Here is a 72,089-nt window from a genome sequence, read left to right as displayed (position 1 = left end):
GCAATTTAGTTCCGAAAATTATGACTGAAACATCTGAGGTATTTGAGGAGTCCCCTGGTGACAGGCACCTGCTCCATCCTCTATATCTGTGACTCCATTGATGTCCAAGAGCACTTTATAGTTATTACCAGAGGTGTCCTCATGCATTCCCCCTCCCAATATCCCTGGGCTTATTTCCCTTGAAACCTGCATTCCCTCGCATCCTCTCAGAATACTCAGCAAGTTAATCTTTGTATTTTGCCTGCACCTGGATATAGTTTGTTGGGCTAAGGGACGCTTCATTTTTTTGACTTCTTATTCAGGACAGTACACATGCACATAGAATGATTTTGAAACCCCATTATGCTAAGCAATGCATATGTCCCGTGATGTAGCCTCAAAGTCCTCCCAGATTGTGCCCATACTTTTCACTGATCCCAGAGTAATCTGAAAGTATTCTATGACATGTGTCCGCAGCTCTTCAGAAAAGATCTTGTCCAGTGCCTCACGATTCAGTCTCAACAATTATCTAGTCTCCGTCAACCCTGGGGGATGCAGTCTCATTACCACAATGAAACGGTCAGAGATAGTGGGGGCCGAGAGTTTTACATCACCTTCCATGCCCCACATCCTGTGTGATCCAGTAATCCAGTGTGCCTCCAGATATCTAGGAGCCTGTGATCACAAATTATTGCATGGATATGACAGGGGCCAGTGAAACTCACATGGCAGTGAACCTAGATCCATTCAGGAGATCTTGTATGGTGTAATTAAACTCACCACCCCTTTTCATCGAGGAGGAATTTGTGGAGAGTAACCTTCAGCATAAACTGTCATAAAATACAGTATTGTCTTTATTAGGGGCTTAGCAGTTGACCAGATCCCAACCCATCCCACAACATTGCATAATGGTCCTAACCTCCGTACATAAGCCTGTGGCAACAAGGGCTGCACCATTCTTGACTAGGATGGCAGTACCCCGAGTGTTGTAACACAGTGAGAAGCCCACTTTTCTAGCAAAGACAGATTCACTGCTTACGGGCTATAAATCATGTCTCCTGCATCAGTGCAATCAGATGCCTGTCCAAAAAGGACAGAACTTGATGCTTGTTATGGGGGTCATTGAGGCCTCTGGCTTTCCAGATCAAAAATATTTCTGCTCTACTTGTTGTGATGTTATGTATGCACCTGGTAAGAGTACCGAGGTCTTTAAGTAGTTAGCCATTCTCGGTCTATCTGTCCTACATTGCCCTTAATAGGTACAAGAAGTTTTTTGTCCCATAGACCTTCAGGAGGAGCCACTTAACATATTCTAACATTTACCATACTGTGCTGTTTTCAGAATGCCCAAGATGTGGATGTTGTTCATCTGTGACCTAGCTTCCAGAAATCATTCTTGGCTGCAATAATGTGCAGAACCTTTTCCATATTTAGGAGGGTTTCTAATTTGGCTGTGTGGCTGCCCCCTGCCGAAGAGATCCTCCACTCTTGCTCTATTAGCCTGATTGTTGTGTTTTTCAAGATTCTGCAAAATGGAGTCCATATGAGAGGCGAGTTCATCCATTTTGTAATGTATGAACATTAGGCTATCCTGTATGGCCGAATGTATGACGTTACAACGAATTCCGTTGCAACGCATGCCTTTCCCACGCATGCGTTACAACGGAATTCGTTTACCACGCATAACCTTTACCTCGACTATTTGCGTGGTGACGTCATACGTCGTTAAGAGGAAACTGAATTTTTTTTCAGATTTCTCTTAAACGACGCTGATTATGTGCAGATTCCGTCGTGACTTCTGGTGAGTTTTTTTATTTGGGGGAGACCCCCCAAACCCCCCTTTGTTTACTCTTTACCTTTACCACATATACCTTTACTACAAACATCGTAGTAAAGGTATGCGTGGTAAAGGCTTTAGTGGTAACCACGCATGCGTTGTACTGCATGCGTGGTTAAAGATTTCGTGGAAACGGCTTCGTTGAAAAGGCCGTTTCCCGTATGGCCAGTGATCTCATTTCATCATCTCTTTCTTCTTGATTGGAGGACAAGCCAGAGATCTCAGTCATGTTATTGTCCTGAGTCGTCATTCTAGGTACTCACCTGGGCTCTAACTGAACCTTAAATTCACGATTGTCTCGCTTCTCTATAGTGCGGATGTTGAGTGCTGTGGCTGAAGGATTACTTTATCAGGCAGGCCACATAAAGCCATAAGTGAACCTTTAGGAAGTTCAGGCAGCACACAATTAAATAGAGTAGGTCATTTTTTTCTAGCCGCATGAAAGCGCATGATGCAGTTTCCTGTCCAGGATCCCAATCGTCTCACATTCCAGGGCACCTCATAAGGCTAATGTAAGAGCCCAGTCTGTTGGATCAAGAAGTGAGGGTAAGCTGACGCAAGTACACAACCATGTAGAAAGTGGGTCCCCATTGCACCAGTCACTCATTCCCAAATAAATAGTTGACTAGCCCCCTAGCAGAGGCTAACAACATTAATGGATCATAATCAGTCCCAAAGTTCCCTCACTGATTGCCACTGGTGAATTACGAGGACAAAAGCAAACTTGAGCCCCGTTGCTCGCTGTCTCCCGGTAAGGTGAACAGTAGGAGGTATGCTGTGGTAGGGCTGGGGAGGTTTGCCTGCCCCTGCAGCCCCATCCACTGTCCACACAGTCACTACAGGCCCTCATCGAGAGACTTCGTAACATCTGGTACTGGCAAGCAGAACATAACGGATATTGTCTGCCCAAAGGTGTTTCAAAGGAGTGCAGTCTTCTTGCTCACAGGCTCCGTGAAGTCTCCCCAGAAAATGGTGTTCCTTAATCCAAAATAATTAAAAGTGAAAGAGGCAGCCAGTAGCCAATTGATGTCCAGAAGCCACAAGGTGTACCTGTGAATGCTAACATCGCTCTCATTATTTTGTTTGTTGTTTTACTTCCATTCTTTGCAGCTTAAACAGCTATAAAGTGCCTGCTAAATGAACATAAATAAATACATTAATGAATGCAAAATATACAATAAGGCAATATGAATAAGTTGAACAGAAAGCTTACAGAATGACAGCTCCATTACACAGACTCTTTCTTGTAGTATAAGACAGATTTGGGTGTCATCCAATATGTGCCTGTCACTGCAAAAGCTCTTCAAAATTATAGTAAAAGGAGACATGCAAACATTGAAGCAGCTCAGTGAGAAGTTGGAAGCCAGGAACTCTTTCCATTTATTATTTGTGGTTGCAGACATGAGGATACTTGTTTAACTTGAAAACATACTTAGATGCAAATGAGAAAAACCTTTTAAAGCAGTGTTTCCTTATGTACTGATGTTCCATGAGACAGTGGTGATGTACACAGTCAGTGTTTTAAAATGCTGCAGCTATGCCCAACCTAAAGACACAAGGGGGTTTATGAGTTCTAAATATGAGTTTATTTTTTCTGACATTCATAATTGTGTTTTTTGTGCCTTGGGCATAAGCATGGCCAAAAGACACAGGATCAGGATTAAGTGTACTTTAGGTGGATGGAGAGCTGTGTTTTTCCAATGTTGAAGTCATTTTGCAAATCATTTAACTTCATGGTTCCTACGGACTACGATGTGCCTGAGGTGTGATAAGAAATTAATAGTTGAGGCAAAGCTTGGTAATGGTTGTATGATGGAACCACTCATGCATATACCACGCATGCCTTTACACCTCAGTTATTACCCCAACTGCGACGTTACCATGTGTTCCTTGACCATGCAAGTCATTACAACAACTTGCCTTAGAGGGGTGCTGGACTTGGTAATAGTATAAATTACTATTAACAATTCCATTCAGTGTATCAGAAGCGAAGGTGTTGGACTTAAAATCCAACACCAATCCAACAATGCATCCATAAAGTAAGTCGTTGCAGCGATTTGCTTGGTAAGGGAACGTGTGATAATGTTGCAGTCTGGGTACTGACTGCGGTGCAAAGGCACATTGTGGAATTAACATAGTGGTAAAGGATATTTCCCTCAGCTAATCTTCATTTGCAGATGTTGTATGAATGAGAGGTGGCTTTGAAGGCTTTTAATGTGCTGTTGAAGTCTGATTAAGTGGCTCATGATAAGTCAGAGGAGAAGGTTAATGTCGCTGGCCACAGTAATGATCTGACTTAGACACAGTTTGACAGAGCAAGCAGTTGCCAAGCAAAGTCATATAATTCACCTCAAAATGTTTGAGCTTAGTGTTTCTGTGAGGGGTTTTGACAAAAACAGCTACAAATGACGTTATGGGGGGTATGCAATGTTTACAACGGAATTTTTACAACGCACTACCATTACAACGCAGGCATTACCACGCATACCATTACAACGCATTGCGCTGGCGGGCGCTCTAGGATAGGGAATAAGTATCATTTTCTATCCAACACCTTCCCTAGTGTCCACGGGGACTGGAGTTGGAATAGAAAATTATACTTACCACTATCTAGCACCTCTAAGCGCTATGCGTTGTAACGGTATTCGTTGTAAATACCCCGTTGTAAAGGTATGCGTGGTAACAGTATGCGTTGTCACATCATACATCCGTTATGGGGCTGGTGGTGCATTTAACAAAAATATGTTGTGATGAGAAACTCTAGCCCAAGATTCCTATGCAGGAAACAATGGGGCATATTACCAACAACTAGCGATAATTTTTGTCTCTAACTAGTTTAGAGACAAAAATTATCGCCGCACATCGGCGATTTTTATCGCAGATAAACCTTGCTATTAGCAAGGTTTATTGCAAATGCGATAAAAAACGTCCGCAATGCATGAATATCGCTGAAAAGTCAGCGATATTCATGCATTATCGAGCAAATGCTCTTAGCCATGTTATCCACCTCCCATTGGATAACATGGCTAAGAACTGCTCAGGGCAGGTGTTAGCATTTGGAGATATTCGCGCTTAGCGCGAATATCTCCAAAAGTTGGTAATAGGAGATAGCGATGTTAGGGACTGTTTCCAGTCGCTAACATCTTGGCACGTCCACTTTGCATGTCATTAGTGATAAATATCACTGACATGCAAAGCGGGGCCCAAGATGGTCGCTATCTCCTATTAGCTGTCACTAACTGGTGTTAGCGACAGCTTGGTAATAGGGAGATAATTTTATCTCCGCTTTCTTGTCTTTTAAAGCCAAAAAAGCGGAGATAAACCCCCTTGATAATATGCCCAAATGTTTGAGCCTATTTGGAACCGCATTTATGTCTATTCCTGTAGATGATGTGATGGCTGCTCAGCTACATTTGATGTACTGACTTTAAATGTGCCATTAAGAGTTGGAAGGTACTGCTGGGATGCATATTCCACACCTGTTAACACAAGTACAGTGTAATTAATAATGCAATTAACATTGTCCAGTCCCTCACAGGTCTTACAATGATGAACGAGGTATTCTAGCATTGCAAGGCATCCTGCCTGCAAGATGTGTCTTTTAATTCGGGGTAGGGGACTGTAAAACCAGCAGAAACACAAGGAATTGCTCCAATTTTAGCATGTGCTTACTGGGGGTTCCAAAAAAGGAGTTTATCTAACCTTAACGGGGAGAACTAGCGAAAGTGAAATGGAGTGAGCGGCATACCAATTAGTGGACTATGGGCAAATAGAGAACAAAAGTCATTTTGATGAGAAGATTGCTCGGACAAATTCATTGCTGTATTATTCTAGTTTGAATCAGAGTCGTCTGTGTCTTATAATTATACATTTTAATGTATGCCAAGAAATCCCTAGAAATTCTTTTGATTTATAAAATAAATCATTGCTCTTTATTAAAAGGAAGGAAAGCATGAAATTGAAACCTAGATTTAGGATTGTGCCTGAATTTTGAGATCTTGGGCTTACCCTGTTGATAATATGGGACAAGGTGTGGCAGGGATTGTATGAACCATGTATTCAACCTCAGAGAGCAAAACTGGCACCTACTGGAACATGGCCGCCTGTACTGCTGAGGGCACATCATGACTGATTTGCAAATACACGCTAATCCCTTTTTAGTAGGTGACCCTGTGTTGATTTGGCATGCCATAAGTTGGTTTATCTCATGGCACTATGTGAAGAAACCTTTAGTATGACTATGTCCGAATCACAAATAATAAGACCAAGGAGAAGGCCAATGGGAGGTCCATGTGGAGAAATCCCCAATGGTACATTTTGAAGAATCACACAGAGAATGTTCATTTCCGCTTCTAGTCAGTGGTAGGTTGGGACATTCTGTAATATGTAAATTTGCTAGGTGACTACGTTCCAACAGACAAATATCCTGGAATTACCTGCCTACAGTCTGGAATTTGGATTCCTCAAGACGAGACTGAAGCATTCGATCCATAAAATTGAACCAACTGACACAGTGAGCTCTATTGCATTTGAACGTGTGCATTGGCTCCTGTGAGGTGGGTACTTTAGTAGTCAACAACCAAAATGTTGCATAACAGAGCGCATCTGTTTGAATAAACGTGCAGATGACAAAATGTACTTTAGTACTGTCTACCAGATGAATGCCGTCAATATTAGGTTTTAAAATATGTGCACACTGCCTCAAGGAAAAAATCCACTTCTGTACTTACTTTTAAATTAAGGATAAGTACACATGCACTACTTTGAGACCACCCAACCGACATCAGCTGTGTGCAACTTCTAACGAGTCCTGACGTGTGTGCGTATTTATTTTATTTATTTATTTAAGGAGCTTATAGAGCGCACAGCTACCCCCAAAGGGGGTGTCCTGACGCTACAGAGTACAAGTCAATCAGAAAAAGGTGCTACAGAGTACATGTTAAACAGAAGAGAGGCTATTTTAAGGGCTAGTAAACAGCCAACTGCGTAGCTCGTATTACATACCTTAAATGCAGTAGTTCTTTTCCGAGGTCACCGTGTGTGTCTCCAACTTGACAACATCTTGGAAATCTGTTTCGCAACACAGTGATCATTGGATCAGGTTGTTATCGTATGGCTCAGACAAACTACGGGGCATATTATTAAGAGCGGCGTTAAAATTATCGCCGGTTTTGCGGCAGAAATCTGCCGCTAAAGCGGCGATAATGAGCTTGATGATATGCCTTGGAGAATTCCAATAGAAGTCCATGTTCACACCAGAACCTGGAATTCAATTGACATTCTCAAGGGCATATTATCAAGCCCATTATCGCCGCTTTAGCGGCAGTTTCCTGCTGCTAAAGCGGCGATAATTTTAACGCCGTTTGTTGATAATATGCCCCTACGTTTCTATATTACCAAGTGAGTCCTATCTGAATTGTTGTCAGAGGAAAAGCTTCATTCTTTTTTTTATGCCACCATCAGTTAAGTACATTTATATAAATACATCCATACATAAATACACAAGTAAACATTACCCATCATGAATAGGATAAGAAAGGGAATAAAAACATTTTACAAAAATTTCATTACAGACATAAAATACCATTGTTAGGCTGCTTTCAATACCCCAGATCGTTAAGGTTGTAGCTCGACTTACCTCGCCTCAATATCGATTTTCTTATTGTTGATGGGGGCCCAGATATGTTTCCCTAGCTTTCTAGCCCTCCATCCTTTCCTCTCGTATATACCCTTTTCAAGATTATAAACATCTAAAATCCATGAAAGCCACTGTTGGAGTGTAGTGGTCCAGGGTCCAACCAGACTAATGAGATACAATTCTTACTGCTGCCATGACCTTGAAGACAAACTTTTGTTGTGCCACTGGCACTCCTTCCTTCGTAACCCCTAATACCATTCGATAAATTGTGAGTATGATTTGAATTCTCAAAGAGTGTGTCAAAAAATTTTCTATAGCTATGTTCAGAGGCTCTAAAACTGGGCAAGAAGAAAACGTGAATAATATCGGCATCAGCACTACGACATTGGGGACAGAGAATGCCGTCTGTTCCACCCCATTGGGCGATCTTAGCTGGCCTATGGTATAATGAAAAGATCATTTTATAATACTGCGCTTGCAGCCCAGCCAATCTCAGTTTGGAGTGGCCCAGATTAAGTGAGTCCAGAAACTCTGCACCTTCAAGGCTTAGTTTTTGCTGCCACTTCTTACGATTTTTATCTAAGTCATCAGTCAACAATTACCTCATCCCTCTTTAAATCTGGGGGATATTACAGCCCTCTGGATCACTTATTGCCTCCATGATAGGTTCTTTAGAGAACGTTTCCCCCCCCCTTTTTTAAGAGCAACTGGCCCTTCTAAATGGTATTACACCGTTTGAATCGAGCAAGTCCCCATCTTCCCCACTCCTAGTGCATCCCATCATGACATAACTCCGTCATGAAATATCTCTGGGAATGATGGATTACCAAAAAGGAGCGTGTAAAATTCATCCTACCTAGCCCTAGTTTCTTCCTAACAATAGTCCAGAGAGAAACTGATGCCCCTAGGGTCTTAAATTTGACTTTTTTTTATAATAGCTAGGTTCGCTGTATCACAATAGCCAATTAGGGTCCTCTTTCTCTAGCAGCAATTTATATACATCTGGGGAGCATCACTTATGCACCAGTCCACGATCTTCTGCTGAGTAATCCCCGGATGTATTGGATTACTGCAGCCCTGTAATACATTTTTAAATCGGGACAGCTCCCCCTTTCCCTGGGAGGGACATGAACCTGAGGGCCCTTCTGGTCTTTCCATATGCCTATATAAACTTGATGACAATTTTTTTCCATCTTCTTAAACCAGCGACTTTCAAACACTAGGGGTATCGTTCTTAAGAAGTACAGAATCTTTGGAAAGAATATCATTTTAATTATGGTACAACATCCAACAATCGAGAGGTGCAAATTATTGAACCTCTCTAAATCTTTCTTCCCTGTTTGGATTGCAGGGGTCAGATCTTTCTCCACGATTTTACCGGGCTCAGCGGTTATGGTGACCCTAAATAAACTGCAGATTACATCACCTTTTGATCTGGCAAGCTGATCTTACTATTGATAACAATTTGTGTTTTCTCTTGATTAAGTGAATAGTGAGAGACCATCCCCAAGCGTTTGACCTCAATCTCTACCTCCCTTAAGGCTTTACACGGGTTAGATGTCATTACCACCAGAATTTTGGTAACAAAGCCTTGGAGTCAGAAAGGCTGGATTCCTCTATTGGCCTCAAATTTCCGAATTAGGTGATATACGTACAGTGTAAATAAAAGGGGAGAACAAGGACAGCCCTGATTACCGATTAGCCAGAATCGGGCCCAGGGGCTTCAATAACCCCCTTTCCAATCCCCATCTTCTTAAGCGAGGCCCAGAGGTACTCCACAGGAGACCCTATCGAACGCCTTCTTGGCATCAAGTAGAATAAGCGCCATAGGATCTGGTGGTGGAATCCCTAATACCTTTGAAACCCTGTAAGAGTGCCCGAGAAACCCCATCCGCGGAATGGTTTTCAAAGGAACTGGCACTACTGAGAACTGAATGCAAAGACCTTGAACGCCTCTGGAGGGTGAAATATCAAGCTGAAAATAAGCTGAAATATGTAGATACACTCGAGTTTTATCATCAACAAATTAGGAGGGTGGGTTTTACATTGACCAGATGGAAACAATTAAAAACGTATTCAGAATGGTAAAACAACTTACTTCCCTAGACCGTGTTACCGCAGTACTTCCTGCTTTGGCAGACTACTGTAATAAGGTAGCAGGTTTCTTCTTGGGAAAGATAGAGAAAATATATGCTACCTTCTCTGATAGTAGCAGGAACTATAGCTTTGCCCCTGCTAAAAAGGTATCACTGGTGGAGGATAATTTTACTTTTCACCCTCCTGAGGAAAGTGATGTTCTAAAACTTATGGAAGCAGTAAATCCGGGTCTTCCCTAGATGTGATTCCCCCAAAGCTGTTGCTGCGAGGGAAGGAAGCCATTGTACTGGTTCTTACCAACCTGCTGAAGTTGCCATTCAATTAAGGGCAGGTTCCTAGCAACTGGAAACATGCTATGGTGGTACCACTGCTGCAGAAACTATCGCTAGACACGGCACTCCCAGAAAGTATTAGAGTGGTATGTTTGCTTCCTTTTTTTGCAAAAATTGCGGAGAAACATCTTAACGGCCAATTAACCACCATTTTGTAAGAAAGGCAGGTTCTCCACAAAACCCAATCAGGGTTCAGGGTGCTTTACAGCATGGATTCGTCCTTACTCCCAGCTTCTAAGGCTCTAAAAATTTCAGCTGACGAGGGAAGGACAACGGCATTGATCTTGCTGGACCTGAGTGCTGCGTTTGATATGGTCTCCCATGGCCATATGCTGTAACATCTGCGGGAGGCCGGTGTGATAGGCGGCACATGGGAATGGATCAAGCATTTCTTGCAGACTAGATCCTTCCAGGTCCTACAATATCCTTTTAAGTCTAATGTGTGTCCTCTGTCTCAAGGTGTACCACAGAGCTCGGCCATCATTCCAACTTTATTGAATGTTTACCTGCGCCCTTGGCAGACGTGTTGAAACGTGTGGTGAAACTGGTGATGCTACTCAGTTGATTGTCACACTGGAGCAAAAGGTTGCAGAAGCTGCACCTAACTTCAAAGCCTGCCTGAGTGATCTTGCTAATTGAATGAAATTCAGCTGGAAAGACTGAGGTGATGGCGGTTGGCAAACAGCCATCTATATGGTCACACTAGTGGTGGCCATAGGAACTGCATCCAGCACTGACTCCCAAAGTTAAGGTTAAAAATGTGGGAGTCTGGTTTGACTACACCCTATCATGTGTTGAGCAGATATCAGCTGTGGCTAGAACATGCTTTGGCATTCTTAGATTGTTGCACAAAATGTTAGATATACTGCCATTTGATACAAAAAATACCATTGTGCAAGCCCTTGTCATGTCTCGCCTGGACTACTGTAACATCCTTTATCTGGGGGTCAAAAAAAGTAATTTGAACATCTTACAGAAGGTCCAAAATGCAGATGCTCGGGTGATATTGAACATCCAAAGGCATGCGTCGGTGGGGGCTGCCTTAAGGCAACTACACTAGCTTCCGGGACAGGCCAGAATTACCTTTAAGGCCTTGTGTTTCTGCCACAGGATTGTCAACGAAAAAGGGCTCAGGTACCTGCATCCATTACTCACTGCATATATTATAGACCCACCCATAACCTGAGATCTATGGGCATTGGTAAGTTGGTAGTACCTAAGGTCTGCAAGGCACAATTAGGTTGTAGATCCTTTGCTTTTCTTGTGACTAAGGTTTGGAATAACCTACCTATTGAACTAAGGATCCACCCATCTGAATCAATTTTTCGTAAAAAACTGAAGACCTTGGGGCATATTACCAAGCAATAGCGATAATTATCGCTATTGCTTGGTTAGAGACAAAAATTTATCGTCAACCTGCGGCGATTTTTATCGCAGATAAACCTTGGTATTACCAAGGTTTATCGCAAATGCAATAAAAATCGTCCGCAATGCATGAATATTGCTGAAAAGTCAGTGATATTCATGCATTAGCGAGCTAATGCTCTTAGCCATGTTATCCACCTCCCATTGGATAACATGGCTAAGAACTGCTCAGGGCAGGTGTTAGCTTTTGGAGATATTCGCGCTTAGCGCGAATATCTCCAAAAGTTGGTAATAGGAGATAGCGATGTTAGCGACTGTTTCCAGTCACTAACATCTTGGCATGCCCACTTTGCATGTCATTAGTGATAAATATCACTGACATGCAAAGTGGGGCCCAAGATGGTCGCTATCTCCTACTGGCTGTCGCTAACTGGTGTTAGCGACAGCTAGGTAATAGGGAGATAAATTTATCTCCGCTTTCTTAGCTTTTAAAGCCAATAAAACGGAGAGAAACCCCCTTGATAATATGCCCCCTTGTTCTTTTAAGCACCTTCTGGGAACTGGTGTTAGCACTTAGGCTACTCTACTTTTGCCTTTGCTTTGGTGGGACCTTGAAAGGGGTGGGGTGGGGTGGGGTTTATGTGCTTTTGGTAGGGTCTGTGATGTCCTAGTACGGGGAGACTCCACTGGATTAACCAGGCGCTTTATAGGCTTAATAATAATTATAATAATGATAGAATCTCTGGTAACTGATGTGCCATCAAATAGAGTTATAACAGAGGAAAGGTTGGAGCTTATTTCATCGACATTTGTTTACCGTGCTAGTTGACTTTAAAATTCCAGACTTAGGCCTATTATATAGGAAACAGGAGATCAGGAGAAAATATACATAAGTCAAGTGTGTCCTGACCAATACAAGGAATGTAATTATTTTCTTGTGTTAGTTAGTTATGTTAGTTTATAATTTTGATTTACTTTGTAATATTTTGTCCTGGTTAGTTGTTTTCTTTTGTGCACACATAAAATGTCACTATTTCCCCTCATGTTTTCTGACCTGCTGGAATAGAATCTACTCTTAAGTGGGGAGAATGGGAAGAGTATTCTGTTAATTATAATTCTGATGTTGATGAGTCTGAAAACATGTCAGCTGCACAAAAGAATATAATATTATTACATTTGTTAGGCCCATATGGTTTAAGATTTTATAACCAAATGTAAAAAGATCTTGTAACAAGAAATGGTGAAGTGTTTGAAGCGGCATTAAAGGATCTTGATGTGTATTTTGCCCTGCAAGTATGCATTGGAATAACAAGATACACATCTTTTCAATGCAAACAAATGGTGGGTGAATCGGTTGATGATTAAGTGGCAGAATTAAAAAAAATTGCCATTTGACTGTAGATTTAGGAACCTGCCAGACGAGTTGCTTAGAGACCAAGTTGTGGTGCACTAAAATAATCAAGCTATCCAGGAAAGATTATGGGTGAATGGTAAGGCACCCCTGGGAGATGTAATCAATATAGTACGCAAGGCAGATATGTTGGGGAGATGTGCCAAAGAGATGGCAGTACAAAGTAGAGACACTGAAATTGTAAGTAAACTTTACATAAAACCTACTAATAAATCCTTCAATGCCAAATCATAACTGAACAGCAATGTTAAAGATAGATGCTATAGATGTGATAGCAAAGACCCTCTAGCATATAGTAGAAGTTGCCCTGCCTTAAAGCAAAGATGCACTGATTGTGGTATTGTTGGACACTATGCCAGGGTTTGTTGAAAGAAGAAGAACGGGATTAAATGTATATTTGCAGAGGATGTAGAAGGGGAAGATCATGACGATGATGATTATGATGAGGTTATGAACCTTTCTAACAAACATATTTTCAACATTAAAGATGAAGTCTCTATGAATAAACCTGAATGCATGATCAGTATAGGTGGAGTAACAGGATCGTCATACACAATTATTAACGAGGAGATGTGGAAAAAGAAGGTTGTGGGAAAGGTTGTAGAAAGTCTTTGTGAATCTGATATACAGCTTCAGAGTTACTCTGGGGAAAATATTGACATTTTAGGGTATAGGTGGTTTTCATTTAAACTTAAAGGCAGATGTGCACATGCTAAACTTTATGTAGCAAAGAAAAGTCCACCTGTATTAGGATGGGTTGACCAACATAAACTACACATTATTCTAGAACACTGTCCATTAAGTGAAAGTGGTATTGGATGGATTCGCTATTGCCAACAAAATGTCAAATGAATTTCCTGAAATTTCTAGCATGACCTTGGGAAACTTGCTGGGATTCAAACCATTCATACCATTATAGATACACATATTCAGAGTGAACACCATCCAATCCAATTAGGAAATAACATACAGGTAGGTATTCAGAAAGGTAAAATTAAAAAATAACAAAAGATATCGAGACTGTAACAGTGAACAAAGGGTGCCTGAGCACCACAATTGTCATACATGTTATGGCTTCCAGGCCACGGGTGAACAAAGCTTATAGTACAGCGTGACTAATTCCCTGCTTAAAGAGCAAATTAATTTGTTTAAAATGTATGCGAATATCTGACCCTAAAATTTACATTCATAGACAATACACAACATGATTAAAATGCTTATTTCAAATACTCCAGTATTCACAATAAAACAAAATATAACTGTTAGAGTCTGATGGTTTTCGAAGACAAAGGACTATTTACATTAAACATTATTAGCCATTATTCCAATTGATCATTGTGGGGCGAGTCTTCGCATCTGTGGCTCACATTGGTGGATACAGGGGTTAACCGTGCCCTCCTTCTGATCGCCCAGGTGTGGTCAAAGTATTTGGCAGTTGCACACATGAATAGAGGTCTTGCATCTGATTTCAATATGCGCAGGGCCACTCTAAAATCTCGAGTCCCAAGTTGTCTGCAAATTGGGATTAACCTTTTGCCCCTAGGTTTTACATATGCTGTACATGCAAAAAGAACATGACCTATCGATTTGTGCAGGGAGGGGCAACAGGGGCAGCCCTTTAGGGGGTCTTTGTTAGTGAGTCAGGAGTTTGTGAATTCATTAATTGTCAGCCTACCGTGCCTTAATTCATATCGATTTAGAAAAGGGGGTGGTGATGAACAGAGTGTCTGAGTTAAACAGACCACTCTTACCCAGTCCAAAGATCAGGGCTTGATCCATCACCGTTGGATCTAGCCCTGATCTCTTGACTGGGTGAGAGCTTTCTGCTTAATTCAGAGACTCTGTCCCTCACCACCCCTTGTTGTAAATATTTTTGTCCACCCTAAGCGTGGAAGGGTATTCTCAGATGTGAGACCCTTGCTCATTGCACCTTCAGGATTCAAGCAAACCGGGCCGAAGACGGCTGTAATGCCAGAAACCGGTCCCCGGGAGCTTGTTTCCTTCCCAGTGTAAGAATTGGCTTTTGTAGTTTGGTTTGCCCTGTTCCCATCATGCACTGGGACAGGAACAGACTAATTTGCATACAGCCAGGTTCTGAAACTGGGATGGTGCAGTGAGCTAAAAAACGGTGTTGGATCTAGCCCTGATCTCTTGACTGGGTGAGAGCTTTCTGCTTAATTCAGAGACTCTGTCCCTCACCACCCCTTGTTGTAAATATTTTTGTCCACCCTAAGCGTGGAAGGGTATTCTCAGATGTGAGACCCTTGCTCATTGCACCATCAGGATTCAAGCAAACCGGGCCGAAGACGGCTGTAATGCCAGAAACCGGTCCCCGGGAGCTTGTTTCCTTCCCAGTGTAAGAATTGGCTTTTGTAGTTTGGTTTGCCCTGTTCCCATCATGCACTGGGACAGGAACAGACTAATTTGCATACAGCCAGGTTCTGAAACTGGGATGGTGCAGTGAGCTAAAAAACGGTGTTGGATCTAGCCCTGATCTCTTGACTGGGTGAGAGCTTTCTGCTTAATTCAGAGACTCTGTCCCTCACCACCCCTTGTTGTAAATATTAATTCATATCGAGCTTCCTGTCAGCCAGCACCTTGATGATATCAAGGTAGCTTCCTAGGGAGTGACAGCCTTTCAAACTTCTAAATTCTTCAGTTAGTCTGCCCTCATTACTGTTGGAGTATGCATTTTGCTCAACCCAATCCCAGTAGAGTAATTTGATCTGGCTTCTGGTAAGGGTCGGTGGACTGACAATAGTGTGTCCTAGTCAGCCAATTCTGGACAAAAGACCTTTGACATGTTTGATCCAGCCTATTTTGTTCGTAGTGTCTAGGGCACAAACCTCTTTGAAGGCTACGACCTAGGGTGTCAATTCGGGAGTGGTGAGCAATCTCTGCCAAAAAAGCAAGTGGCGAAGCTTTGCTAGATCATTAATAGGCTTGACGCCCATATCAAGCTTTAGGGGCCAGAGAGGAGTACTTTACGGGAGAAATACAAGACTTCTGAGGAACTTGTTCTCCATGGCTGTGAGGTCACTTGCTCTCACCAGGCGCCACAGCTCTGCCCCATAAAGGCCACTGCTCACAGCCTTGCAGCTATAAAATTTCAGCACAGGTGCAATTGGCTCAGTGTTAGAGAGACAGTGCTCCTTTCTCAGAGCCCCGGTTACCTGTAAAAATTTGAGGTAGGCCTTGTTGAGATGCAGTTTCCAGGTCATACCCTCTGATAGCCTAATTCTGAGGTAATCAAAGTTGCTCACTCTCTCTAGGGGAGTAATGTCTAGGAGCAGATTTCTTCTAAAGGACTTGTCAGGGTTAAACAGCATTAGCTTATTTTTATAGGTGTTTATTTCCCGCCCCTCCCATCGCAGAAGAGCTTGAATTGGTTCAATAATTTTTGTAAGCCCATAGGAGTCTTTGAAACCAGAAGGGTGTCGTCTGCGAATAGGAGGGTGGAAATATTTTGTTTTGCTAACAAACGAGCGTCTGCTGGGATGACGGCTAAAAACTAAACCACTTGGTTAATGTAAAGTGAGAACTGTGTTGGAGCCAGAACGCAGACCTGTCAACTCCCCCCCTGTATTTTAATGGGATCTCTGACCTGACCCTGACTACCCCATCTTACCCTGGCAAAGTTCTCTTCATGCAGCCTGATTAGAAGTGTCAGGATTTCCGTTGGCAGTCCCATGTCGCTAAGTTTGTCCCTAGAGACAAGGTCAAACGCTGATTTTAAGTCAATAAACGCAATATATAGTCTAACCTTGCCCATCATTACCACCTTCCAGTATAACAAGAAAAGATGGAAGATCTAGTTGATTGTGATGGATTTTTGTCGAAAACCCACTTGGAATGGAGAGAGGATGTGATGCTCGTCCATCCATTCCTGGATCTTTACTGAAAGCAAGCGACAAAAGACCTTTTGGACACAATCGATCAGGCTAATTGGCAGTAGTTGTAAGGCTTGGTACTATCGCCCTTTTTAAAAATAGGTAGCACTTCAGCCCCATTCCAGGATCCTTCCCCAGCCATCTATATCGTTAGATAGTATCAGTATGTAAGTTGCCAAGTTCTCCCTATCGGAGCAAACAAGATCTCCGGGGATACCATCCGGGCCTGGGGCTTTAGCCGGAGCAAGTTCCTCTAGAAAGGCCAGAATTTCCTCTCTGGTGAACAAGAGGCCATATGTTGTTTGGTGTAAGTCAGGCAGCATCGGATCACTAACTTGACTGTGAAAGAAGGAACAGGGCACTAAGATGTTCTTGTCACATTTTTGCAGAGATGTGATTAGCCAAAGGGGGGGGACCCTTTAAAGTTGCCCTTACTCACGAGTGCCCAAAACATCCTAACGTCTGGGTGTGAAATAGACTCCCCAAGTTCTTTCCATCTCCTTTCATCCCATTCTCTCTTTGCCTTTACTTGTGCCAGTTGTATTACCCCCCTAGGTCGCATGTCAAAGGGATGTTCATAAGTCTTATGGCTAAGGAGAGCCGCCATCTGTACTCGTTTGTAAACCACTGATTCATTTTTTCTGTTCTGTCCTGATTTGGCCTGTCCCTGTCTGAGTGGGCAATAACGTTTCTGGCCAGGTGCTCAAAGAACTGCAAGTGTAGGACACTGCATCTTGCCTCTGTGGTCGGCTCAGCTTGCACAGGTATCAACACCCCAGGTGGGCCTCAAGATCACCTGCTAGAGTTTTGAGCTTAAATCCGTCCACCAGGACCATGGACCATGGACCATTTTAGTCAATGTGGTCATTTGAAGGAGTCACCTCCTTAGTGACAAGCATCACAGGGGCAACCCTTCCCTTTTCAACCCATAGATAATCAACGGTCACTTCTACAGTTCTGAATTATATACATGCCTGCTGCTAGTGGCTATAATGCAAGGTCCACACGAATGTGGTCTATCTGACTAGTCCCAATTGGCCCGGTATAGGTCACCCCCCACCTTTATCAGAGGAAGTTCTTCCATTTGCGGCCGGCAACCTATATTACAGGGTAAAAGCATTCAACTGTAGGGCTGTTTGCGACCGCTTCTGTATTGGGGGAAGCTCCAATGAGGGGACAAACCACATTTGGTCCTCCTCGTTGACCTCTTGCATATCTGCCCAGTCAAGTGGCTCGAAGGTAACATTAAAGTCACCACCCACAATTAAGGGGTGGCCGCTTGCCTTGCAGCCAATATCTCATCCAAAGCTTGAAGGGTTGGTGATCTACCTCCTCTAGAGCTCCTCAAGCAATCATTGACAATGTCAATACTCTAGCCTAACACCGTTTAGCCTAACACCAAGGATGTCCAGATTATTGGCTGACAGCTCCTCAGTGTCCCAATTTAGTGTGACATTAACCAGAATAAACAGCCATCCTTAAGGGTGACCATGTTTGGAGGGAATTGCCCGTATGGAAAGTGCCACAAACCGAGTTTCCCCTTATACTCGGCACATTCCACTACGCTATTTTGAGCTACCTCATGTCAGCGGTCTGTGGGAGGAGGAGGGGGTAGATAAAACGGCTTCAGTGGTAGTCGAACTGATGCGTTGTGATTGTTTCGCCAACCTGGATCTCCTATTTGCAAAGCTGTTTCTAAGTCTAGAACAAGCTGAGGGCCGAAGGTTGTTTGCTCATATCCTAGTGGTAGGCCCTCCTGCCCTATGGGGAGAAGTGGGGACAGGATTAGGGTTGGAAGGGTGCGCAAAATCCTGCGATGTCTCTGGAGGTAGTCAATTGTTCTGGGATAAGGACGAGAGAGGAAGGTGCCTTTGGGGCATCATACTGGTCTTGGCTGTTACCATCAGACTGGGGTTGCTCAACTTCATTTGAGTATTTGTGTTGGATGGTGGGCAAGCTCTAGCTTCTAGGGCGACTACGTTTTTAACAAGGCTATCACTAACTAGGATTATTTCTACTGCGTCAACATTGCTGTTGATCAGGATGCATCTTCTTACCCTCCAAATGTTGTCCCGTATCACGGATCTGCATCCTCTTATGTGTCTGATCCAATGAATGGCTTTGTTTTTTTAGGTTCTCACCATTCTCCTGTTTAATAATGCGGTTGACCTTTGGTATGCTGACCAAATAGATTATGGGCTGGGGCACTTCATGGGAAATTGGGTGAGGCTTGATAAATGGAGGCACGTTGCTATGGCCTAAACATGAGCATGACGGTTCTTGTTCCAGGTTCATCATGGGTCCCAATAACCCCCTGGTTGTTCCCCAGAATTCCCACGAGAGCTCTCTTGAAGCCAGCCATGCTTAATTGGTGAATTGCAAAGGGCCCTGTCGAGGTGGCCTAGGGTGCCAGTCGGGGGCAGTGCTGGTGTTTGGAGAGTTGCATGCAGTTAGTGTTGTATGGGGAATGGAGAGATTTGAATTCGGGTTCATAGCCGTACTTGTGAGGCACGTGGGTGGTAGGGTTTCAAGGCAGCTTCGATCTGCTATTCTAAGGTACAGTTTAGAGATAAGGGCAGTCCCTATAGTTTCTTTTAATAATTCCCTGTGGAAATGGTGGTGTTCCATTACCTACCCCTCTACCCCCATAGTGAGGTGTTGTGAGTGTCCTATCAGTTGCTGTACTCATGTCTCCCAAACCCTCTTTACGAGTGGGTGTGCCAGTTGTTGTTAGTTGTTCTGCAAGGGGTGCAAATCTATTACTCAGTGGAAAGACTGCAGATATAGCACACTGAGTCTCTTCGGGAACTCTAGGTGGACTAGCACGGGGCTCTTCTAGTTTTTCAGGGACTGTCAATAAATGGTTTTTACTTGCTGCTTTTTTAAATACGCTTGGTATGTTCTCGAACCCTGAATTATTGGACACAGCGGAGGTGTTTGGTCGCATGGACCTCAGGGGTGAGAGCAGAACTGTCAACGTGCTGTGCAGGTGGAGTGAGCTGGCCCTCACAGTCTCATACTATGCTGTCAATTAGATCCAACACACACTCTCCACGCTCTCCATCCCTCCTCAGCATAGGGCTTGAATTCTGTATTTGTTTTTTGTTTTTTTCATCACAACACCTCCAAGCCCATCCTTAGTCACTTTCCTTTTACCCATATATTCAATGGTATAGTACAGGGGGAGGCCTAATTATAAGTTAATGGAAATGTCAGGTTGGGCACAGTACCTTGATTTAGGATGTAAACCAAGTCTTTAGGAATCAGATTTCAGGGAGGTGGCCCAGCCCAACCTCCTCCGGGCTCCGACGGGAGAAGACAGGCTTACCCTTGGCCCGGGTGCGACCCGGGAGCATACGTGCTGCGGGATGCCCAAGCTGGTTATGACTGCCTCCTGGCACAAAACAATGGTGTTGGCGGCGGCTGCTGTGATGTGTGGTGGGGGATGGAGTCCTCCGCTCCTGTCTGTGGCTGCGGAGGCTAATTGCTGGTGTTAGTGGCTGTGACAGCTCCCGAGCTGGTTATACTCACCTCCTGGCACGAAAAACTGTCAGGGGCGGCGTTATGTGCAGTGAGGGATGGAGTCCTCTGCTCCTGCCTGTGGCTGCAGAGTTTGATTGCTGGTGCTAGGGGCTGTGGCGGTTTCTTATCATAGTACACCTTCATCTTAGCATGATTTTCTGTCAATTTACGCTGAATCAATTCCAAAGACCATTGTTGCACATCACTTCTACTTAATTAAATCAGACTGTACTTAGAAGACCTGTGAATGCACTGTCCCATTATTACAAAGGTGGCCAGACCTGTTGTGTCATTTTTCGTCACCCTATATGCCCAAACAGCTTTAAGTAATTGTACTTCCCAAACTAGATAATTGGCTAAAGCGGACTGAATACCTCTCTTGACAACTCTTTTAAACCTTACAACAGCTATTTTTCTACTTGTGTTATATAGGGAGGAAGTTTTATGTGTTACTCCCACTCTTTTAAAATACTCCTTGGCTGCATTGTATAAAAGTTGCACACCATTGTCACCAAGTACAGAATTTGGTAACCCTTTAAATATAAAGATTGTGTCCATGCATTCCAATATGGGGGCTGAGCCAGCTTTGTTTTCCACCGTTACTACTGGCCACTTAGAAAATAAATCCATGAGAACAATTACATATTTTTAATCGTCCCCCACAGGACCTAAAAAACTGATAGCTACAATATCCCATTGATATTTGGGAATGTAATCTCTACATACTGGTGGTCTTAACATTTATAAAGTTTTATCAGCAGCAGAACAAATTGAACAATTCCTTACAAACCATTCTACTTCTGCATCTGCCGCAGGCCACCAAAATAGATGTCTGATTACACTTTTAGTGCTTTCTATATCAAAATGGCATTCATGGCATAGCTTAATCACCCGATTATGTAAACTTGTGGGAGGAACAATTCTTTCACCTCTAAAAGTGGTGTCCGTGTCAATGGTAAGTTTTGATCTTACTTCCCAGAATAGTCTAAGTTCAGAGTTGATTTCCCCTCCAATAGTCCAGTTACTTTGAATGCACTCCTTTACCTGCTTTAGCACTTCATCCGTTCCACACTTGGCCAGTTATTCTTCCTTACTTACTGCATTTTCTCAATTGCTTTGTACAAATGCTCCTTAAATCTGACCACACTTCATCCTCACATTTTTCCACATTAGTAGGCATTCCAGACAGACAATCAGCTAAAATATTCTCCTTGCTTGGCAAGTACACTACCTTGTAGATATAGTCTTGCATGTGCATGAATAGCCAAGCTATTCTCTCTGATGCCCCAACAGTTCCTTCAGTGGTTAAAAGTTTAACAAGATGTTTATGGTCAGATCTTATCGTAATAGGTTTAACTCACACAAAAGCCCGAAAATGGTCTAGAGCCAATGCACAGGCCAATGGCTCCCTCTCAATTGCTGGATACTTTTCTTCCATAGGACATCAGTGGTGATGCAAGTATTTCAAATAAGGTTCACAACACTTTAATGCCTGCACTTTGTCAATGGTTGAGGTTATCGCTTTGAATTACTCTTGGCAAGAGGTGTTTTATTTTTTAGCAGTTGCCACATATTGAAGCTCCTTGCTGTAAAATGTGGTATGAACTTTGCAGAGTATGGTTTGCAGAGCTTTGTGTCGCTCAGCAATGGATCTGTTGAAGCCTTTGGCTTCAGAGCTGTGTGTCTCTGTGGGGCTTGCCCTTGCTATGCATCCGATCTGATGAAGCTGGTGGTCGGAAACTGCACAGTGCATCTCTGCAGGTCTCTGCATTGCTTGTCGTACGATCTGGTGAAGCCTTCTTACAGGAGCTGCATGGGTCTGTGGAGCTTCTTCCTCTATTTGCTGGATCTGGTGGAACCTTTAGTCACGAGACCAATGGCTCTGCAGAGCTCAGCATCACTCTGCATCACATTAGGGGAAACGTTCAGTAATGCAGGGAGACGTGTACTTACACTCCAGCTAAAGGCCCAGGTCCTTGAGGACAGCACTTGGGGTTCAGGACTCAATTCTACAAAGAACAGCAGAGGTGACCAGGTCAACTCCAGTTGGTACTGGTCAACTGGAAAGTTGGAAAGTCCTTAGGAAGCTTGTTGTGTGCGTGCAGCCGAAACAGGATGTTAGACCAATAATCCTTGGAGTTATACATGGGGTTCTGGGTTAAAGGCAAGCAGGTACAGCCATCCTTTTTCAGAGAGCACGGCTGTCCTTCTTCTGAATCCTCTCAGGTCCAGGACTGTTCTGATTTCATGTTCTGTGCTTGCTACTTTTATGCCCAGTGCCAGCCTGTGGTGGTGGGGGGAATCCCTTGTCTACTTCCAAACTAGTTCTGGCCAGTTCTCTGCTCTTCAATGGGTTTGACTCCAGCTTTACTTGTGGAGGCAAAAGGCATGGACATCCTGATGTTAGGTTCCATTTCAGGTGCAGGGCCATGTTCCTGAATAACAACCAGGAAAGGGCACATACCGCCCCAGCCATCCTGTCAGAGAGACCAACTCCACTCTACACACAGGCCGCTTTTTCCACTGTCTGACCCTGGTGAAAATCACCCAGTGGGGAAGCCATCAACAGGCAAAGAGCAACTGGCCCTCACAGAAAAGCACTAGAATCATTTAGGCAGGGAAATTCCAACTTTCTAAAAGCGGCAATTCCAAAATAGTATTTTAAAATCTGACTTTATTAATAAAGAGGATTTTAACTTACAATTAAAATGAGTAGAAGAAGTATTTCTCCAGCAGTTCCCAAAATGAATTTAGCACTTATTAAATGTAATAAGGTAACCCAAAGTTAGTCTATGGGAGGCCAGCCTTGCCACAGTGACTAACGCTTTTGGAGGTTTTTTACTACGAGGACTTGTAAAAGAATAAATATAAATGTTATACTTTTTAAATACCCTGCATTATGCCCTATGAGAATTTAGGGCCTAACTTAGGGGTCACTGATGAATACTAACGAAGATGGATTAGGCTTAGCAAACAGTGGCGGCTGATATTTGAAGGCGGTGTGAGGTGGGGTCGTGGGGGGGGGGGATGAATTATAAATTAAAATCCAGGTTGCGGGAGGGAATGAATTAAAAATGTAAATACACACGTACCTGTCTTCCAATGCTGCCCACCATTGCCGCCGCATCCTCTGGGTCCACTTCTGACCCACTTCCAGGGCAGCAAGCAGGAAGCACCCGGCTCCAAGCGTTGTCATTGGTCTGACCGCCGTGGATCGTACTCAGCCAGCAAATGGGAGGCTGGGCATGTTCACCATGCAGGCTGTAATGTAGCATGCATGGAGATCATGTAAAGTAAGCATGACGGTTTGACCGGCCCGAGACAGCCTTCAAAGTGTCCTGTGCACTCGGAGTGGGAAAACCACTCAGTGCTGGACTGTCCATAGCGGGCATCGGGCATTTTCCCGGTGGACCGGAAGGGAAGGGGCCGGTTTGGGGCCAGTGAGCGGCGTATTTGGTACAGGGGCTGGTTTTGCACCAGTGCTGCAATATCGGCCCCCTTTACCAAAAGCAGCTGCATTGTTTCCCTCGCGCACCCTCACCCCAGTGGCTGGTCCAACTCAATTTCCAGGGCCGGTTTGCATTCCCAGTCCAGCCCTGGAACCACTCCTCCCCTGCCCTGTGAGCATTACAGCCCTGCCTCGAACCAGCTGAGCAGTTTTACTTTTTCCACCTGCTCAGTGATGTGATGCTCCTCTGCCTTAGTGGAGGAGCTGCCACTGTTGGCAAAGGGTTCATTTTGCCAAGTTGAAACTTCACTACAAGTTGCAGTGTGTGCAGCCTAGCATAGGAATGTACTGGAAGCATACCCTTACCTGGTAAATTCCTATTTTGTAGGAGAATCCCACACATTGGATGGTCGTGTGCACTTCTGCACACGTGCAATGCATTCTTAGTTTCGGCTTCAAGAATGCTTTTGACACGAAACCTGGGGCCTCATTTATGAAAAGTGACGCATCGCTGCGTGAAAACAGCGATGCGTCACTTTTCACTGCGCACTCCTTGCGACACCAATGATGCGTCATATTTAATGTATGACGCATCATGTCGCAAGGACTTACAGATACGTCAGTATTTCTGACGCATCTGTAAGCGCAAAAGTGACGCATTGCTGGAGTGTGTCACAAAAGTGACGCAACTCCAGCAATGCGTCCTTTCACATGGGGAAAGCCCCATGTGAAAGGTCTTGCGTCAGTCTTACGCCTGCTGTGAGGCAGGCGCAAGATTTTGACGCAACAGCATCCTAAAAGTGACGCAGTGAAATCTCATAGATTTCACTGCGTCACTATTACGAGGCTTTTTGTGGGGGAACGCCCCCTCTGCATACATTATACCTGACGCAGGTATAATGTGGCGCAGGGGTTTAAAAAGTGACGCATCTACATAGATGAGTCACTTTTTAAATATGGTGCAACAAGGCGCATGTTTTACGCCGCCGATGCGTCACAAAAAGTGACGCATCAGCAGCGCAAAACTGACGCAAGGCATCATAAATGAGGCCCCTGGTATGGTTATCTTAGTAGATCAGTCTGTGTCAAAACTTATGGGAGTTTCTGCTGATCTTCATAACGAACACCCGAAAAACGTCCTTTTGACGCAAAGTGACACAAACGGTGAAAAGTGTTTTTTTGCTCTAAGAAAATGGAGTATTTCCAGTGCACCATGCATTTTGGGTGGGAAAGTAAATACCTGTACCACTCTGCATCACTATAAATCACATTGTGGTAGTGCACATCCCTAGTAAATTAGGGTCTAAGTATGTTAGATGTACTAGTGAAAATGTGTACCTGCATTACAAGGGAAAATTAACAAATCACTGCAGCTGCCCTATTTCGTACAGACAAAAAGTTAGTCCCACGCAGGCAATTTATGAAAACATGGAACTATTTTGTCTCTTGAGACTACCCTTAATAGCTCTGTATTTAAATCATTCACTTCTACTGATCTTACCTTTTTGGAATCCTTAGAGACACATTATTAATCCCATGAGGCGTACCTTTTGGATCGACCTAGCTTCGAAATATTTCCTCTGAGGATATGACTCCCAGGCTATGCGAGCTTAATCAAGGCTTTTAAGTTTTTTTTCCAGTCGGGAAAGACTTTCTGTGAGCCAACCGTTGTTATTTAAAGCCTCCCTAGGGTGAAAATAAACAAAAAACACTGACTGCATGGCTTTAAATAAAAAAGTACCTGCGCAGGAACCTTAACACTTCGCTTCATAAGCATTTTCAAACTTGAAAACAGATCAAAATGTTGTTCCCATGAAAAATGTAACCACCAAGGAATCGTTCTGTTAATGTAATTATCCCAAGTTTGTGCCCCTTCCCACATCTGGTTTTCTTCATGTATTTAATTGTGCAAATTTTACCTTTTTATGGGACCCAATACTGTTATAAAAATGGTCATGAAAAATGTTATATTGCATTTTCCTTTTTTCCGTTTGATACTGTCAAAAGCAAAAAGTCAATGTGAACATCACTCTGTAATATGTGATGACACATTTCATTGAGTGGCCAGATGGTTACTTAAGACAGCCCAGAGACCATACACATTGGTTTTGTGCTTAATAGCACAACTTGTGTAAAATGTAAATTGCACCACTAGTAAACTCCAAGAGGCTTATTTACAAGCCCAGTGTGCCACCGGAACATCACTTTTTTTGATGTTCCAGCAGTGCAGACTGTAGAGCCATATCACAAGGCCACAAAAAGCCACCCTGCATGGATTTTCATGGCCTCATGGATATGGTGAAATGAAACTAAAACGCAAGTCAGTCAGTCAGTCAGTCAGTCAGTCAGTAAGAAAACTTTATTTGGTTAATTACAACCTTAAAAGTATACCCTATACATAAAATTACTTTTAAAACTTAAACAAGATCATATTAAAAACATGGCATATGTACTTCCCATAAAATTGTACATTCCTTCATACTGGATACAAAAGTCCCCTTAGGGGTGATTAAGTCAGTTAATTTCCATCAGCATCAAATCAATTCCAAGATCCTATTAAAAACATGGCATATGTACTTCCCAAAAAATAGTACATTCCTTCATACTAGATACAACAGTCCCCCTGGGGGTTATTAAGTCAGGTAATTTCCATCTGCATCAAATCAATTCCAAAAGGTTCCAAACCATAACGTTAACCTTTACATGTACAGGATCAACCTCACCCAAGAGCGCCGCATAAGATATTTACTCTGTACACTTTAGGAACACCTTGACTTTACACAAAATTTCCCCATAGCACAAGCAATATCTAGATACGTCATTTCAGCTATAAAGCTAGCAGCTTGCATCCTATTTCTGATCCTGTATTTTTTAAATATCGGGCATAAACGCAAGTCAATGAGTTGCCTCCCACTGTGTCAAGGAGGCGTTCCACGGGCGTTGCGGTGGGTGTACCCACTCAACACCCATGGTATATGACACATTACCAGATTAACAACACAGCATGAATACGTCAAAACTGTGCACCTCCCCAGGGCAGGTGTAATGATTGTTTTTTTGTGCAGGGAAGTGCCCGTTCCAGCACAAACACTATTGTGCCACAACAATCATGGTGCAAGGGTTCCTGCGTTGGTCCTAGGCCCCAATTTGTGGGCAGGCAGAAAAGACAGGAATGCACCATAATTCATTAATACAGCACATTCATGCCCTTTCAATTTGGCGGAGGGCAACACAGCAAAAAAAAATTGTAAATCAAGCCCTAATATTTCACACCATTGAAAATCTATATCTAAGGCCGACCTGAATAAGGTCAATGCATGAAAAATGTATATGCCTTAAAATCTTACTTAGGCCTTCATTATGAGGAACCTTGTTAATTGCACAATTCACAGTAACTTTTGAGTTTTGAATTTTGAAATACATATCAAGGCTGATATAGGCTTGCTAGGCTGTGGTAAGCAGTATGAGGAGTAATGCTGGATACAAAGTGGCTAATTTACAAGCCCCTTGCGCCCCCGGTTCACTACTTTTAATGTGGGAAAAAGTGATGTACAAGGGGGGACCTGTAAATAAAGGTGGCTTGTAAATTTGCCCTAAAGTGTAAAAACAATACGACTGACAAAAGGCTACAGTACGAGGTTCCTTTATGATGAGATTAGAGAAGAAGGGATAAATCAAAGCCCTAAGACTTGTACATCATACTGTTTGGTAAGAACATTCTGTCAAATCAAAAAATTTATGAAATCCACCAACGGGGGAAATATGTGCATAGAATAGGTTCACCAGGTGTTTTGTTAGACTTCTGCATTGAGAAAATCAAAAGAGTTCCACAGTGTTGCTGTTTCTGGCCTCCTTTATGAATGCTTTGTCGTTTTATCATGGTTGCTCTCCTGGGGCCTTATTTATGAAGGACTTGCGCCACCGGTGCGTCACTTTTAACATGGGAAAAAGTGGCGCACCGGTGGCGCAAGTCCTTCATAAATAAGGCCCCTGGTCCTTAAATCACTACGAAATGTCAATGTAGTATTGCAATGGTGCCTCTTTTTGCCTATTTGAAGAATGTGGAATTGAAATTCTGTGACGTGCAGATGTTTTGCTGCTGCAATCAGAAAAACTAAAATACCTCCTAGGTTTATCTTCTGGTTGACTGAAGCTAATGGTTCTTTGTTGGGGGCTGTTGCATAAAATGGATGGTTATACAATGAATCAATCAATAGTCTTAATTTCGCTATTTCATATATAACATAAAAAGTATAAAACACAGCCAGTAGCTCAATATAAAAAGCATTTACAATGCAATGGTCTCTGCATTATTAAAGGTAGAGCTATTGGCATTGCTCATGACATTTTTCTTTACATATAAATAAATGGCATTGTTATTTACATTGCCAACAGCTCTCACAGCCCACACAGCTCTCACAGCCCTCACAGCCCACACAGCCCTCACAGCCCACACAGCTCTCACAGCCCTCACACAGCTCTCACAGCCCACACAGCTTTCACAACCCACACAGCTCTCACAGCCCACACATCTCCCATAGCCCACACAGCTCTCACAGCCCAGACAGCTCTCACAGCCCACACAGCTCTCACAGCCCACACAGCACTCACAGCCCTCACTGCCCACATAGCTCTCACAGCCCACACAGCCCACACAGCTCTCACAGCCCACACAGCTCTCACAGCCCACACAGCCCACACAGCTCTCACAGCCCACACAGCTCTCACAGCCCACACAGCTCTCACATAAGCACTCGAAGGCCTTTGGAAGCTCCTGCAACGCAAAGACGTTACAGACTAATACTGAGAAATCCAAATATATGGTCCGAAAGGGCTGTCCTAAATTGAGGAGCTCCTTTAGAATGTATGGAATCCCTTCAGTACGCATTGGATATTGGGATTACTTGGGGTAATGTTTGACTGCGAGTTGACTTGGCCAGCCCAACTACTAGAGGTAGAGCAGGGTCGGATTGGTAAGTCGGGCACTAGGGCAATGGCCGAGGGGCCGGTATCTGAGTTCCATCTGAGGGCCGCTTTTTTGGGCAGCCTTGGCGTTTATTTGGGCTGTCTGTGCAGTTCGGATGCAGCCAGTGGCCCCGTGGGGACCTGTGTGGCCTCTCTGGAGGCAGATGGGCCTCTGTTACTGGGCGGAGGTGCCACTTCCTTTCTCTTGCTGTGCCGGCCCATTAGTGTATGCAGATGGGGGGGGCTGAGCAGAAGGGGTCTCACTTGTTTTCAGGGGTGGTTCACAATTCTGTGGCTTTTTTTTAAATAAATGAATTTATCAAAATATGCCTCTGTCCGAGACCTCTTCCATTCTTTTCATAAAATTTTCCGGAAACATTTTTTGGCGGCCAGGCAATCCACAAATGTGGGCCACTTTTGTTTAGCGTGCCCGGGCCGACTTTTGATTCCAATCCAACCCCGAGTAGAGGCGCCACTGAGTCACTATGCAGGTGGTGTCCTTAGCTTTGCCATAAGCCAGAGGAGCAGATTGATAGGCCCCGCAAGACTATACGGAGCAGAGTTGTGGCGCTTCAAAAAGACCCAGGTGCAGGGTCGGCAGAGAAACACTTATTACGCTGCATAATTCTCCTTGGCCCAGAGACCCCGATGGATGCCCTGAGGCCTGAGCTGGGTATAAATCTGTCCAGCAGTCTGCAGCACTGCGTCCCCTCTTCCACGTAACATTTGAGTTGAGACCACATTTGGATACGATGCAAGACGCCTGGCCGCTAAGCGAGTGGAAGGACCTTGCTTCGGCCATGTGGCATCAGCTGGCAAGCCACAGGGTGTGCGGATTGCTGGCTGGAGTGAGACAGGATGACTGCGGATGGTGGAACGGGCGTTAAAGGAAGGTCCTGGCATTATATGTCAAACACTCAGGGAAGACCAGCTCCCGTTTTTAGGCCCACCATCACTTGTTACCCATTCCTGGAGACACTCAATCACCCCTCAAAAGATCCCTGCACAGTAGCTCCAGACTGGGCCCTCTGCCGGTGACACAGCGCACTAGCTCCGGGTGCAAGGGTGGGCGTCACTCCCTACTTATGGATGCCGTTTGGCGGGACAGAGTCCCTGAGGCATTTTATGTTGATTTGTACTGTTATCCTGAAGGCCAGAAGAGATTATCTCTGCGCCTGTCACTGCTCGAGCGATAAGACACCGTAAGCGGTTTTGTGTTTTAACTTGTGGGTGATTCTTTACATGTCTCCACGGCTTTTTAATTAGATGGTATGTTGGCCAGCTGCAACCAATGCATTTCCTGTGAGGGCTGGCACTTTAGAGCGGCCGGTGGCCAAGCACGAGCACTTTATCGAAGGCTGTTTGTCTCCTTCAGCGGTCTTATCAACAGTGTAGATTTTTAGTTTTATTATGAATAATTTGAGCTTGTCTCTTATTGGGTTGTGTCATTAAATGTTAAATGGTAATGGTGTGTGTTGTGTTGTTTATTGTATGGCCTGTCTTTAATTGACAGACTGACACAATGCAGTATCCTGTCTCTCCGAGGCGTGTATCCTGGGTTTGGGGATGCTGTGGGTTCAGTCTGATAGATAATGCCTCTCAGAGCCACTCTTCCCTTCTCGCCTGCACTCCTCCCTCTTGCAAACTTCAGAATCTGTCTGACATTTCGGCCCCGCTCCTTGTTTTATGGCCAAGAAGGCCGGCATCTGCTTTTGACGTTCACAGGCTCGAGGGCATTTGTCGGAGCCGCGGAGTCGGTCACAGATTCCTATTTAAGGAAAAACAAACAGCAAACACTTCCCCTCTCAGTCACGGGGGGCCGGAGCTTCACTCTTCAGACGGGGCTCCCGGCGGCTTTAGAAACAAACCCTCAGTCACTCGGGAGTCAGCCAATCGCTTTGCGGCTTCTGGGACGAGCCCCTGATGACGTCGCGGTTTCTTGCGTAGGCGGCCAATCGCAGGGCGGCTGCCGGGACCAGCCCTTCTATCGTCACGGGTCTTCCAAAGGGCCTAATCCTCTCGCAGCTTTACCGGGAGAGCCTCCTAAAGCCCGCCAATGACAGCGCGGCGCCGCCGCAAAGCTCCGCAAATTTCGGATTCGGGGCGTGGCTTAAAAGTGGAAAGAACAGCACGAACACGCCCCCGAATCCGAAAAAGACGGAGCTTCTTTGGATGGACGCCTCTCTGCTCCAATGGCTGGCCTCCTTTTAGGAAGCCAGCCAATGGAAGAGAGACCAGGAGAGAGGCGGGTTTAAAGCACTCACTGAAAGTCATTAATTCTCCGACTTCCGCTGGCAAGCCAGCCGTCGGTCCGAGACCTAAAAAGAAGCTAAAGTACTCCCTTAACAAAATCCATGGCTTTTTACATTTCATAAAACATATGTAAAAAAGTATAGACTTGCTTAAGAAATTGGTCTAAGTAAATAATGTTCACCAGTATATACGGATAAATACATAAAAATCTATTTGGGTAAAAACATTTTTAACCCTTGCGTGTTAAACTTTCAGGCAATCAATGCTAGAGATGCTGCGTCCTTCTTTTCACGTTAGACCATAAAAATGAATGAATGAATTAATGAATTGGGAATTTATATGGCGCAACTTAACCCAAAGGCATCAAGGCGCATAAAAATGATGCTAGGGCATAACAAGTAAAATGATCAAGTAACATCTGTAAAAAAAAAAGAGAGCTTGGTAGCACTGTGTGAACTTCATCAGGCGCAAAAGCTGGGCAATTATTGTTTTTCTTTCATAAATGTAAAGGTTGCAAACAAATCTAAAATGCAGATTAGATTGGTGGGATTCACAATCGCAGGGACAAACTTGAAGGGCCTTGACAAAATATGTATTAGTGGGGTAGCCTAACATGAGCGGAATATAATTTAGCCGAAATCTGGCAAGTATGAATCTATGTTGAGGGTTAGAGACAAACGTTAAATAAGAACAGATGTTAGTAGATATGCTAGAAGCTAACAGATATTGGATGACCGTCATCTTACTATGATTAAGCTCCCACCTACCACTTTCTACCTTGGCTAAAAATAGTCCCTTAAATTTGGTCCTCGAGAAGATAAGGCAACTATGCAGATTCTAAAAATAGGTTTTGCTGGCCAATGGATTTTTAAGTGCTCTTGATTCATTGCAATACCAAAGGGGATGATGGACGGAGAGTTTGAGCAAATCAAACACTCACCCCCAGTCAACTGATCTGGGTTTAATCCATCATCATTCTTTTGCTCACTCCACCACAATCTTTGCTACTTAATCGAGCTTTAGGTTTACAGATTCCCTCCTCCATACAGAATGCCACAACAAGATCAGAGCAATTCGGGCGTTATGTGTAAAGTACTCTACTCCCAGCTCAGTGGGCCCTTAAAATAGCAGCAGGATTGTGGTACCACCAACTATTTTTTTAGGAATCCATTCTCTACTGTTGCAAGAGTGTTATGTCGTCCGACCCCTAGACAGCATCCCCGTACGTGGCAAAGGAGAAGGATTTTGCCACATGAATCTATATAATTACTTCCATGGTTATGACTTATTTCTGAATTACAGTAGAAAGGGTGTGCACCTTATTGTAATGGGAGTATTGATGCAGAGTCGGGGGATGTAAAAAGAGATGCTCGAGTTCTTACCCTTATGAACAGGCTGTGTTCCAGATATCTGATCGATTGGCAGCTTCCTGTGCAGCTTTCACCACAAAATGCCAGCTTTTCTTAAAGTAGCAGATTTTTAGGTCGCAAGTACAGACAACTTTATGTCTTCAACTACTATTTGTTTACAATTCATAGACCGGGCTGTGGAACAGCTGCTTTCTAGTGATTGGATGAACTTCTTGTCTATCTCAGTCACTTGCTTCTTATTCAAAGGCACTGTTCCTCATTCTTGTATTTACCTGAGCCTAGGGGAATTTCTTCTTTCTACCTCTTATGATTGAATGAATTACATACTTCGACTATGTTTAATTTAGCATTCCATTGGAGACCATTGTTTTTATCACTATCTCTATTTCACTTTCCTAGGAGTATTTATTAATGCCTTTCTCTCCATTTCCTTTGTGCTAGGATCCCCCCCCCACTCCCTGCTACATTTCGTTATCTATAGACTTCCAAGATGGTCACTCTGTATGAGCATGCAGTGCGTGTGCAATGATCTTTATTCTCGTTTTTTACTAAAAGCATTTCGAGACCCTCAACCATGTGTGTGCGTGCAGGCACCAGCGTACAGACACACTGGTGCCCATCTTGGAATATTACCGTTTGAATAATAACAAACATCTTTGAGACATATCCTTTATAATATGAAAAAAGATTTCCATCTCAAGGTTCTGGTGACATTTAATAAACCAATCTGCTTTCGGCGAAGTGACCAACACTTCGTGGCAATATTGAACAAAACTACATGGTAACTTTTATTTATCATATATTTACGCACACCCCCTGTTTTTTCAGGGATAGCACAATGTTTTTGTATTTCATTTTTATTAATTTGGAGAAATATGAATAAGAGCAACACATAATTTGCGTATATAGTTTATTCAAAATAGATCGATGAGAAGTCAAATAAGTAACACAGTACAATTTCAAATCTATTTCTATTAAATTATGGAAGAGAAACATATGTTGTCAAGTATAAAGGTAGAGCCTCATAAGCTTGCACCCAAAAACAGCATTGTTAATTTAAGAAAAAATGCAAAGATATGTTCTAATCAAGAGAGACATAAACCATATACAAAAAAGTTTCTTTCAGAAAACTAAAAACCTGGGAAAACTTGTAAGTGGGTGCTACTTGATTCTAAAGAACCGAGAGGCTCATCTACAAGCCCTGTGCATCGCCGGAAGATCACTTTTAATGATGCTCCGGTGGCACACTCTGCAGAGCCATGTCTACGGAGCCATGTAAAGCCATTCACGTGTTTACTGTTTACTGATAAGAATGGCACTTGATTTCAATGCAGAGCCCCTTGCACCATGGTGTAATGGGGTCTGCGTTGGTGCTAGGCAGCCATTTGTGCGCCAGTGCAGTAAAAGACCACAGGAATGCACTGTATCTTATAGATGTGCCCTTTCCTGCCCTTTTCAGTTGATGTAGGGCAGCACAGCAGGAAGGTTTGCAGCACTCTCCAAAGCCTAAAATAAGTAAATGCGGCCCTGAATGTTGGGAGATGGCCAATTGTGAGTACAAGCTGAAAAGTAGTCCCTAGCACCAAATGGGCAAAGAAGCATGAAACTTCATCCTACCATGCATGGGCCAAGATTACTCAAGTAATGACAAAAGCTTTCTTTAGCAGTGGCTTGTTAAATGATAAGAATGGCACTTGAAGGTCCAAGCAAGACAGTATGAGCACAGGGGAGGTTTGATAGCTTGGTAGGGGTCTTAGGAAAGTAATATGAGTATAGAGGACTGTTGAAAACTGGATTCACAGGTTAAATTAATTATATGAAAGATCTCCCATTGTTTTGCTTTATACTGACAGCAAGGTGAGAGCAATCTGCTTCTAAGGCGTAACATCTGGGGCATGATGAAGCAGTTTTAAGCCCCCACCAGAACAGCCATGCATGGTGTAGTATATCTGAACCAAGTGTAATAGACTATGATACACAATTGAGCAAGTTTCAAAAACCTATTGGAAGCAGAAAGAGCAGTATAGGTTATTTCTAAAAAGCCTTGCTCCTTAGACCATTTTAAAGCTTACCTATGCAAGCCAAACGATGTATTATCTTGCAATGCTGTTTATTAAATAGATATTCGTTACGATTAAAAAAAATGATATGTATGTCTGGATTAGTTTGTATCTGTAAATTGTGTATTGTTTCAAGTGTAGACATTTCAAACATTGGTACGGTAAGGTTAGGGAATGGTAATGTATATCCGTAATTAAGAGAAATCAGTTACTTTGCAATAGATGCCCAACACAGGTGACCACCTTCTGCACCATGTGAGAGGAAAATGTATTAGAAATGTTCGGGAAGAAAAGTTGATTGACCAAAACTGTAGGCTCAAAAGATGGCAAAGCAAGTACCGCTGAGATATTATACCAAGCTCTGTCTCAAGTCATCAGAATTTTCAATCTTATTTGTTTACAGAAGCCTAGATGGCGGTAATTATCCAATGAACCAAGGCGTTGTTGTTGTGACCAAATAAAGAATTTAAAACAAAGAGATATTTCAGCTCGTTGTTGAAAGCGGGGTCACTTTTTTGTTTACAAACCTGTACTGACGTGGGCTTCATTGTGCCTTTGCCTCTGCTAAACCATGCTTGTCGGGGACCGCCAGTTACCGCCACCACCAGCACGAGATTGCGGACACTGGGGGACTTCAAATCCCGGCACCCCCCGCGTCAGCACGCCGCCAACGCTGTAATTCAAGCACCAGGAGGCGCTGAAAAGGACCCTCTGGCTCCCGCCCCGTGGGAGCTCGCTGCTAAAAACGGGATCACTTGTTTATTCACAAGCCCGTGTTGACCTGGGCTTCATTGTGCCTTTGCCTCTGCTTTACTCTGCTTGTCAGGGACCGCCAGTTACAGCCACCGCCAGCATGAGATCGCGGCCCCTGGGTGACTTCAAATCCCGGCACAACCCGCGGTGCGCATGATGCCTACGCTGTAATTCAAGCACCAGGTGGCGCTGAAAAGGACTCTCGGGGTCCCTCCCCAAGGGAGCTTGCTGCTGAAAGCAGGGTCACTTGTTTGTTCACAAGCCCGTACTGACCTGGGCTTCATTGTGCCTTTGCCTCTGCTTTACCCTGCTTGTCGGGGACCACCAGTTACCGCCACCGCCAGCACGAGATCGCGGCCCCTGGGGGACTTCAAATCCCGGCACCACCCGCAGCGCGCACGCTGCCTACACTGTAATTCAAGTGCCAGGAGGAGCTGAAAAGTACTCTTGGGCTCCCGCCCCGCGGGACACGAGCGGGCGTGCCCGAGTGAAACCCGGGACAAGGGCGGGCCCGTATGTGGCCGTCAGTGGCTGGAAGATCAGGGCAGGGCTACCTCCCTTGGCTATTGCATCCACAACGCCGAAATACAAGTGGGTAAGATGTATGCCAATAAATATTCCAAGCCACATTGTTACACCACTTACTTTAACTGGCTCCCTTGTGACTTTGTTGGTTCCTGTTAAAAGCTTGTTGCGAACTTGACCAGTGAGACAAAAGCAACTGTGGACTGCAGACTGTGGATTGCATTGTATTGGTACTCATATTAAATAGACCCTGGGGGGTACATTAAGGCGGGAGTAATAATAGGGCGGCGAAAACCAGATTACACACTAGTGTTATTGAACACCCGGTGTAGTAGTAGGCTTTACCAGGCAACAGTTAATTTGTGGGTAAACAAGTGGAGCCAGGGTTGTGGCTGCCATAACAAGTTGCTGGTTCTCTTTTATAATTGTGTTTGAAATGGTATTGAGGGACAAAGATCACGTTTTGTTTGCCACACTGCATTTAGGATTGTAATAGTTACCATCTATTATTACTATTGTGGTAGTAGTCGAGTATATACATTCATTATAATAAGAGTAATATCTAATCATGAGTAAGCGGAAGGGTGCCGTATGCACACTAGATACGTTTATAATAAGAGCGGACTCGCTTTTAACTCATGAAATCGAACTAGCTGAAAGAAGGTTGTTACTTGATCCATCAAGGTTACCAACATATAGACAATCTAGTTTACGAACGCAACCCAATGTAACACAATCAAACGTGAGTAGTCGTATTGTAACCCCCCTTCCTGTTCCAAATAACTCTGCCATAGACTTTATACCAAGTGTCCCGGGGTCCCCTAATGTGGATGAAACCACGACTCCTGGAATATCAATAAGGCTTCGAGCCCCAAAACAGGTGGGAGTGACAAAAGAAAAACCCAGGAATGCACAGAGGCGGGAAAGAATTGACAAAAAAAAGGGAAACATGGGGGAACAGGGAGAACACATAAAGGAAACATGAAAGAGTTAGAACATGAGGAGATCCTATGCAGGACGGTTGGAACATAAACTGAGATAGACTACCCTTCTTGTTCAGGCCAAGCAAACGAAGAGGTTGGGGCAGTAGAGCAAACCGTGGTGGACATTTTTAAAACCACTGTAAACTCCATGCTGACCCAAATTAATATTTGCATGGGCACCAAACTGAGGGCTATTGATAGCAAAATTGCCCAGCTAAATCTGTCCATACATCATCAAGGCACCATAATTGGGGATGGAAACAGAACTATTGAAGAAGGGGCAAAACTACTAGCTGAATCTAGGATCATACACACTGAAAGGAAGATAGTCAGTTGTGATGAACAAATCGGAGATCAAGTGAGAATTGAAACAGCAAATAGTAGTGGGATTGTGGGAGGAAGGGTAGAGGCCATAGGGGACAGGGAGGTACACAGAAATATTGACATCCCGATTGCAGATAGAATAGATCATTCCAAGAAGGGCAGCTCTAGGGCGACAGTGTATAGCCCAAAAGGGACTGATCTAAATCCTAATACTGATGTTCTAAATCTACCCCCTGACGCATGTCCCTATGTCCTAATATTAGCTTGTGTACCAGCCCTGAGAAGGGAACAAAATATAACCTGGCATTATCTTAGAAATAAAGCTACGGGTTGGCAAAATCTTAATGGTTCGTAGGGTAGGGTGGGTGGGAGATTCTCCAAAGGACATACAAGGAGATTGTATTGTCATAAACATAGGTGTCTCCATATAGGCCATAATTTGTTGAGAGCACACGAGGAAATATTGATGCAGAGTACTAGTATCCACGCCCTACCTTTGGGTTATTTTTATTGACCTGGCAGTACGGAAACAAATCATAATCATGATAATATGTTATTCCCCTTTACTTTCAATAGTTGGCAAGAATTATCATCCTTGGAGGCTGTTGATTGACTACAATATGTAGATGTCCCAGTGGAGGAAATATCCGCAACATTCATAGAGAGGGAGTCAGAGGAGAAAACCTGAGGGAAGGGAAAACCTGGTATAATAAGGACTAACGCAAAGTTAAGGCTGAAGTACTACAAGCTATCAAAAATAACAATATGCTTAATATAAAAGTTGCTAGACTCAAATATAGGAATGCACAAGAGAAGGCCAAAACATCATGGGATGATGAAAACTGGTAAGACTTGCTCATAGCTGCTAAGAACAAGGACCAAATGGGCTTCTGGAGACTTGTAGCCAAAGGAAATAAAACAGGAAAAGAAACAAAAGATGTTTATCGTGATGAAGCTACTTGGGTTCAGCATTTCACTAAGCTATATGCAGCATCAGCGAATGGTAGGGTTCCATCAAAGGATGGGTTATTATTAAGTCCAAGTGAAGACAAGTTAGATTTTGATTCAGACGAAACAATATTGGCTATCAATTCAGTTAAAAATGGGAAAGCGCCCGGACTGGACAAAATCCAAAGAGATTTATATAAGCATGAAATTAGTGTCTGGGGCCCCTACATTACCTATTTATGTAATGCCATAGCAGCAGGTGCTGAATTTCCTGAAACATGGAGGGGGGCGGAAATCTTTACAAATTTTAAAAAGGGCAATAGGTGCGATCTAGTAAACTATCGCCAGATCAGTTTAATTGACATTTTACAAAAGATTTATGCAAGGCACATTTTAAATCGTATGAACATATGAATTGAGGAAAGCACAGTCCTTTCAAAGTTTCAGTCAGGGTTTAGACCCAAAATAAGTACCATAGATCAGGTCTTTAGATTTTGTTGCCAATTTTGGAAGTACGTAAATATGAGAAAGGGGCACTTATATGTAGCCTTTGTAGATCTCAAGGCCGCGTTTGATCCTATTCCCTGAGATCTGTTATGGGAGTCATTGAGTTGCCAAGGGCTGACAGTTAACCTTTTGGAACAGATCATGAGATTACATGAAAACAACTATGCTAAGGTTAGGTGGGGCCCAAGGGGCGAACTAACAGGACCAATCCCCATAAAGAGAGGGGTTCGCCAAGGCTGCGTATTGGTACCCACGTTATTTTCAATATTCGTCAACGATATTCCATCTTTTTTGGAGGTTTACAGAAATGATGCACCAAAATTAAGAGGAAAATTCTCTACGATGAGCCATAATGTTATTCTTTGACTGTCTTTGTTATGTTTCGGTTTAATATTCAATATTCCAAACAGTCAAATCATATTTCATCCGTACCAAAGATTCTCTTTAATGCCAAAACGCGTTAAGCAGCAAAATTATCTTCCCCATATCACCAAAGAGGCAATAGCTCCAACACACGTTTTTAAGTCATGCACAACAAAAGAATTTTATGCAACTGCAGATCAGCGCCCAACCACAAATGCTTATAAGACACCGTCACTTACTTCAACCTGCAACTTCTTTTTATCACTGAAACTTGAATAAATAACGATTCACAGTCGATCTTGGACATCTTGAGTCCTATCATGAGATTTACCTGAGGAAATTGACTTGGAAGAGGAGTTGTCCTATTCTACCATAGAGTGTGTGGACTGAGAGAGTGGGACTACTATTTCACAGAGGAAACCTTTAATAACTTGCGTATGGCTTCAAAATTAATTGGGCTTTCAAAAATAAACATTTCCATTTATTTCTGACTGTAGCATTAATCTGTGGGGCTTCACTATACATCTGTAGTAATTTACTTTAGTCCTACTGTCAATGAAAGTAGCACCAAAAATAAAATATTTGCATTGGTTCACCTTTGAGAACTATATATAAGCAAAGGTCTCTAGCGCAAATAAATTAACATTTTGGCATCCATTATTCTATTTTGGGTTTTGGTTCCATTTCCCTGTCATTAGTTTGATTAGGGCTTTGCCAAATTAATTACTCTGCTGGCCAGCAGGTACAGCAACATCTCCTCCCGGTCAATAGTTTCACCTGGGGGTATTTGCTCTGTTCCCGGGGGACGAAAAGGTTGAGGGCAGAGATCTTCAATGTTTAATTGTAGTCACACTGCCTGGGAAGCCTGGATATACTATTCTCAAAGAAATAATATTGCTGTAGACAGACATCTGGTTTGAGTCTCTACAGGAGGTCCCTTTGACATTTTGCTGGGATCAAACTAGTTTTGCAGTAGCAGTTGGGTCCGACTTATTACTCTCAGAGATCTCAGACCATTGACATCTTGAAGTCACCATTTTGAAAAGTCCCAAGATTTTATGCAGGTGGCATGGACAGGGATGGACTGATGATGTGCCCTGTATTAATGGTTGCTACCGCAGCTGTTAGGGAATTCAGCTGAGTTTCCAGAACTACTCTTTATGGGAGTTCGATCTCTTACAGTTATTTGCCTGATGCTTCATATTTTCTAAAGGAACTCTTTGTGGGTTCTGCCTAGGATAGGTCAGGTCCTTTAAATTAAGATAGTGATTAATTCCTTATGGAAAACGATGCTATTTTGTATGATAATTCTAACTAAATGTTTCTTGATATTTCTGTAAACAAACTTACTTGACTAACCTAAATAAAATGACAAACAGAGGACTAATCTCTTAATGTGAAATTAGCACTTTTAAAACAGAGACTCTCATCATTGACTGAACATTAAATAGTATACGTTGATGATTTGTTCAGAAATGTATTTTGGCTGTGGTTGTTAATAATTTTTTGGCATTGATTCCTTGAACTGACGAGGTGTTGAAATTGGAGATTCTCTTAGTAAATTTCAAGATAGGGCTGTTTAAAAACATGTATATGATTTCTGTGCTCACACTACATCAGTAAAATTACCTCCATGACCAGCTGATAACAATCCTATTAACATAGTGCACAATAGAGATTACTAGAATGGTTTGTGAGGCAGATGCAACAATGGCTCTCCTTGAGGTATAAACATTTTCATTGTTTCTCTGGCCATAAATATCTCACTGAATGTCTTGTGACCTTGATGATGTTGTTGTTCACTGACCAAACTGAAGTCATGGCAACCCCTCATCAAGCAGCTTCATCTTTCCTACCTGATCACAATCGTCTCTCCTTCTGACTACATTTAGGTTATAATAGAAATCAGTGAGAATGGTGCTCTGACAGCAGTGCTTGCTGTTGTGCTTATTTAATAAAAAATAATGTTTTGTTTCTGTCATTTTACAATAACATAAATTCTATAAATGCATCTGAAGTATGTGTTTCCTGTCTCCTTTCAATGCTAATATTTAGTTCTAAGTAAAGGTTTCCTGCTAAATGCCAACATTCAATTCAAGGACGTATCCTGTTTTGTAGTGATTCTGCTGTCACATGTGCATCGCTCACAGGCATCTCCCATGTTATCTAGAGGTCATCAATGCCACAATGAAACAAGGCGCTCAGTGCCTGGATGTAAGTGATGAAATGGCAACATGTTTCCTTGCTTAATAAGTATGATAGGCAAACATTATGCCTTGGATTTAATATCACTTTGTGCTGGGTTTGTGTCTCAAAAGGGATTCAAACCCAGGACAAGTGTTGCAGAGTGTATACTTTCCAGCACAACTCACATGTTCCAATGCAACCAACAAAGGGTTTTGAAGTGAATCCGTATCGACTGACATTTGTAGGCTGAGATTTGTACTAATAAAATTAAACCTCCTTGAGGCAGGCATAACAGTGGAGCAAGTTTTAAAAGTTTCACATTTTTCATACTTTGCATGTGTGCATACAAAGGGGGGAAGAATTAAAGGATTGGGGGCAGATTTACAATAACTGGTGCATCCCCAGGGAAGCGCCAGTTATTGTGCGCCGCAGCTCCGCCACCCATGGTGCACCGCATTTATCGTAAAGGCGTGACGCATCTGTGCCGTAAAGGCGGCGCATTGCTGGAGTTGCGTCTCAAGCGCGACGCGGCTCCAGCAAGGCTCGGGGGTGCCCAATCTGTCCAATGCTGCGTCAAGCCTTACGCCTGCTTCAAGCAGGCTCAGGGTTTTCACGCAGCATTGGCCTAAAAGTGACAGAGTGAAATCTTGTAGATTTCACTCAGCCACTTTTGTGAGGCGCACCTGCCCCGGAACGCCCACCCTGCGCCGGAACGCCCACATGTGGTGCAGGGCTTTACAACGTGACGCATCTCCCTAGATGCGTCACGCTGTAAATGCCTCGCAGGGATGCGCCACGTTTACGCTGCTGTTGCGTCACGTAAGGAAGCTTAAACGTGGCGCAAGGGGCTTGTAAGTCTGCCCCATAGTTTTAATACTGTAAGGGTGTCCTTCCTGTGCAAAATCTTTGCGTGAAAGAACACACATCCTTTCACTATGGTGCTATGGTGCGTGCGTAGGGGCATGTAAGTCTAAAGTGTGGAGGACAGGGACAGAGGTTAACTACGTTACTAAATCTGGTGCTCCTCTGCTGTCCCTTTTCGCCCAACATGAGCAGCACAGCAAATTAAGTGTTGTGCTGCATTGCATGAAAAGTTAGCAAATCCGCCCGTGAGTATATTATGTGGAACATAATTTCCAAGTTGTGTACATGAATTTCCTGAGCGGGGCCATACATCACACACAAAAATCATGCACACTATTTCGACTTAAAACAGTATTTCTAGGTCAAAAAGTATTGAAAATATACAATGATGGAATTTAAAACCCTAAAAAATAGTCAGATTCCAGACTTTGTGACATTTTGATTGATCACCTACATTTTTCTTTGCCTAAGGTGATCTGAATACTCATTGGCTGAAATGTCTCTTGGCAATACACAGCAAACAGCACCAAGCTCTCATCTAACAAACTGCATAACAGACATTAAACAATTGTTCTATTCTGTTCCTAGGCTGTAGCAGTACAGGCATGAAAGCTCTGCCTGAAGTGAATTTATTGGAACAGACACAGCTATGACTTTCTGGCACCAGAAGCTAAATTACTAGGCCCTGGGAACACGTGTCCTATCCCAAGTGTGGGAGTGTTAAACATGAATATCAGAGTCCTATTTCATGTTTATTCTCTCAGCAGTCCCTTCCAGCTTCCTCTTTTTAATGCCGAATCCATACAGACAGTCTCAGCTCCCGAGTCGTCTCATGAATAGCCAGCTACAACCCTGTGGCGTGTTTTGCGCCTTCTGTCTTCAAAGTTGAACTTACCAGTGCCCACTGGGGGACAAAGCTGTTCAGTGCATGAATAAAAGCAATATTCACACAATGTTTTAGCAAAGTTGCCATGGGCCTTAATGTCAGTAATAAGGAGATCCCCCCATGTTTTGGCTGTAATAGACCCTCACAATTGGTGACCCCCTCAACTCCTAGGATTTACTGCTGAAGTACCTGCTACCCTATTGGTAACCACACATTCAAAGTCAGGCTTAGTGTTAGAAACGTAGTGTAGGAAACTGGCTATGTTTATACTATACCAAAGTAAGGTATAGTGTGCACAAATCCCTAGAATCGTTACAGAGGCTAAATTAGATAATACTAATGCTAACTTTTGTGGTTGTGTGGTTAAGCAGTTTGGCGTATCAGAGGGCTGTCTTAAGCATCTGTTGTACATACTCAGACAAGAAATGATTACACACACTTAATGACTAAATCTGAAACCAATTCTGTATAAAAATGTTACTTTGTTACATTTATTACCAGAACCAAAGAAACTTAGTTACAAATAAGTACAGTTTTAAAACTGGCAATAATTATCAATGCAGTAAATTAATACTTAGGGCAGGACATCGGTTCAGCAAGATAGATACAGTTTTTAGAAATAGCATTACTTTGCAGATCAAGAAAAATAAACAGTGCAACTTTTCGACTGATCAATGTTTTTCTATGAAACGAAAACAAAAATTCAATTTCACAGTTAAGTACTTAACTCACAAACCCAGTCTTCAGGGTTTTAGGCCAAGACAGGGCAAGATTCAAGTGAGCACCAAGATTGCACCATCAGCTGCACTGGGATGGCCGGGTGCAGAGGTAAAATTCGGAGTTGAGCGCCCAATGTTAACCAATTGAGACGGGGGCACTTGAAGTAATGCAAATGACAGGTAAGTAAAGCGGAGTTGAAAGTCAACCTCCTTGGGTTAAGAAAAGCATTGAGGGGGCTCGATGCAGCACCAAACATACACCCTCATCGGAACTCTGGCAGCCGGGTGCAGACTGCCAACATAGCATCATGCGCAGGAAGCCTTTCAGACTCACCATCGTTCAATGCTGTTCCTGTTTGAGGGTAGGTGTGAAGCACCTCAACCCAGCGCAGGCTTTATTTCTGACCTAAGTCACAATGAGAATCCCCTTCGGGTAAATACACACTCACCACACCACTTACGCACATGCAGCCTCTATACACCAGTAGGGTGACAATGAACAAAGAGGAAATGTAACTAAACAAATATAAACATGAGTTGAAAAAAATGCAAGTTTATTCACAAAATCCTAGGTACCCTATAAATCACAATGCACAATATATTTCATAAAAATCTCACATTTCCTGCCTAGATTGTATAATAGCTTTAAAAACATCAGCATTAAGAAAAGTTGACCAAAGATTTAGTCACATTGATACCAAAAAGTCCCTTGCAGAAAAACTAATTTACTCACAAAATTGGGAATACAAAAAGGAAAAATAATTCCCATTTCCAGAGATAACTACTAAATCAAACGCAAATCAATTGTAATCACTGTATTTTATCCAATACAATTGTCCCCACAGATTTTATGTAGTTTTCTCTTCTATAAGCATCAACACGTTTCGGTGAGCACTAGTATATGGCCATCACTTTCTTCAGGAAAATAACATTAATTCCCAAAAACAATATTCTTGTTAAGCCAGGGCACACACAGCCTCCAGGAAAAACTGCCAACTGTTAATGGAGTTACCAAAATCTACAACCGATATGGAACAAGACGACTCTATCCTGCGTCTATTACGAGCTTTGCAGTAACTGTCATACGATTACGCCCCTCGGAACAATAGGAGATATCAAGGGGCAGATTTATGTTGGGAATGCACCACGTTTGCATCACGCAACTGCGGCGTGAACGTGGCGCATCCCTACGACCTATTTACAACGTGACGCATCTAGGCAGATGTTTCACGTTGTAAAGCCCTGCGCCACTTGTGGGATATTTATAGGGGGGGGTTTACCCAGTTAGAGATACGGGGACCTGGGTTATCAATGCGTAATGGGAAGGGGTCCCAGTATTAGGAAAACATTTAGCCAAAAGGATGAAAAATAATCAAACAAACATAACTTCAGTCCACATTGTTTAATTCACAATGGGATGATACATAGAATATGTAAACTTTTCACAATTTGTACAAAAACAACAAATGCCCCTGCTCTAGGAAAATATCATAAAGGCTTGGTAAGTCCTGGTTATGGTACAGTAGTAAATTGCGCACATCAATAGTGTTTCAGAATCAATAGCAAGAAAGTTCAAAGAGGTAGAATCCTTGTTATGGAATACAAATTTATTGTTCCTCTTGTTCTGGCCAACACGTGTTTCATCGCAGGGAAACAGACTGCGAATCTTCAGGGCTGGGTATAGATACAAAAGATGCATTTGTATGGTTGATTTGACATGAGTGAAAAGGTGATTGGTGACCCTTGGTGACATAGAGGCGGGCATGCCATTGGGTGACATTGTGTCATAAAAGTGTGACTTGATATCTATGTTGTTTGTGACTGTGAGAGGTGGTGAATTTTTATCGTGGCTATACAGATTGTGTTGATGTGACTTTAAAAGTTCTAAGGTTATTAATGTCCTTAAAAGCAAACACATGAACCAGTATGCGTGGATAATATTTCAAAAAAGGAAAAGGGGGAGGGAAGACACGGGAATATGACAAGTTGTGAAAAATGAGTGAGGATAGCCCCGTAGAGATGGGACAACTTCTAGAGGAATTGAACATAGACACAGATCTGGGGGTTGTTAGTGGCTTGAAAAATAAATCCACTTGGACACCAACTCTACCAGGTGGCAACAATATCGACATTTTTCACAAGCGTGTTCTTGATGACATCAACAAAATCAACACAAGAAAACTTAACGAAACATTTGCATTTAAAGATAACCTCACCAAAGGTGAGCGCCTTGCCCTCACCACACTCACACAGACTTCCTCCATTGTGATCCGCGAAGCGGACAAAGGAGGGAACATTGTAATCATGAATGCAGACGATTACAACAAGGAAATACTAAGTCAATTAGATGATACTTCTTGTTATGAACCGATCACACTTAACCCCATGGGTATCTTAACAACATCCATTAATGACCACCTACACAAATGGAAAGAAGATGGCTTACTGAACGAAGATGAATATATGTACCTTAAAGTGCACAAACCAACATTTCCATGGCTGTATACCCTTCCTAAAATCCACAAAAATCTCCCCTTTCCACCAGGCAGACCAATTGTCTCTGGCATAGGGGGCCCTACCGAGAGATTGGCTGAGTATGTGGATTTGTTTCTAGGCCCACTGGTCAAAAATCTACCCTCATTCATCCAGGACTCCAAGCATATACTGAGTGTATTAAATGACCTAGAATGGCAACCAAACACCACCATAGTGACTATGGACGTGGTTGCCCTATACACAAGTATCAACCCTGTCCTAGGTATAGAGGCCATAACACGAGTTCTATCCAACAGACCAGCATCCCAGTGGGCGCATACAGACATGTTGATAACCATGATGACTCTGATTCTCAATAACAACTTCTTTATGTTCCAAAAAAACTGGTACCGGCAAAAACGTGGAGTAGCCATGGGCTCCAAATTCTCGCCATCTTTTGCCAATTTGTTTATGGGTTCCTTTGAAACAGACCACATTTGGGGTACTAAGGGCAGCCAGTACACCGACTCCATACTATTCTGGGGTCGTTACATAGACGACTGTATCCTACTGTGGACAGGCTCAGATGAACTTCTCCAAAGTTTCTTTGAACATCTTAATCATAACGATTGGGAACTGAGTTTCACGATGAAGTCCAGTAAAACCAAGATAGAGTTTCTGGACTTAGAATTCTACATTCTCAATAACAAATTACACAGTAAACTTTATAGGAAGCCCACTTCGTGTAACGCTATACTTCGAGCGGATAGTCACCACCCGCCACACCAAATTAGATCAATACCATTTGGGGAATTCCTCAGAGCCAGAAGAAACTGCAGCAATGACAGTGATCTGGCGGAGACTGTACAAGACATGGAACGGAGATTCGAAAAACCTGGATATCCCCAATCCATCCTCTCCACAGCAAAAAAGAGACTTAATAAAATAACGAGACCAGAGACACTCAAATGTAACAACTCAAAAAAGGCGAAGGATTCCACAATAAGGATGATCACGGAATTCAACAGTCTACACAGATCAATTCGCACCAGCATGATTAAACACTGGAACCTGCTTAAAACTGATCCAGTACTTAAGGATCTAATTCCCCCAACCCCACAAATAACCTTCCGCAGAGGAAGAACCCTGAAGAACAGACTTAGTCCCACCGTTCCAAGAGTAGACACAACTCCGGACTGGCTGACACAACGCAACAAGGGCTTCTTCAAATGCGGCTTTTGTGTAATGTGTAAATGGGCAAAACACAAGACAACGAAATTTACTGGTCCGAATGGGGACACATATGACATCAGAATGAATATCAATTGCACTACAAAATATGTAATATACATAATTGAGTGCCATTGCGGTAAACAATATGTGGGCAGCACAATAAGAAGTCTGAAAGACAGGATCTCTGAACATATGAGAGCGATACAAAAACAAGACCCCAAATATCCTGTTGCCCTACATGTAGCCACATGTCAGTCAACCATTGAAGATTTCCGCATCAGTTTCTATGGCATCGAAACAGTACCCACTCACATCAGGGGTGGCAACCGAGAGCTAACTTTAAGACGCAAAGAAGCGACTTGGATTATGCGTCTTCGCAGTATCGAACTGGGCTTGAACTACGACCCTGAGATGCAATATTTCTTAGGGAATTAAATCAAATCGAACCAGTTCTTACAAAGGATCAGATGATCTCCCGAAACCCAATTCCACATTACAATAGGGGCATATTTTCTTTTTTAAATGAGACCTATGTTTACAACTACACCCCAACATGTGTACCTAATATGTGTTCTCACACGCCTTTCTCCTTTTTGTTGTTTATCAGAAATTATGTAACTGTTATAATCACTGGATCACTTCGTCTTATAATTTTAAATATGTACTTTGCTGTTGAAATCGTCTGCTCATTATCACTTTATACAACACTAGAACACTACCATTATCAGGACCAAGTATCAGTATAATTAATGCATTTTCTGCTTCTAAATACTCTCAACCAACCGGATATCAACCGGGTTCACTCCAGGTTAAGCGAACTTCGCTTTTGAATGTTTGCTCCCGTTCTATTTCAACTCATTAAATCGACATATCAACTGATTCTTGGGTTCTTATATTTTTCACTCCAATTATCAGAACGCCAATTCTTAGATTTCTACCTTTAACCATCTCTCTCCATTGACTCACCCAACCTGATACTAGCTTGCAGTATTTTTTCTAAATTCGGCCAACGTTTCGTCTAACTAAACGATACGTTACCGTTCTAGTGTCTCTAGGACTGACAGAGCAAATCCCGGAAGTAGGCTTAAATAGAGACCCCCACTTCCTGTCAGGTGACCGTTTTTCGAACAACGGCACCGGGAACTACAGGAGGGAGAACGAATCTTCTCAGGTAAAACAACTCGTCTCGCATACCAATTTTTCCCTTCTCTGAAACAAACCACATTATAATGAGAAAAGATAACACCACTCGTGTTTTGTCATTATTCACTCTACAGGTGCACCCGCCTGAATATCCGATTTCTAGCGTATCAGCTTTAAACTCTTCTCCTCCCGGGCAAGGTTTTCCTATAAAACTTTTCAAGGTATGAATATTTATCAATGGTTTGTTTCTATGTAGCAATAGCTCCCATAATGAATTCACGTGACATGGCATATATTACCATCTCATTTTTATCGTCACTGATACAAACTATGTTTACCTGTAGGAGTCACCCGACTACGCTTTCTAGCGCAATAATAATACTCGTGGCCACATCACTACTTCCGGCTTTTCTTTCTAAAGGGTGAGTCACGTACCGATACTTAGATACTGTTTGTGAATAGATTTACAGATTTATAGATTTAATTTCTGTAACGACTTAATTGCGTGTACTGAACGAACACGGGTTATTTTACATTTGGTGTTCTGAGATAAATTACACAAGTGCTTTTTCTAAGCGTACTCTCCTTAATAGATACCCTCCTTTTTCCGGGTCTAGCGCTCACATTAACCAGTGGCGTTTCATACGAGCGTGTTTGTGTACAACTTCGTAATAAACACTGGGTATATCAATTACATGGGAATGAGCAATAGGGCTCCAGTATTCTGTATTTTCATCGTGCGAATCCACATAAATCCATTAACTAAGATTAAAACAGGCTAAAACATATCTTTCTGTAAATATAACATCACTATTCGCTACCGCTTAGCGGAGTATTATATGGAATTGTCAATATTTTTAGCTGTTAAGCCTTCCTTCTTGATTATAATCGATATAATTAAAACACTAAAAAGTCACTATAAGTCACAATGAGGCATGTACCCACCAACAAGCACGGACACCATTTCACTCATTTTTCACAACTTGTCATATTCCCGTGTCTTCCCTCCCCCTATTCCTTTTTTGAAATATTATCCACGCATACTGGTTCATGTGTTTGCTTTTAAGGACATTAATAACCTTAGAACTTTTAAAGTCACATCAACACAATCTGTATAGCCACGATAAAAATTCACCACCTCTCACAGTCACAAACAACATAGATATCAAGTCACACTTTTATGACACAATGTCACCCAATGGCATGCCCGCCTCTATGTCACCAAGGGTCACCAATCACCTTTTCACTCATGTCAAATCAACCATACAAATGCATCTTTTGTATCTATACCCAGCCCTGAAGATTCGCAGTCTGTTTCCCTGCGATGAAACACGTGTTGGCCAGAACAAGAGGAACAATAAATTTGTATTCCATAACAAGGATTCTACCTCTTTGAACTTTCTTGCTATTGATTCTGAAACACTATTGATGTGCGCAATTTACTACTGTACCATAACCAGGACTTACCAAGCCTTTATGATATTTTCCTAGAGCAGGGGCATTTGTTGTTTTTGTACAAATTAGTGTGGATCTGTAATCCACCTTTGAGCGGTTACGAGGGATTACCGCCCGCCCCCTTGCCTGGAGTCTGACACTCTGTGACACGATACTGTGCGGTTACTAGGGAGTGCGCCTGTCCTATTTCTGGAAAACCTCAAACCCTCCCAGTGTATCAATAAACTTTTCACAATGATTAAACCGTAGTTATTCACAGTGCCCCGAAGGAAAGGTCAGGGGGGTTATGGTGAAATAGTGCTGGGAATTGGTGAAGGAAAGTGCAAGGATTCGTACATGATAATAAAATCAGTAATTCACACTTGATTTAGCTGGGGGTCGCGTAACTAGTTACGCGACCCCCAGCTAAATCAAGTGTGAATTACTGATTCACTATGTATCATCCCATTGTGAATTAAACAATGTGGACTGAAGTTATGTTTGTTTGATTATTTTCCTGCGCCACTTGTGGGCGTTCCGGCACAGGGTGGGCGTTCCGGGGCAGGTGCGCCTCGCAAAAGTGGCTGAGTGAAATCTATAAGATTTCACCCCAGTCACTTTCAGGCCAATGCTGCGTCAAAACCCTGCGCCTGCTTGAAGCAGGCGTAGGTCTTGATGCAGCATTGTAAAGATGGGGCACCCCTGAGCCTTGCTGGAGCTGCGTCACACTTGCAACGCAACTCCAGCAATGCGTCACCTTTACGGCACAGATGCATCACGCATCTGTGCCGTTTTTGCCCCATGGTGCGCCGCATTGTAAATGCGGCGCACCATGGGTGGTGGAGCAGCGGCGCAAAATAACTGGCGCATCCCTGGGGATGCACCAGTTATCAAAAATCTGCCCCCAAGTCTTTAGAATTAGGTCCTCCAAGCACTGTGGTCAACTACAATCCCACATCTAGGTTAAAAAACAGTCCAGAAACAGGATCTGTATCTAAGTGAAAATATTCCACGGGGTCTATGCCTCCCGTCGTTCGTGGATGTTATTTATATGGTACCTACGATTTTGTGAATAAACTTGCATTTTTTTATGGACAATTGTATTGGATAAAATACAGTGATTACAATTGATTTGCGTTTGATTTAGTAGTTATCTCTGGAAATGGGAATTATTTTTCCTTTTTGTATTCCCAATTTTGTGAGTAAATTAGTTTTTCTGTAAGGGACTTTTTGGTATCAATGTGACTAAATCTTTGGTCAACTTTTCTTAATGCTGATGTTTTTAAAGCTATTATACAATCTAGGCAGGAAATGTGAGATTTTTATGAAATATATTGTGCATTGTGATTTATAGGGTACCTACGATTTTGTGAATAAACTTGCATTTTTTTCAACTCATGTTTATATTTGTTTGATTACATTTCCTCTTTGTTCTTTGTCAACCTACTGGTGTATAAAGGCTGTACATGCGTAAGTGGTGTGGTGAGTGTGTATTTACCTGAAGGGGATTCTCTTTGTGACTTAGGTCTCTGTCGGTACCCTTCCCCTTTGGTTGTTGGGTCCCTCTCTCTTTCTTTGAGGGTTAATTTCTGACCCACAAGAGCAATAGGCTCCCACCTTAGTGGGTCAGAAACATGTCGACAAGTAACAGGCTGGTGTAGACCAGTCAGGCTCACACAAGTGGTTTTGTAAGTTTTCAGGGGGCCCATTCTAAGGTGACCTCTGAGTGCATTTATTAATGAATACAACATTGACATTGATTTGGGCGAATTAATCTAGGATGTTTTGTGCCAGATATCTTGCGATTCGGGGAAGCCATCATTGAGCTTTTGAAACTTATACTGACAAGCTCCCAGCCCATGTACTCAGTATGGCTTCACTACACACTTATAATGTAAAAATAATGGACTTAGACAATATAGGGGCATATCTACTCATGCAGCTATGCCCTCACACATACACCCTGCCAAGGACTGTATGGCCTGCTGTAGGGGTGGTGGAGCAGCGGCGCAAAATAACTGGCGCATCCCTGGGGATGCACCAGTTATCAAAAATCTGCCCCCAAGTCTTTAGAATTAGGTCCTCCAAGCACTGTGGTCAACTACAATCCCACATCTAGGTTAAAAAACAGTCCAGAAACAGGATCTGTATCTAAGTGAAAATATTCCACGGGGTCTATGCCTCCCTTCGTTCGCGGATGTGATTTATATGGTACCTACGATTTTGTGAATAAACTTGCATTTTTTTATGGACAATTGTATTGGATAAAATACAGTGATTACAATTGATTTGCGTTTGATTTAGTAGTTATCTCTGGAAATGGGAATTATTTTTCCTTTTTGTATTCCCAATTTTGTGAGTAAATTAGTTTTTCTGTAAGGGACTTTTTGGTATCAATGTGACTAAATCTTTGGTCAACTTTTCTTAATGCTGATGTTTTTAAAGCTATTATACAATCTAGGCAGGAAATGTGAGATTTTTATGAAATATATTGTGCATTGTGATTTATAGGGTACCTACGATTTTGTGAATAAACTTGCATTTTTTTCAACTCATGTTTATATTTGTTTGATTACATTTCCTCTTTGTTCTTTGTCAACCTACTGGTGTATAAAGGCTGTACATGCGTACGTGGTGTGGTGAGTGTGTATTTACCTGAAGGGGATTCTCTTTGTGACTTAGGTCTCTGTCGGTACCCTTCCCCTTTGGTTGTTGGGTCCCTCTCTCTTTCTTTGAGGGTTAATTTCTGACCCACAAGAGCAATAGGCTCCCACCTTAGTGGGTCAGAAACATGTCGACAAGTAACAGGCTGGTGTACACCAGTCAGGCTCACACAAGTGGTTTTGTAAGTTTTCAGGGGGCCCATTCTAAGGTGACCTCTGAGTGCATTTATTAATGAATACAACATTGACATTGATTTGGGCGAATTAATCTAGGATGTTTTGTGCCAGATATCTTGCGATTCGGGGAAGCCATCATTGAGCTTTTGAAACTTATACTGACAAGCTCCCAGCCCATGTACTCAGTATGGCTTCACTACACACTTATAATGTAAAAATAATGGACTTAGACAATATAGGGGCATATCTACTCATGCAGCTATGCCCTCACACATACACCCTGCCAAGGACTGTATGGCCTGCTGTAGGGGTGACTTACCTATGCCTCTTCCAGTGCTGGCATGCCTAGCACACAGGGATGTGTGCCAGATCGACTCTTCATTTTTATCTGCACCAAAACACAGAGACTGCAGTGGCAGTGTGCATATGTTTGGTGTGGGGTCTCTTAGGGTGGCATAACACATGCTTCAGCCCTTAGAGACCATCTCTGGTCACAATGCCCATGGTACCACTGGTACCTTTTACAAGGGGACCTGTATGTGGGCCAGAGGTGTGTCAATTGTGGTAGCAAAAGTACAGTTTTGGGAAAGAACACAGGCACTGGCACTGGTTAGCACAAACCAAGTGCCCATTCAGTCAAACAGCATTAAAATCAGCCAAAAAGTGTGTGCGTGGGGGGGGGGGGGGGGGCAGGGGGGTAACCATAAACAAAGAGACACGTTCACACACACATCTTAATCTGAGCAGTTGTGCCAAAACAGGAAGGGACATTCAATGGCTTTTTAATGGTTAAGTAGGTGAATGCATTTGCTGAAAATATTTGTGCATTGCCTGTTGATGAGTCAGCTAGTATTTATCATGTGAAGGTCGATAACATTGGTATAATTGATTTGGGTTATAGTAAAGAAAAACAGATAACAGCAGCTAAGAATATTTTACAAACAATGGGTCTGAGTTGCAAACGTAATTTGATTTCAGAAGACCAGTGTGGCTAACTTTATTTAAAACAAAGTTTAACTCATTAACTTTTCAGAAAGGATTTCAGATTGCCATTGATCCCCTTAAAGTTTCTGTAGATGTTTTAAAATCCTTTTTAGAATTTGGGTTTTCAGCTGTGTGGGATGTACAGTGGTGGAGAACAGAACAATGTTCGGCAGTTGTGACCACCTTTTTACCTGACACTCACTTGAAAGCAAGTTTGAAGTGCTTATTTTTTAGTAGATTCATGCAGAAAATATATCTCAGTTTTGAGTTTAAGGTATTCCTAATTTAGGATCCAGAATTCCTAAGGATCATGCTTCTGCCATTTGCAGTGGCTCAACATTTTAAGGTGTGTGGTCGAGGAGCAACAGTTTTTGATTAGTAGGTGGTGGAGCAGAGAAGATAGTAAGGCTTTTATGAAGAGTGCAGGGGACCTTCAACTTGATCTTTGCTTCCACCAGAGCCAACATGGAGCTTATTGAACTGGGGCCATATTACAGTAAAGGCGTTTTTATCATTGTTTGTGCATAGCACACCTTTCAAAAGGTGTGCCCCGTCACAAACAATGAAAATGCATCCTATTGACATGAATGTGCTGCCCCTAGGGCAGCCGCAAGCTCGTGCTCCCCTGAAGCAGCGCATTGCGGTGAAAAATTGAGCAGCTGCTTTAAAGCCGCTCCATGTTTTAACAGAGCAGGTGGCAACCGGCCTGAACTTTGAAGGTAGAGTAGATATCCCCTTGCAGGCGGATGCAGCCTGTGAATGCACCCGTGTTTAAGGGGATGTCTGGGGGGTCCATAGGAGGGCGGCTCTCAGGGAGCGCATATTGACAGTGCGCCACCTGACAGCTTCTTTGCCTCTGCGCCGTATTATAGACGTGAAGGCAAAGTGATTGCCTCATTTTCATGGACGACACCCCCATGCAAATTAGGGAATGCCAGATTCAAGCAAGAACAGGGGATTAAGGCACTTTGCCCGCACTGGTGACAAAATCCCTATAATATGCATATGTGTGGGTGCTGGAGGTCTGGGAACCAATCCCCTAGATTCCAAAATTAGAAAACAAGAGACTTGTTTTACAGGTTAGATTACACAAGGTGACCCCGCACACTTCAAACATAAATAGCACAATGTAATGACTCAGTGAATTATGTGGTCACATAGACTTTCCAATTGTTCTCCCAAGAATTCCAAAGTCAGATTTCTTCTGTAAACAGATTATTTTATTCACAACTGATGATTTAAAACCAATAGCCAACGCGTTTCGTCCGTGAAAATAAAGTAAAGTCCGTAAATAAAGAAATTAAAGTCCAAAAAGTTAGACCGGTAAGTGCCGTCAACAAGGTATCGGCGGCTCGTAGTACATGCGGTCGTCTGGAACCCTACGACCGCATGTACTACGAGACGCCGTTACCTTGTTGACAGCACTTACCGCTCTATCTTTTTGGACTTTTTGGAAACTTGGTGTATTAGGATAACATGATTTCTTTATTTATTTTCTGAAAAATATGTGAATTTCAAGTGGGAAGACCAATGTGAAGCTGTAATACATAGGAAATTCTGAATAAAGCCCTGAAGAAGTCCGGTCACGGACGGAACGCGTTGGCTATTGGTTTTAAATCATCAGTTGTGAATAAAAGAATCTGTTTACAGAAGAAATCTAACTTTGGAATTCTTGGGAGAACAATTGGAAAGTCTATGTGACCACATAATTCACTGAGTCATTAAATTAGGGAAATGCCCCCTGCAGATACTGCTGGCGCTTTATGTGCGATAGAGTTATTGGTATTACAGAAGGGTATGCACAAGTGTCTGCGGCCTCTTCTGTAATAGCAAAGTGCCCCAGGGGCATGCAAAGCTTGGGCAAAAGCCAGTTGCAATCCTGGGCCCTCTTTGTAATACGACCCTTGGTTTCATCTGTTGGCGCTTGTGAATGTTCTTTTATATTGAGGTTGCTTGGTTTTGCAATCTTTGCAGTTTGTCGAATCCCTGTACAGATAACATTGCAATATTGGAGGCATGCCAGACCAGTGCTCTTGGAAGTTCCACAAATGGCTGGTTTGACTTTAAGGAGAATTTTCTTTCTGATGGTAAACTGAAAATGTACCCTTTTAACCTTGGAATTTGATTGGGGTCTTAACAAGAGGTCAGTGTTGAAGTAGATTCTCAGGACTCTAATCATGTCAGTCAGTTTTCAGTGTGCATATTCATGCTTCCAGCAATTGGGTGAATGGACAACAGTCTCATTTGTTGCTGCATGCTACCTCCAATGTCTGTCCGTAATGTAGCATTATAGAAGGGAAGGAATTGCAATTTTTACTTATTGCAGAAGTGAACTAAGCAACAGAGCTATGATGTAAATGTTATGGCCCCTAACCTCCAATCACTATTGTTCATAATGAAGTACTCCAATTGCCAATAATAAGGCAGGCACTGTGCGACTTCATGTACACAGCACCTTCTGACAACAAAAGATTAGTGATTCCTTTCCTTGTGAAAGTGTAAGGATGCTCGCAGTACATTATAAAGCATTTTGCTGTCAGAAAGCTATGTTTAAATAAAGAATTCTACATGCAGCAGAACTGCTCATCAAAGGCTTAAAGTAATTTGATCACTTCACTCCTGTGTTTAAAGACTTACATTTTTTCATTTCAGCTCGATTTTTTTTCAAAATAATCTGCATCACTTTTAAAGCCCTAAACAATAAGTCCCCAACTTAGTTGTCAAACACCCTTTCACCTATTAGGCACAATGCGAGACGAAGAGTTTTTATACTGGCAGATTGGAGCAAAACATAGCAGGAAGGGGGGAAAAAGCAGATGCAAAGTTTCTCTGTTGATCTCCCAGGATCTAGACCAGCATTCCAAATGACATTAGATCAGTATCAACTCTCCTATAATTCAGCTAAAAAGCCTGAATTTTCTCTTCAAGGAGCACTACCTTTGACCAGCAGTCTACCCTTGACCTTCGCAGAATGATTGTACCTTCTCCAGGACCATACCTCCTGTTCAGAGCTCCATTGCTCTTGAGCTAGGTTCATGCTGTACAAATAGCAACACTTATCTACATATTTACACACATACGCGATGCCTCATTCACAAGAAGAAAAGTACTACATGCCCAGCATTAATCCTTTAACTGCTGGGCCTTCTCCAGTCCCTGTGCTGAACCTTTTTTTGACTATTTGGGAGAGTTTGCGCTTAAGGCTCCATCATTTTTCTTTTCACATAAGGTATCCAAGACAAATTTCTGTCATTTTTTTCCAACACCCTGGGAATTCCAAGGGTACCCAGGGTTTGTGGTTTGCCCTTGAGAGGACTAAGAAAATAGCTACAATTTGGGATTTTTGGAAAATAGGAATAAGTGCTCCGGATAAAAGTGTATGAACTTTTCCTTCATCATCTTCCCAGCTTTCAGGAACATACTGAGCAGAATAAAGCAACCTATTTTTACCACAGTTTTGGCATTTTTTAAGAAGGTGTCCCGGTTTTCCTATTTTTTTGTGCTCTCAAACTACTTCCAGATAATGATGGAAACCAGTATGAAACCCATGGGTGATCCAGAGAAGCTAAAGATTTCTGAACAGTAGACAAAAGTAATAATTTTACAATGGGACATATGTGTAAATCCCTCAAGGTTTTCCAAAGGAAACTAACTGCTAACCTAAACAAATATTGAAAGTAAGTATGAAAAAAAAGTATGACGTTTTCAACTGTAACCTTTTGTTACCATGGCTGATTTTCAGAAGCAACATACCATTACGTCTACTAGGCCCTTATGGCTACGGTGTTATATAAGTTTTGTAGGTTCTCCAAGAACCCAAGGTACCCAGTGCTAACAACTGAACTGTACTGTATAATGGGTTTCCATTGTGTACCGAGTACAGACCAAGTCATATTGTGAAATGTGTACAACGAAAAACAGGTATCAAGGAAACCTATGTATTTTTGCAATGGGCACAATACATTGAGTTTATGAGCAGTGGGTATTTGCACATCTCTGAAATTTTAGGTGCCCAAACTAGCATATGATTTAGAGGTTACTTTTTTAATTGGCTTTTTTCTTATACAATGACATTCATTTGGAAGGCACATATGAAGATACATTAAATAAATAATAACAAATATTCTACTAGTCTTTGCTCCCACATGTCTTCCAATAAGAATGACACCTCACTTTTGTGGGTAGGCCTAGCGCCTGTCACAGGAAACAGTCCAAAACACAACTTGGACACATTATATTTTTCAACTGGGCAACTTTTTTTCAAATTTGCTTAGATTTTGATTTTGGGCCATAGATCAGGCGACACCTAAGGAAACCTAACAAACGTACACATTTTTTAAAACTAGATACCTGGGGGAATGCAGGGTGGTGTGACTTGCATGGCTCTCACAAGGTTTGTTTTCCCAGGATCCCTTTGACTAAAACACATATTTTCCCCATATATCTGTGATAGAAAGGTCTGAAATACGTGGCAAGACACAAACTTTCTTCCACACAGAATTCCCCCAAGTAATCAGATGTAAATTGTACCCACTTTTGTGGATATGACTAGTGCCACGCAATAGGAAACGCCCCAAAATTTTACATGGATACATCAACTTTTTTCACTCAAAACTGATCCTTTTTTGCAAAGTGTGTAGCTTTGGACTTCAGGCTCTAGCTCAGCCGGCACCTAGGGAAACATATAATACGTGCCCATTTTTGTTAATTAAATACCTGTGGGAACCCAGGGTGAGATGACTTCTCACCAGGTTTTTTATCCAGAATCCCTTGCAAACTCTAAACTTTAACTGAAAAAACACATTTTCCTCACATTTCTGTGATGGAAAGTTATGGAATCTGCAGAGCCAAAAACTTCCTTCTACCAGGCATTCCTCCAAGTCTCCAGATAACAGTGGTACCTCACTTGTGTGGTTAGCACTAGTGCTTGTGACAGGATATACCAGAAAAAGCATCATAGATATATTATATTTTATCTCTGAAAACTGACCTTTTTTTGCAAAGTGGATAGTTGTGGATTTTAGGTCTCAACCGCACCCAGAGGAACCTGGAATGTGTGGTGAGTTACAAACTTCCTTCCACCCAGCATTTCCTGATAAAAATGGCAGCTCACTTGTGGGGTAGACCTAGTGCCTACAACAAAAAACTGCCCAAAATGCAACATGGATGCATCACATTTCCCACTCAAAACTGAAACTTTTTTGGTAAGTGGGTAGCTGTGGAGCTTTGGCCCTACTTCAGCAGGCACTTAGAGAAACCTAGCAAACATGCGCACATTTTAAAACTAGACACATGTGGGAATCCAGGGGGGCATATTTTCAAGGAACGGCAGTAAAATCTCTGCTTCAGCGGCAGGAAACTGCCACTAAAACGGCGATAATGGGCCTGATATTATGCCGTAGAAAATTCCAATAGAAGGCCATGTTAACACCAGAACATGGGCTTCTATTGGAATTCTCAATGGCATATTAACAAGCCCATTATCGCCGTTCCTTGATAATATGCCCCTTAGTTTTTAAAATTCCAGAATCCTTTGAAGACCTCAAACGTTGACAAAAAACACATTTTCCTCAAATTTCTGTAATGGAAATTTCTAGAATCTATGGCGAGCCACAAACTTCTTTCCATCCAGCATTCCCCCAACTATCCTGATAAAAATGTTACCTCACTTGCGTGGGTAGGCCTAGTGTCGGCAAAAGAAACTGCCCAAACGCAACATGGATACATCAGCATTTTCCCATTCAAAACGGAACCTTTTTTTAAAGTTGGTAGTGGCGGAATGTTGGCCCTACCTCAGCCAGCAACTAGGAAAACAAAGCAAACTAGTAAATTTTTTTAAACTAGACAACTCTGGGAATCCAGAGTGGGACAACTTGTGTGACTCTCACAAGGTTTTATTACCCATAATCTCTTGACAACAACAAAGAAAACTAAATGTGATGGAAAGTTCTGAAATCTGTCTTGAACCACAAACTTTCTTCCACCCAACATTCCCCTAAGTCTCCCAATAAAAACAGTACCTCACTTGTGTGGGTAGGCCTAGTGCCTGCAACAGGAAAGGGCCCAGAACACAACATAGACACATCACATTTTAACACAAAAAAACTGACACTTTTTTGTAATGTGTGTAGCTGTGGATTTTGGACCCTAACTCAGCCAGCCACTAGAAAAACATGCACATTTTTTGAATCTAGACCAGGGGTGCATGACTTGCATGGCTGTTACCAGGTCATTTTCCCAGAAAACTTCTCAAACCTTGAAATTCTGCTAAAAGAACACATTTTCCACAAATGTATGTGTGGAAAACTTCTGGAATCTGCAGGTAGCCACAATTGTTTTACCACTCTGAGTTCCCACATGTCTCTTGATCAGAACGGTACCCTACATGTGGAGGAGGGCCAAGAAACCATGACACAAAAGGCCCTAAATGTCTACATTGAGAGACAAGCATAGGGGTTGCTGTTGTATTTAGGGCCGTACTGTGGCTCCACCCATGCAAAAATACAAACAACTGACATTTTTTTAAACTAGACAACCAAGGAAGTCCGGGAATGTGTTCCTTGTATGGATCCGATTCTCTTACCCACAGTGCCCTGGAAATCTCAAACATTGTCTAAAGCTGGGTATTTTCCTTACCTTTTTTGTGATGCCTACTTCCAGAATCCTCAGGAATAAACAAAATTCTTGCACCCAGTATTACCCCACTGATGATGATAAAAGCAATAGCCTAGTGCACTAAACAGACACTGATTAAACCAAGGTCAATGGGAGTCCCCTAGTGAAGGCTCCCATTGACCTTGGTTTGATTAATCTGTGTGCCTGGTGGGGGGGGCTAAACGTCTGCCTTGCTGAGACTACTCTGTACACCAAATTTAGAAATACTGCCGAGATTGTGGTCAATTAAAAATGCTGCTGTCAGTGCCTTCCTATGTTTATTTTGCTGCACCATCAACATAAAGGAGCCCTCCATCGTTTTCTTTTTAATTTTCAAAAACAAAATCCAGAAGCCATAATTTCTTTTTGAAAAAGAAATCCCCTCTCACCATGGGAGTTGTCTCCAGTGGCAAAGGGTGCATTTGACAGTTTTCTATGCCTCTCACCACCATGGTTTTTCAAGTGGTGACGGGCAGCGAAAACGCACCTGTATGTGATTCACTCCTCGCCTCTGCCTTGAGTGATCGCTCCCCTGTCTGCGCTCTGCAACGTGGTATCGTACTTTCAAAAAGCTGCATTGTGACTAAGTTTGCTGATTTCATAGTGCCAGGATTGTCGTACTTTCAATAAGCTGCATTGTGACTAAGTCTGCTGATTTCATAGCGCCAGGATTGTCGTACTTTCAATAAGCTACATTGTGACTAAGTCTGCTGATTTCATAGCGCCAGGATTATCATACTTTCAATAAGCTGCATTGTGACTAAGTTTGCTGATTTCATAGCGCCAGGATTATACAGCGTTTTCTTTTCTTGCTGCTTTGAACTGGACCTGCGCATTGTTTGTGTGATATCCCCCGGCGCCCTGCTCTGCCCTCCCCTCCATTTTGATTTTGTTGTTGTTGTGCTCCGTTCCCTTGAGCCCGCCACGCCTCCCAGCTGAGCCGCCCTCCCACTGGCATTAAAGAGCGTCCTCTGACCTCGCAGCGCTGTGATTCACACCTCGCCTCTGCCTTGAGTGATCGCTCCCCTGTCTGCGCTCTGCAACGTGGTATCGTACTTTCAAAAAGCTGCATTGTGACTAAGTTTGCTGATTTCATAGCGCCAGGATTGTCGTACTTTCAATAAGCTGCATTGTGACTAAGTCTGCTGATTTCATAGCGCCAGGATTGTCGTACTTTCAATAAGCTGCATTGTGACTAAGTCTGCTGATTTCATAGCGCCAGGATTATCATACTTTCAATAAGCTGCATTGTGACTAAGTTTGCTGATTTCATAGCGCCAGGATTATACAGCGTTTTCTTTTCTTGCTGCTTTGAACTGGACCTGCGCATTGTTTGTGTGATATCCCCCGGCGCCCTGCTCTGTCCTCGCCTCCATTTTGATTTTGTTGTTGTTGTGCTCCGTTCCCTTGAGCCCGCCACGCCTCCCAGCTGAGCCGCCCTCGCCCCTCCCCCTCCACTCTCCATATATGACAGTAGTTCCCGCGTGCAGCGTCCACGCGCAGCGACCGCGCCCAATCCGCGCCGAAGGTGCGCCAAAGGTAAGCCCGTCTACGCCCGTCCGCGCCTGGACCGCGCCCAGCGCCAGTCCCCCTGCCCCTCGCGCTGCCCTGCCCTCCCGCATTACCTACGATGCCTCCACCCTCCTAGCCCTTAACCCCGGCCGCGCCCCCAACTGCATCCAAGCCGCTCCTGGACACACCCATGGACCTTTCTCCTGCTACTCCTGCAAATTCATCGGCACCGTCTACAACTCCACTATGATCTCACCTCAGATTCCCGACCCCAACCACCTACAATGCATCCTGCTCAACACCCGCTCGGTCCACAGGCACGCCATTGACCTATGGAATCTACTAGACACCATCTCTCCAGACGTCGCCTTCTTAACAGAAACATGGATGAACGCTTCCTCCGCCCCAGACATCACCATTGCCATCCCAGAAGATTATAAGATCATTCGCAAGGACCGTACCGGCCACACAGGAGGAGGAATCACTATCGTCCATAAAAAATCAATCCACATCTCTACCAGCTCTGACGCCAATCTCACCAACTCTGAACACCTTCACTTCCAGATCCACATCGACCCCAAAACCACACTCAGAGGCACCCTCCTTTACAGACCACCAGGACCCCGCGCAAAATTCAGCGAAGACATCACGGACTTCATCACTCCACACGCGCTCCCCTCCAAAGATTACATCCTTCTGGGAGACCTCAACTTTCACCTTGAAAAGAACAACGACCGCAACACCACCACCCTCTTGGACAACCTCGCCAACCTCGGATTTAAACAACTGGTCACTTCCCCCACCCACATCGCTGGTCACACACTCGACCCTATCTTCACCTCCAGCAATCACGTCTCCTTCAGCCACACTACGGCTCTCCTCTGGACTGACCACAGCTGCGTTCACTTTACCTACAACAAGCCGAAACCCATCAACCACCCCCAACCGACTCTGCAAAGAAACTGGAACAAAATCACCAGCGACCAGATCTCCTCATCGCTCCTTCTAAACACCCCAGCCCACTCTTCCAACCCAGACCAAGCCGCCACCAACTTCACCCTATGGTTATCCAACAGCGCCGACATCCTAGCACCATTGAAAAAACGTCAAAGCAAACCTAGCAGCAAGAAGGCCTCATGGTTCAACGATGATCTTAAGAAGTCCAAGAAACTCTGCCGCTCCCTTGAAAAGGCCTGGAAAAAAGACCCAACCACCAGCACCAAGGACGCCTTCAAAAACCCCACCCGCATACACCACCAACTAATCCGAAAGGCCAAGAAAACAGCGTTCAAGGATCGACTAGACTACAACGCCCACAACAGCAAGGAACTTTTCAACATCGTCAAGGAATTTACCAATCCCTCGGCCAACTCCAATGACATCACCCCCTCTCAAGCTCTCTGCGACTCCCTAGCCACATTCTTCCACAACAAAATTGCAGACATCCACAACAGCTTCGACAACCAACCCGGCGATCAACCCACCCAACCATATGCTGAACATTCACCCCCTTGAACACCCTTAACGACTGGAACCCAATCTCCACTGAGGACACCACCCGCCTGATGAACTCCATCCACTCAGGATCCCCCACAGACCCATGCCATCACCACATCTTCAACAAAGCAGACTCCGTTATAGCACCGCACCTCCGAGACGTCATCAACTGCTCCTTCAAATCCGCCACCTTCCCGGAAAGCTGGAAACACGCTGAACTCAGCGCCCTTCTGAAAAAACCCACAGCGGACCCCACCGAACTCAAAAATTACCGCCCCAACTCGCTCCTTCCATTCCCGGCCAAAGTCATCGAGAAAGCTGTCAACAACCAGCTCGCCGCTTTCCTCGAAGCCAACAAATCCCTCGACCCCTCACAGTCTGGTTTCCGAGCAAAACACAGCACTGAGACCGCCCTCATCGCAGCAACAGACGACATTCGAACTCTACTGGACAATGGAGACACAGTCGCCCTCATCCTCCTCGACCTCTCTGCAGCCTTCGACACAGTCTGCCACAGCACCCTTTTACAATGCCTCAGAAACATCGGAATACAAGGAAAAGCACTTGAATGGATCACCTCGTTCCTCACCGGAAGAACCCAGAGAGTCCGACTTCCACCATTCAAGTCCGAGGCCACTGAAGTCATCTGCGGCGTACCACTAGGTTCTTCACTCAGTCCCACCCTCTTCAACGTATACATGAGCCCCCTCGCGGCCATCGCCCGCCAACACAACCTCAACATCATCTCCTACGCGGATGACACTCAACTGATCCTTTCACTCACCAATGACCCCAGCATCGCCAAAACTAACCTACACGAAGGAATGAAAGAAGTTGCCGAATGGATGAAACACAGCCGTCTGAAACTGAACTCAGATAAAACAGAAGTCCTCATCTTAGGTACTTCTCCCTCTGCATGGGACGACTCTTGGTGGCCGGAAGCCCTTGGAAAAGCACCCATCCCGACAGATCACGCACGGAACCTAGGTGTCATCCTGGATTCTTCACTTTCAATGAACAGACAAGTCAACGCCGTCTCCTCATCCTGCTTCAACATTCTTCGCATGCTCAAAAAAACATTTCGCTGGATCCCCACCGAAACCAGAAAAACAGTCACCCATGCTCTGGTCACGAGCCGATTGGACTACGGAAACACCCTCTACGCAGGTACTACCGCTAAACTCCAGAAAAAACTCCAACGAATACAAAACGCCTCAGCCAGGATCATATTAGACATCCCGCGTAACGAACACATCGCTGGTCACCTGAAAAACCTCCACTGGCTACCCGTCAATAAGAGGATCACTTTCCGACTTCTAACCCATGCACACAAAGCACTCTACGAAATCGGACCAGAATGCCTCAACTCACGACTGTCCTTCTACACCCCCTCCCGCCAACTACGATCTTCCAGCCAAGCCCTCGCCACTGTACCTCTTATCAACAAGACCACCATGGGAGGTAGATCCTTCTCATACCTGGCAGCCAAAACATGGAACTCACTCCCCACCTACCTTCGCCTTACCCAGAACCACCTAGCATTCAGAAAGCAACTTAAAACGTGGATATTTGACAAGTAATCCCCCTCCCCGCCCTAAGCGCCTTGAGACCCTCTGGGTATGTAGCGCGCTATATAAATTTTATGACTTATGACTGACTTATGACTTATCTAAATTAGGTGGGTGGACATAAAGGTCCGCTGCAGATGGCCCTTATTCAGTTGGGACGTGGGAGGGGTTCAACCAGAATCCAAAAACAAAGAGAGGGATGATTTGGGCTATTTTTAACGGGGTCCAACGCACATCCCCAGATACAGTAAACAAAGAAGGTTACGCAGTTCCCCAGTGGGGGTGGCTGGAAGGTGGGGAGGGGAATGAACCAAAAAGTGGGTGAAGGCACACCTAAGGGGGATTCTCCCTTTTGGAACTAAAACACTCACACACCCAGCAAGCTAGGATTCATGCTTCATCATATGGGCTTGCTCCTCATCGGGTCAGCGGTGCAAGGCCCAACGGGCACCCATAAAGGGGCTCTTTGATGGAGATCTTTTGTTCCTGTTGTATGGTGCCGTGGGTGTGAGGGCCCTGGCCCTTGTTCATCTAGCTAGTGCAAGTACGTGAGGGCTGTTAATAGACCCCACGTACTGGCACTAGCTAGATAAACCATTGCCATTGCGTACCTTTCTTTGTTTTTAGGGGTTCAACCATGTCATAGATGGAGAAGTATTCCCCACTGTGTTGCCAATGGTCTACCCGCATACATATTGGGCGGGCAGACCATTATCTTCAACGTAAGGATAGTCTGCTGACATTGCAACAGAGTTACTTACCACCACAGATATAAATCTGGTATTAAGGTTTTTAAGTTGATCTACTATTTACGCTGGTTAGTTTTAGCACCTCCAGAAATGCAAATTTCAAAACTTAAATAGTTATCACAGTATCTGAATATTGAAATCAAAACAACTGAAGGTGAGTCATAAAGATGTGTCAAGGCACCAACCGCTTTATGCTCCATTCACATGGCATTCACACATCACACGCACTACTTCAATTTCGCTGGCTACAGTCCACGTCCAACAGATCATTGCATTCACATCAACATACCACCGCCATTTAATGGTGCACCATATTCATTCACCACAGGATGGAATCCCCATTCAACACAACCTCTCAACCAGGCATCAACCAAATTGCACCCAAACACACCACGTCCAAATCTCTATAAACAAATATGTCCAGACATGTTGAAACTAAGGCAAACAGGCATGTGGATACTGCTTAAGTTTCCTAAAGATCATGTCATAAACTATGAAAAATGTTAGTTTTTGAAACACATGGTAGTCAGTGAGAAGATAGCATATGACCTATCCACCAATTTGTGCACTGATGTGACTGCAATCTCTTGTAATACAGCAAACTGTACATCTACTAAGTTCTGATGGAGGATGAACATGGCAAGCAGGATGAACATTTTACTGATACCTGTAGCATTGGGTGCAGAGTTATCTGTAATGTTATAAAAAAAATTGTAAAGCACACTATCACCCGAGAGAGTATCCTGTTGCTGAAGCAAGAGCAGTCATGGCTAATTCATGGTTTAACCTAGTTGGAGAGACAAGTGTTCAGCTTTATGCAGAAAAGCATGCCATGACACAGTGCAAAGGTGTACTTTTCCCGAGCAATCCATTTACCTCTACGGGACCATCTAAGGAACCAAGCGGCTCATTTTGCATTGTTGACTTTGTCCAGGACTACTCTCCTATGTGCAGGTGTGACCACATTCTGCCCACAATTCAAAGGTGTACTTTTCCTGAATAATTTGTTTACCCCACCGGAACTGTCTGACTAGCCAAGCAGCTCGGTATATATTGTAGACTCTGTCTTGTAGTATTCTTGCACTAATTGTTTAAAGGATACGCTTTTGAAGGTCCCAAGATTCTGTGGTTTCTATGGAACTTTAATCGGCTGACTTTTGTCTGGATGAGACCTGAAGACAAACTGCAGCAAAACATTGACGTCCCCTCCATAAGTTGCTTTTAAAACATGCTGTGGGTCACCAGGAGATATCATATATGAGCAGACAGGATCTCAACTTACGATTGTCTGATATAAATTCATATACAATCTTGGAATCTGTAAACTGTCTTGTTTTATGTTGTTGCTTACACATGGTTCATGTCTGAGCACTGCATCGTCTGCACTAAACTTGATGCATACTGAAATGTATATTGTCCTAACACTAAAAATTGGAAAATCAACATTATGCAAAATATGATGTCCTGTTTCTTTTTACAATACAATATATTATGATACAAGTTACCAGTTGAGTTCGTACACTTTCAAAACACGTAGAAATGCTGGTGAGTGAGTCACACTGGATATTTGTTTGACTTTTTACACTCTCCTGGGCAATCAAGGTAGTCCTTGTGTTGTGTGTTAAATTTAAATTACCTATACTTAATTTATGCGGTAAAGTTCAATAAGAATAACTCAGTCAAAAAGAAGAGGCAAAATCCGTGATATTTGAGGTTTATAAAGGGGTTTATTCCTTAAAAAGGAATTGGTATTGGTTCGAACCAAGGTGGCATACCATTCCGTCACCACGTAGGTTCGGGAAGGGACTGACAGACAATACTTTATTGACAGTTAATAGTATATATAGTCAATGCATTACAGTAAAGACATATGCAGAAGGCGTAACAGCTGAGAGGAGAGATAAGAATACACATACGTAATGAAAAGGCGTTACAATAGGCGTGCATGAAGGGGTGTACTAGAAACGTCATTAAGAAGATGTCACAAGTGGGTGGATCCACAAGAGAATCCTACAGTCTCAGCAGAAATACATGGCAGAGATGCGCGCGCAGGCAGCATGACGTGTGATTGACGTGTAACTGGAGGTTGAAGGGGACTTGACATTTAGCCCTACATGAGGAGACAGAAGTCTGGGATGTCAGATCAACCTAATCCCAAATCGTATCTAATATCTCGTGTTTAAGGAACTGTATTATCTGGAAGGAAAGGTCTCTCGGGCAGAGGCTATTCTATACTAACTGTGAGTGCGTGTATAAGCGTCTACGTGTCTGCATGAGATGCGAGGGGGCATGGGCCTACCATGGTAACAGGAACTATGAATTACTTGCACGGAGACAGTGAGGCCGGGCCCTTTGCTCTGCAGCTCTGCAGCTGGAAGGATGTTTACTGAAACTACTAGACAGGAATGTATTTTTCGAGGAGCGGAGCAGATAACTTGAAGGCTGAATACAGTCTTGGCAGGCAACAGGCTGAGCCAAGCACCGTTAGCCGCGCAGGGAGTAAGGCAGAGGTCACGGATACAGATGCAGGCCCAGGGTGAAACATTCAGAGGCAGAAGGCAGGAAAAGGCTCAATGGCAGAATTCAGGGCCTACTTCGCCAGAGCTGAAAAACGTGTAAAGTACACCACATAAAGACGTTGGCAAGGCATACTTAGGAACGGAATATTCGACCCATTCATGGTGGATCTGAAAGAGGACATGTTAACGTTGGACGCAAATGTATTTGCGTCTTCATAGCTGGAAGTGGAGGGAACATACATGTACTTGTAGCGCGTACACGGAGTCGTTGGGGTCTAAGATAGGGGACACAATTGATCATAAAAATTCATATTTCCTCATTCCCTCCTTGTCCCCTACGGACCCTTCATGATATATCGATCCTCATGAATCGATCAATCTGTTCACGTAACATCATTTGCTCTTCTTTCTTCTTATTGCGTTTTGAATGGGAACTTGAATGTGGAATACATGATGTGGCACACAGACCGCAAATCGCTGGCCCACATTGCAGACATAGGCAGCAACTGAATACTATGAGAAGGGCAATGCCTAGGAAGGATAGGACCTTCCATCCCCAGGCGGTCAACGTTGTCCAGAACCAACCGGACCAAGTCCAGGTGCCTGGATTCTGATGTATCAAACTTGCAATCTTATGAAGGCGGGTTATAGCTTTATATACTGATGGCGCGTTTTCTGGAATGAAAACACAGCAACTCGACCCAATGACTCTACAGGCTCCGCCCCTATCGGCTAGGATGACGTCAAGGACAAGACGATTTTGAAGAACAACAACCCGCATAGCAGACTGCTCCTCTGTTAAGTTGCCTAGGGCGGAAGTAGTTTCATTCACTACTGCTTCGAGGGTTCTAGTTAATTTGCGTATCAGTTTACTATTAAAGACAGCACCTAAGTAGGGAAAGAAACCTTTATTGAAGTCTGTGTATTGCTCCCATGCCGTTTCAGTGTAATCGACAATCGGGAGATCTCTTCGGAGTCTATGATTTACTAGATTAGTATTTCTAGGATAATCAGGAGGGGCTAGAAAAACAGGTGGCAGAAGGAATGCAATGTAACAGGTACCATCCCAATCTAGAGGTAAGCGTATATATGCGGTATGACCACAAATGAAGTAGGAATGACGAGTAGCTCTGAATGTAGACTTGCCTTGATCATTGAATTCGACCACAGTAGTACATTTACTATGACCTAAGTGTACTGAACCATTTTTTCTAACGCATAATTCACCTGTAACTGGTAATACTGACATAGCAGGCAAAACTGGTGCAGCTTCGGATTCTACATTCAAAATCATGAGGTTAATTGTAAAGTTACCTAATCCATATACTTCATTTTCTAGATCAGTTCCTGTTCTTGTGGGAAGTCCCTTCTTGTCAGGGTAACAGACTTTAAGCAAAACTAAGTTCAGGTTTCCCCAAACCCAATTTCCTTCGTAAACAACAGTATCTGAATCTAAAGAATTAATCAATCTAAACCATGCACCACATGAGCCATTGTGTGTGAACGGGTACGGAAAGAGGGGCAGAACTCCCTTGTATTTCTGGTAGGGAGGGAGTCGGCCACATATCCAACAATTTGTAGCGTTGTTGGTCAGATGGGAGTGATGTAACATACTAATGAATGTGTTGTTGCGCAGCGCAAGTCTGTAAGACAATTCATGCGGAGGTAATTCGCTAAAAGAATGTTCGGCAGTGACGTTGAAAGCAGAATGTGCACGCTTGAAAAGAGGGTAATATATATGCAGTAATATACTTGCAGCAATAATCAGAAGACTTAGGAAAAACATAATCAATAATGTCACTATACAGTGACTACGAAGTGATTTACAATATGCACGTTTCTTGAGTTGTCTCTGTCTATCTCTCTCTCTATTTCGGTCTAGGGGATACATGTCAGAAACTAATTTAACCGATTCACCTAGGGGAGGACTTAAACAATTAAACTGTCTGACTTGCTAGACCGTAGTTTCAGTCTATATTCTTGAGATGCGGTTTTCTCAACCAGGGGGAGTTTTGAGTCAGTCTGTGGAGGAGGGCAGGGCTGAGAGTTCAAGTCTGAAGGAAGTCCATGAAACTTTTTAATGTGGCTCGAGTGCAGCCACCCTTTCCTGCCCTCAATCTTCACGGCAGTCCTCGTCGTCAGAAGAACCAATTTCGGGGTTTGCCAGCGGGGTTCCAGCGGACTTCTCCGATCAAAATTTCGTACAAAAACAAAATCCCCAGGAACCACTCCATGGGGCTTCACCTCGGTGTTGTCGGGAAAGGCTGCAGCTACCTGTGAACGACAAGATTGTAGTGCAGACATCAAGGAAGCAAGGTAATCTGTCAGCATAATACAGTCAACATCCGTTTTTTTACGAGGTATAGGCATCCCCCACATATTTGGTGGCCTACCGAAGACCACCTCATACGGGGATAGCCCTGTTTGAGAATGTGCAATCATTCTCATGTAGAAGAGCGCAACTGGCAAAGCTACTATCCAGTCAACGCCTTTCTCTCTGCAGATTTTTGAAAGTCGTATTTTCAGAGTCTGATTATGGCGCTCCACGAGACCTGCTGCCTCGGGATGCCGGACACAGTGGAATTTCCACTGATAGCCTAACAGGAGTGTAATGTGTTTCACAAGCTCGGATGAGAATGGCTGACCGTTATCTGAGTACACGATACGGGGCAAACCATACCGTGGGAAGAATTCACGGACCAGCTGCTTGGCAGTGGTCGGAGCAGTGTAATCTTGGACTGGATATGCTTCTGTCCATCGGGAAAGTGCACATACTACTACGAGGACATATTTGAATCCCCGACAACATTCCATCTGGATATAATCCATCTGGAGGACTTCAAAAGGGTGATCGGGAGGCTGAAATCCACCTTGCTCTACGGGAATGCTTTTACCTGGATTGAACTGACAACAAATCATGCAAGTACGCACTTTCTGTTTGGCTGCTGCTCGTAAGTTTTTATTGAACCATATGTGTTGAATACTGTCTAGCATGGCTTTTTCTCCTAGGTGTGCTGGACTATGTATCGTATTAATGATGACTTGAACCATAGAGTCGGGGAGAAACCATGTAGATTTTCCCTTCGTCATCCATCCCTGATCTGTTTGGATCCCTCCTAGTTCAGTCCATTTATTGATTTCATCTGGTGTAGCATGTGTCTGTATGTCAATTACATCATGTGCGGGATCCCTGACTGTCATGCAATGTGTCGATGTCGGAACTATTGTCTTTGTCACGTCAGTTACATGAGTTTGATTCTGAGCAGTTTGCTTAGCTGTTCGGTCTGCCAGGTCGTTACCCTGGGAGATGATATCGGTGACTTTTGTATGTGCCTTACACTTCATGATAGATATTTCAGTAGGCAGATGTATTGCATCTAACAGGGCTTGAATGAGGGGACCGTGTTGAATGTTGGCACCGTGAGAAGTTAAGTAACCTCTCTCTCGCCAGAGGACTCCGAAGTCGTGAACGACTCCGAATGCATAACGTGAATCTGTGTATATGTTAACTTTCTTATTTTTGGCTTGAATGCAGGCTTGTGTCAGAGCGATAAGCTCTGCTGCTTGAGCTGACAGGGTGTCGATACAATTGGTTTCAATAACTTCGGTGTCTGTCGTGACTGCGTAAGCGGCCACTAATTCACCTGTACTTGTTCTCATGCATGAACCATCCACATAAAGTGTCAGGTCTGGATCTGGTAATGGGACGTCTGTCAAGTCTTGTCTGGGTTTCGTCGTAATAGTAATGACTTCAATACAATCATGTGCCAATGGGTCTACGCCACTTAATGGCAAAAGTGTGGCAGGATTTAATGTACTACAGCGTCTGATTTCTATGTGTGGCTGAAACAATGTCAATTCATAACCTGTCAGTCTTGTTATAGTCAAGTGTTGGGTCTGTGTACGGTTTAAAAGGACTTCCACGGAATGTGGAACTTGCACTGTCAATTGATGTCCTAATACTATGGAATCGCTTTGTCTGATTGCTAAAGCTGTCGCTGCAACTGATTTCAAGCACGAAGGCAGAGCCTGGGCTACTGGATCTAATGTGCTAGAAAAGTAAGCACACGGTTTGTGTGAACCTGCTTGTTCCTGAGTGAGTACTGACAAGGCAGTACCTTCGAGTTCTGTGACAAAAAGTGTAAAAGGCTTACTGTAACATGGTGTTGCTAAAACAGGTGCTTGACATAAGGCTTTCTTTAAGTCTTCAAAAGCTTGTGTATGTTCATGAGTCCAAGGGAGGACAGTCGATGTC

This window comes from Lissotriton vulgaris, chromosome 9 (genome assembly GCF_964263255.1).
Source record: "Lissotriton vulgaris chromosome 9, aLisVul1.2, whole genome shotgun sequence".
NCBI classification, from domain to species: Eukaryota; Metazoa; Chordata; class Amphibia; order Caudata; family Salamandridae; genus Lissotriton; species Lissotriton vulgaris.
This window is presented reverse-complemented; position numbering follows the sequence as displayed.